The sequence below is a fragment of the Caretta caretta genome, chromosome 2 (assembly GCF_965140235.1).
Source record: "Caretta caretta isolate rCarCar2 chromosome 2, rCarCar1.hap1, whole genome shotgun sequence".
NCBI classification, from domain to species: Eukaryota; Metazoa; Chordata; order Testudines; family Cheloniidae; genus Caretta; species Caretta caretta.
Genome location: NC_134207.1, coordinates 270,079,756 through 270,150,824, shown reverse-complemented (window position 1 = coordinate 270,150,824; position 71,069 = coordinate 270,079,756). Strand labels below are relative to the sequence as shown.

General features: G+C 48.3%; 3 protein-coding genes across 3 annotated transcripts in view; all 3 read left to right on the top strand.

Moving 5' to 3' along the window:
• Positions 1 to 34,115: 34,115 nt before the first annotated feature.
• Positions 34,116 to 46,813, top strand: LOC142070709 (stonustoxin subunit alpha-like). Its single transcript, XM_075124660.1, has 3 exons — positions 34,116 to 34,235; positions 41,671 to 43,725; positions 45,715 to 46,813. The coding sequence occupies exons 1-3, from the start codon at positions 34,139 to 34,141 to the stop codon at positions 46,242 to 46,244; spliced, it is 2,682 nt and encodes an 893-aa protein (XP_074980761.1). The 5' UTR covers positions 34,116 to 34,138; the 3' UTR covers positions 46,245 to 46,813.
• A 3,054-nt stretch (positions 46,814 to 49,867) lies between these two features.
• LOC142070714 (uncharacterized) lies at positions 49,868 to 52,002 on the top strand. The gene is made up of 2 exons (XM_075124703.1): positions 49,868 to 50,804; positions 51,393 to 52,002. The coding sequence occupies exons 1-2, from the start codon at positions 50,222 to 50,224 to the stop codon at positions 51,911 to 51,913; spliced, it is 1,104 nt and encodes a 367-aa protein (XP_074980804.1). The 5' UTR covers positions 49,868 to 50,221; the 3' UTR covers positions 51,914 to 52,002.
• Positions 52,003 to 65,872: 13,870 nt separating this feature from the next.
• Positions 65,873 to 71,069, top strand: part of LOC142070708 (stonustoxin subunit alpha-like) — an 18,922-nt gene continuing 13,725 nt past the window's right edge. Inside the window, exon 1 of the mRNA XM_075124659.1 lies at positions 65,873 to 65,971. The gene's annotated coding sequence lies outside the window, so the exon portion shown is untranslated. The remainder of the gene's footprint in view (positions 65,972 to 71,069) is intronic.

The following is a 71,069-nucleotide window of genomic DNA, read 5'->3' as shown; positions in this document are numbered from 1 at the left end:
TGAGGTGTCTCAGACAAGGTGATGGTTGGCTGGTTCTGATTATGTGATCTGTTTGCATGTATCATTTTTGTAGTTGAAGTTATGAATATTGGCTCTGTACTGTCTGTAGTTCAAACATGTGCTGTGCTTCTGGGTGCCACCCCAGACAGGTTGGTGTCAGCTCTGCCCAGCCTGCTGGGTGGCCCATTAAGGACCATCAGCGACACAAGTGACCCACTGAGAGAAGGCAGACACGCCTGGGGACTCAGCCAGGCAGGCAGGGACCTGCCTAGGAATGGAACTCTGAGGTGTTTCCAGGCCATGGGATGGACAGCTTGTCTTTGGGACAAAGAAAGCAGAGACCACATGGCAAGAGACTATAAACAGCTGCTGGAGCTCCTCCATCTGGTCTTCAATCCTGCTTCTTACCTCTGGAGGGACTTTGCTACAAACGGAAGCTCTACACAAAGGACTGAATGACCCATCCCAGCTGGGGATGTTCTCCAGAGACTTGATTTAAACCTGCAGTTTATTCTATCTCTGCTACAAGCCTGAACCAAGAACTTTGCCATCACTGTATGTCATTGATTCCATTTCACCACTGCTAGCTCTCATCTCTATCTTTTTCCTTTTAAGAATAAACCTTTAGATTTTAGATTCTAAAGGATTGGCAACAGCGTGATTTGTGGGTAAGATCTGATTTGTATATTGACCTGGGTCTGGGGCTTGGTCCTTTGGGATTGAGAAACCCCAGTAAAAGAAAAAAGGTTATTGGTTTTCATAACCATTTGTCCCCATAACGAGGGGCACTGGTGGAGATACTGGGCAACTGGGGTGTCTAAGGGACTTGCCTGTGTGACTTGTGGTTAGCCAGGGGGGTAAAACCAAAGTCCTCTCTGTCTGGCTGGTTTGGTTTGCCTTAGAGGTGGAAAACCCCCAGCCTTGGGCCGTAACTGCCCTGCTTTAAGCAATTTGTCCTGAATTGGCACTCTCCGTTGGGTCCCACCAGAACCAGCATTGTTACATGGATTACCTAGGGAGGTGGTGGAATCTCCATCCTTAGAGGTTTTTAAAGCCCAGCTTGACAAAGCCCTGGCTGGGATGATTTAGTTGGGGATTGGTCCTGCTTTGAACAGGGGATTGTAGTAGATGACCTCCTGAGGTCTCTTCCAACCCTAATATGCTATGATTCTATGATTCATTGGTTGAGGGTCTCTCTCCAAGAGGTGTGGATGTTACCCTTGGAACAAGAGAGTTGGAAGATCCTGGCAAGGAAAGGAAAGACCATACTGGTTTTTGGCCATGGAAAAATATTAAGAATCCCCCATTGTATATTTGTGACAAAGCCAGAGGCTGTTGCTTTTATTAAGTTATTATTACATAATTCTCATGCCAGTGCTGCTGCTCAGGGCTGAAACTAGTCTCTTCCCGTCCTTTCTGTCATTGCCTGCTGCTTCCATCAGTTCTAGGGATTTGAAATCAACTGTTCTGCCCTCCCTGCTAAGGGTTCTTCTTTTCTTGGCGGCCTTGTTTTCTCACACCAGTTGGTTTCCACTTGACAGCTTCATGTGGGAGTTTGTGGTTTGGCATCTGGAGTATATGCACCAGATATATCCAGTGCTTCTTTCTAATTCTTGCGGAAACCAGCTGCTGGTTGGTGATTTCTCAGATCTCTTCATTAGTAATGGCCTCTTTCCAGCCAATGCCCAGAATCTTTTGTAGGTGCTTATTTTAGAAGGCATCTAGTTTTCTTCTGACATATTAGTAGATCTCCTGCTCTCACAGCCATATATTAGCAGTTTGATTACGTTTGTACTAAATATTCTCAGTTTGCTCTGATGTTGTATGTCTTTGATTTCCATACATTGTTGAGTTTGGTAAATACTGAGTATGCCTTTCCTACCCTTGATATCACTTCCTTGGTTTCATCTCGCTAACCAGTTGGCCTCAATAATATTTTGGGATAGTGAGATCCATAGATTAATTGTGTGTTTTATAAAGCATTTGAATGTATTATTTTGTATTTCATTGTTCTACCATATGACAAATGTAAACTGAAGAGTCTAATTTACCTTTTCTAAACTGTTGATTTTTTTATACAGATCTAATATGTCATCTATTATTCATCTGCTTTTTAAACTATGCAATCTTAATCTTTTTATTATCTCCTCATAGGAAGTAATCTCCATGACCTTAAACTTTTTTGTTGCCTTTTTAGGCTCCTTTCCTATCTCTACTATATCCTTTGTGAGATAAAGTCACCATAACTAACTCCAAATTTCAAGAGACAAGGTATCTCTCATATCCTGGGAGTGACTTGGGCCACAACTACACTGCATACAACAATCTAGATTTCAATGGCAGAGTGTACCATTCATTTGTATAACAGTATTACTACAATTTCCTTTACTACAACAATACTAACGGGATTCAATAGGTGTCTCTTGTGATCACTGGGCCTACAAATTTACCCTTATTGTGAGCTCAACTGTAAGAAGTGAGTGTAAATTCACAAATGTTGATGGGAAAAAGAAGGAAAGAGAGACAAACTGAAGTAGTCCAAACAAAAGATTGTGCTAAGATCATGCCAGGTAAACAAGAAGAGTGTGGGGCCAGAAATCAATGAACCAAAACTGGAGTGTTGGAAACTAGGCCTACTAGTTAAAAAAATTAGTAATGAGGGGATGGACTAGTCCACACACCACTCCCTTTGTGGGTCCTTAACTAACGAAACTTTGGGGAGAAAGATTGGCTACTGGAGTGAACTTCGCCATCATGGCTGCCATGCCCATTGTCCTTTGGAACCCTGGAACTTCTTTATCCTAAGCCTGAGAGATGTCCTAACCAGATTGGGCCAGAGGTAGGGGCTCAGATGACATCACCACCCCTCCCAGGATGAAACCACATTGGACTTAACGCCAGCAACAATAACAATGGCTCCAGCACATCTCCAAATTCTTCTCTGTTCCCCCAAAGAACAATTACCATCTTTGATACCATCTAAAAGACTTCCAAATTGGAGCAGAGGCGGTGTTCATTCTAAAACTCTCTGCAAAGGGAAAGAGAAGAAGGGATTTTGTTAAGATGACAGCCTTATTTAGTACTTTACATGTCAAATTCTTTGACTGTTTTTCCTTCTCTTTCAAGTACTATATATTTCATCAAGTCAATTCAAACAGATTTTTTTTTCTGAACCTTTCTCCTGGCCATAATTGCAACCTCAATTATGCGCATGTACCATGTGCCTAAGGGTGGGGAATCTCTTATCCAGCATTTATATTTGGAGAAAGGCAAACATTCAATAAGCACAAGGTTACTGATCAAATCTAAAGAAGCTAAACTAGCAGTAAGTTTGAATGATAACTGAGGGAGTTTTTAGAGGGTGTTGGAGAGATTGTCTCTGCTAAGGGCACATAGCAGATTATAAGAAGGTTTGTTATCTTGAGATGACTCATTTATTTTGTTATGTTTAGTTTTACTTTCGTGTTAACCTTTCTAATGTACTTTTCAGAGTAGCAGCCGTGTTAGTCTGTATCCACAAAAAGAACAGGAGTACTTGTGGCACCTTAGAGACTAACAAATTTATGTGAGCATGAGCTTTTGTGAGCTAAAACCCACTTCATCGGATGCATGCAGTGGAAAGTACAGTAGGAAGATATATATATATACACACAGAGAACATGAAACAATGGGTTTCATGGGAAATGGCCCATCTTGATTATCACTACAAAAGGTTTTTTTTTTCTCTCCTGCTGGTAATAGCTCACCTTCGTTACAGTCTGTATGGTAACACCCATTGTTTCATGTTCTCTGTGTATATCTATATCTTCCTACTATATTTTCCACTGCATGCATCTGATGAAGTGGGTTTTAGCCCATGAAAGCTTATGCTCCAATAAATTGGTTAGTCTCTAAGGTGCCACAAGTACTCCTGCTCTTTTTTCTAATGTAGGAATCTTATATGCTTTAGCTACTGCCTTCTTCTTGAGAAAACTTGGTAAATGATTCATTTGTCTTATATTGTACAGGTGCTCTTCCCAGGAGAGGTTTCTTGATTTACAAGAAACTTCCTCAATAAAACAGGTTGACTGTGAGATGGTCCTGAACCTGATGTCTAATTAAATCAAACAACTTCTATTAAGGCTGCACTGAAAGAAGAGAATTATTTTTATCATATGCAATGAAGTGCTGTCCTGACACACACTGTCTTGCTCAGAAGTAATTAAATTGGGTTTAATTAAAATCTTTTCTTATTTCAATCCAACGCTGTGTGGACTCTGCTATTTCAGAATAAAAGTGCCTATTTAAATACTGTCAAACTAAATGGAAATAAGTGTCCACATAGACTTGCTCTGAAATAACAAAAGGGGTACATGAAAACAGATTTAGTTATTTCAGTGCAAGTTAGTGTGTAGACAAGCCCTCTGGTAACGTTTCTCCCTCTCTAGATACTGCTAAAATTCTCTACCTGTAATGACATATCCTTGCGTCATACATAATAATACTAATAAAAATAAACCCATCTTTTTTTCTCCTTTACCTAATGGACTTGACTGCACCCAATGTCAAATATTTAGTTCTAAAAACAAAACAAACTCCCACACAAGAACCTGTGGGGAAGTACATGTACACTTTTCTAGTATCTCAAATCTCCTCTCTGTGGCACACTCACCTCTGATACATGGATCTTTACACGTGCTAACAGAAAAACATTTCCTTGGGAAACATTTACTTCATTTTAACACAATGTTGCACATACGAACCCTAACCCACCCCACTTTCTCACACATTCCAACCATCAGCTTGGGCTGAGGTACATGGCAGAGAGGGATGATGGGTGTTGAGCAGTGGAACATTCACATCAGAGATTACTCCGAGAAGCCTACTTCCAGGGATGCCAATTTGGGAAGGTACGGGGGGGCTCTCCCACCCTGAGTTTCCTACTGAAGGTATGCTCACAGCCCATGACCTAGCCACAGATGGAGCTCCTAACTGCAACACAGCTTGAGTGTGATGTGTGATGAGTTCTGTGCTCCTCCCAGCTTCAGCTCCTGGGGCAGGGAGTTTATTTATAAACTGTGGCAGGGTGATTAAGATAACAAAAGTTTGTCATTGAATTAATAAAGGATCATTAGATGATCCTGAAGGTATTGCCAAGCATTCCTCCAGTTAAAAGATAGGAAACAAAGGGAGGAATAAATGGTCAATTTTCAGAATGGAGAGAGGTAAATAGTGGTGTCCCCAAGAGGTCTGTACTGGGCCCAGTCATATTCAACATATTTATAAATGATCTGGAAAATGGAGTAAATAGTGAGGTGGCAAAATTTGCAGATGATACAGAATTACTCAAGATAGTTAAGTCCAAATCTGACTGCAAAGAGCTACAAAGGGATCTCACAAAATTGGGTGAGTGGGCAACAAAATGGGCAACAAGATGAAATTCAATATTGATAAATGCAAAGTAATGCACACAGCAAAATATAATCCCAACTCTACATACAAAATAATGGGGTCTAAATTAGCTGTTACCTGTCAAGAAAGAGACCTTGCAGTCATTGTGGGTAGTTCTCTGAAAACATCTGCTCAATTACCAGTAGCAGTAAAAAAAAACTGTCGGAGTTTTGGGAATCATTAGGAAAAAGACAGATAATAAGACAGAAAATATCATAGTGCCTCTATATAAACCCTGGGACACCCACATTCTGAATACTGCATGCAGACGTGGTCGTCCCATCAAATATATGTATATATATTGGATTTCAAAAAGAGATGGGCAACAGAAATGATTATGGTTATGGAACAACTGCCATTTGAGGAGAGATTAAAAAAACTAGGACTTTTCTGCTTCAAAAAGAGATGACTAAATGGGATATGATGGAGGTCTATACAATCATGGATGGTGTGGAAAAAACTGAATAAGGAAGTGTTATTTACTCCTTTACAGAACACAAGAACTAGGGGTCACCCAATGAAATTAATAGGCAGCTGATTTAAAACAAACTAAAGAAAGTATTTCTTCACATGCAGCCTGTGGTCCTCTTTGCCAGGGGATGTTGTGAAGGCCAAAACTATAACAGGGTTAAAAAAAGAACTAGATAAGTTCATGGAGGGTAGGTCCATCAATGGCTATTAGCCAGGATGGGCAGGAATGCAACCCCATGCTCTGGGTATCCCTAACCTCTGTTTGTCAGAAGCTGGGAGTGGGTGCCAGGGGATGAATCACTTGAAGATTGCCTATTTTGTCCATTCCCTCTGAAGTACCTGATATTGGCTACTGTTGGAGACAGGGTACTTGGCTAGATTGACCATTGGTCTGACCCCATATGGCCAGTCAGATATTCTTATACAAAACCCAGATGTGTCTGTCCCCCACTGTAACCCACTAGACCCCCATGATAAATGAAGTGTGTGTGTGTGGGGGGGGGAGCTCCCTTTGATGGACATACAGACAGCCAGTTAGCTGTAAAATCCCTCTTGGTAGCTGTTCTCTGGTTGCTTTACCTGTAGCTGGCTGGGTGTCCATCAAAGGTAGCTACCCCCCCCACACACACACACTTCATTTATCACAACCCCATTCCCCACTACGAGCTGAGATAGAACCCAGGAGTCCTCACGTGGTCTGTCTCTCATAGATCATAGAATCATAGAATATCAGGGTTGGAAGGGACCTCAGGAGGTCATCTAGTCCAACCCCCTGCTCAAAGCAGGACTGATCCCCAATTAAATCATCCCAGCCAGGGCTTTGTCAAGCCTGACCTTAAAAACTTCTAAGGAAGGAGATTCCACCACTTCCCTAGGTAACGCATTCCAGTGTTTCACCACCCTTCTAGTGAAAAAGTTTTTCCTAATATCCAACCTAACCCTCCCCCACTGCAACTTGAGACCATTACTCCATGTCCTGTCATCTGCTACCACTGAGAAGAGTCTAGATCCATCCTCTTTGGAACCCCCTTTCAGGTAGTTGAAAGCAGCTATCAAATCCCCCTCACTCTTCTCTTCTGCAGACTAAACAATCCCAGTTCCCTCAGCCTCTCCTCATAAGCCATGTGCCCCAGCCCCCTAATCATTTTTGTTGCCCTTCACGGGACTCTCTCCAATTTTTCCACATCCTTCTTGTAGTGTGGGGCCCAAAACTGGACACAGTACTCCAGATGAGGCCTCACCTCCACAGAGTTAGTAACAAAGTAAGAATATGCATTACAATTTTAAACCTAACCAGTGTCCCTTAAGTGACTGGCCACAAGATGTCAGAACATGTTAGAATATATTAGTAGTAGAGCTGAGTGGGTTTAATATTTTTGTAATGTTCTTTATTCTATATAGGAATTAGATAGTGCTCCTTTCAGCTAATTGCAACACTATCTGCCAAAAATCTAGTTTTCAGGTGCCTAAATAGCCCCTGGAATTATGCTTAAAGTTGCCCCTCACCACCAAAATCTGAAATGGTGCCCCTGTCCACTTCTGCAGCAGGGAATATGGATGTTTCCCCGGCTGGGTGCTGCTCTGGGGTGGAGGAAGAAGAAGCAGATGCAACGTCCTGTGCTGATGCTCACCAGAGGGGAAAAGCAGGAGCCTCCCTGAACTGCTAGGGTCTCTGCTTCCCCAGCCCCTACAGTGAGAACGGCTTTGGGTTTCTAAGGGAAGGGAAATGGGAGTGAGCTCTGCCTGTTGCAGCTCTGATTGGTTACTGTATACCAGGAGGTGGACAAGTGGAGGGTGAAGCCAATCAGAGGGCCCAAATTCACATGAGGGCAGGAGCTTCTCCCGTTAAGTGTCACACCAGTTCCAGCCCTTGCCAACAGCATTTCAAAATACAGATGTGGCCTTAGCAAAGGGAATAAAGTCTTATGATGAGGCGGGGTCACCACACCACACAACCAACCCTGAGGAGGGGAGATGAACCCATAACTGACCAGAGCTAAGGGGATACCTGAGGCCACAGCGAAAATACAGAGCTCCCTGCTGGCCCCAAAACTTCCATATGAACTAGCGCTGGAAGCGAGGACACATGCTTTTTTGGAGAGGAAGGAAGTGTGATGGTGGGCCTGAAAACAGGGGATTAAATTCCCCATCAGCCTCATCCACATTGCACTTGACTTTCCCCTGGCAACCAAAGTCCTACCCAGCTTCTGGCATGCCAAGTGAGTCCAGTGGTCAACTTCTCAAAGCTTCCATCCATGGCGGTTTGGCCTATTATAGAGCCTTGCGACTGCCATGAGTATTCATATACATGTGCAGCCTCCTTTGTCCATAACTGACTTCCTCACACTCATGATGTTGGGATGTCCTTATCCTACAGGACAGTATATTAATGGTCTCAACTTATGATCATCTATGTCAATTTGTGTCCAATGGAAGATTGTGATTATGCATCTCTGGATGTTCCTATCCTAAACTATCCAAAAGCTGGTATAAGTACATATTCCTGGAGTTGCCTATGACAATTTTATACAAAACTCCCCTAAACATATTACCAGTTCCCCGGTAACTCAGGGTCACTGTTGGGTAGCTCACTTCAGCTACCCAAAGCCTTATATATCTGCTCAAGCTAAATATCTTACATGATGTAGGTCTGTAGGTTACTTGTGTTGCTGCTACATAAAATACCTGAAAGCTAGGTCTATGGGCTACAGCCTGTAAAAAGAAAGAACGAAAGAAAGAAAGAAAGAAAGAAAGAAAGAAAGAAAGAAAGAAAGAAAGAACGAAAGAAAGAAAGAAAGAAAGAAAGAAAGAAAGAAAGAAAGAAAGAAAGAAAGAAAAGGACTTGATAAAGGAACCCTTTGGCTCACCACTCTCTGAAGTAAGAGCCATGACTTGGGACAGATTTTCAGGACTCTGAGGTTTTACTTCTGAGTTATTGTCTGAAAAAGTCAGCCCCTATAAGGAGGACGATTGGATAAACAAGTGTACAGAGTCTCTGCAACAGGGCCTGGAAGAGAAACAAGAAAGGGCAGACCAGGGCAGATCACCACAGACACAAGAGGGTGGACAGGGCCAGACAACCACCTACAAGGGGGGGTTCACTAGACACAGTGTCAGTTCCATCACCAACACTCACAATCTCACCGACAATGTTACTGGTAAATCATAGAATCATAGAATATCAGAGTTCGAAGGGACCTCAGGAGGTCATCTAGTCCAACCCCCTGCCGAAAGTAGGACCAATCGCCAACTAAATCATCCCAGCCAGGGCTTTGTCAAGCCTGACCTTAAAAATATCTAAGGAAGGAGATTCCACCACCTCCCTAGGTAACGCATTCCAGTGTTTCACTACCCTCCTAGTGAAAAAGTTTTTCCTAATATCCAACCTAACCCTCCCCCACTGCAACTTGAGACCATTACTCCTTGTTCTGTCATCAGCTACCACTGAGAAGAGTCTAGATCCATCCTCTTTGGAACCCCCTTTCAGGTAGTTGAAAGCAGCTATCAAATCCCCCCTCATTCTTCTCTTCCGCAGACTAAACAATCCCAGTTCCCTCAGCCTCTCCTCATAACTCATGTGTTCCAGTCCCCTAATCATTTTTGTTGCCCTCCGCTGGACTCTTTCCAATTTTTCCACATCCTTCTTGTAGTGTGGGGCCCAAATCTGGACACCGTACTCCAGATGAGGCCTCACCAATGTCGAATAGAGGGGGACGATCACGTCCCTCGATCTGCTCGCTATGCCCCTACTTATACATCCCAAAATGCCATTGGCCTTTTTGGCAACAAGGGCACACTGTTGACTCATATCCAGCTTCTCGTCCACTGTCACCCCTAGGTCCTTTTCTGCAGAACTGCAGATAAATCAATAAACTCTTCTGGGAATATGGCTGTGAAATAGAAATCAAGTCAATCATTAAGCACCTTTTCTGCAGCTTATGTAAAAGAGAAGGATGTGAGCAACACCTGTGAGACTCCTAGTGAGGAAGTGTACAGAGGTAAACCTGAAAATAAAACTAAAGATAAAAGACACAATAATGTCTTTCAAAGCCAGTAATTCTGTACATTGCCTGCTGTTTGCAGCTGCCAGCAGGGCAATGTCTCTCCACTCCCTTCCAGGAACTCTGTGATTTGGAGTTCAAACTCCTGATTTATTGAGATACAATTATTTAGATACGCTCATGAAATTATTTACTATTCATCTAGTCCAAAGGTAAGAAATCTGCTGTGGAATGGGTCCTGTCCTTGGGCCAGTGCTCCAGCTCAGTATGAGACCAAAGGTTACCTGTTCCCTAACAACTCCTCAGCTGCCCTATATCTCTGGCTTTGGTGGAGAGAGACATGGCTGGAGGATACAGAGGGGTCCTGCTATAGGTGGGATGACGTGTGGTGTGGGGGAGACAGAGAGACCCTGGTAAGCGCGTAGGATATTGGGAGGGATATAGATCACCCAGGCATGGAGGTGGACATGGGCGGGATTCAGACAGTCCTTGGCTTGTGAGGGGATGTGGACACAGAGTCATGTTCTCCACACACAGAACTCACCTGACAGAAAACACAAAAATCAAGGAAATTAAAATTCACGACACCAAAATGGACATACCCTCGACTCTTCCACCAAAGGCGCAGACTTTACTGCTCCACCAACCACTGTGGATCCCTGAGCACACACCATAGCCGTAACTCTGTTCTCCTCGCCCCTTTCATCTGCACAAACCTTTGCCAAACTGCGCCCGGCCAACACTCTGAGTCAGGGATGTTTGCTGTAGTTGTCTGCAGTGGGTAGTTTTTTAAAGGAGATGGAAGGCTGGGATTTCTAGGGAGTCAGAACTAAGGTTATGGTTTGTAATCTGTGACATATGGTAAAGTGGAGGGAGATGTTTCTCCAGGACCTGCCAACAGCAACTCCGGGCCCTGCAGCAGAACAGTCTATGGGCTGCCATATACTCACAAGAGGCGCCCGCATGGATGCAGTCCTCCTGACATTTGGGCAGTGCCGCACCTGTGCTAGCCAGTGCCCAGCGAGCTGCCGGCTGCCGTTCCGCTCTCTTCTGATACGGCCGGGGCTTCCACATGCCCACCTGGTAGGGTTGCCAACTGTCTAATCGCACAAACTCAAAGACCCTTTCCCCGCCCCTTCCCTGAGGCTAGGCCCCTTTCTTGCCCCTTTTCCAAGCCCCCCACACACACTCACTCAATTCTCCCTCCCTCCATTGCTCACCCCCCCACACTCACTTTCATGAGGCTGGGGCAGGGGCTTGGGGTGCAGGAGAGGGGGCAAGGTGCAGGCTCTGGGAGGCAGGTTTGGTGCTGGCTCTGGGCTGTGGCAGGGGGTAGGTGTGCCGGAGGGGGTCAGGGGCTCAGTTCTTAACTCAGGTGGCTCCTGAAAGCGACTGGCACACCCCTCTCACAGCAGTTCCTAGGCAGCGGGGACAGGGGGTCTCCACGCACACTGCCTATAGGCACCGGCCAATGGGAGCTGCAGAGTCAGTACTCAGGGTGTGGGCAGCGCACAGAGCCCCCCCCCCCCCCCCCCCCCCCCGGGCTGCAGGGACATGTCCTGCCACCGGCTGCTTCCGGGAGTGGAGTACAGCAAGGGCGGGCAGGAAGCCTGCTTTAGCCTGGCTGCACTGCCGGCGGCAACAGTGATGGCCAGGAGCCCGCAGGCCTTTTATACCACCCAGGCCCCTGGGCAATTGCCCCTGTTGCCTGCCCCATCAGCAGGCCTAGTGTTTCTCTGTGGGTGTGGGAGCAGCGGTTATCAAGGAAAATGGCTTAACTTTTCATTTCTTTGCTTTTACATATTTGAGTCAGGTATGTTAAGCAGCGGCCACCTTAATTGTTTCCTGAGAATGTTGTTTGTGTATTAATTTGCTAGGTTTTAGTCAGTGGTTAATCTGGGTGGTTTGGGTTGGAGCTGTATCACAGAGCTGCACTTGCTGACAGAAGATATTTTCCGTTCGCAGCTGTACATAAAATCTTCTCTGTCGAAAGATCAAATTTAACAGAAAACCAGTGATGCTGTGTGACGTTATCTGATTAAAATATCACCATATAGATCATTGCAGCCACCACTATTGTACAGTTGCAAGATTGTCAAGTAAGGTGTCTATAAAAAGGTTGTAATTTGCTCGTTATGATTGTGCTATTTTTATGCATGTTTCATTTTTGTATTTGAAGTTGTGAGTATTGGCTATGTACTTGTATTTCAATGCGTTCGATTCTGAGTAGTACCAGTGAAGCATTTGGCCAGCTTATTGAGAAGGGGCTATTCAAATTAAGTGGCTCATCAAGAAACATTTAACTGACAGTGAACCTTGGGACATGCCAAACCACATCCGATGAGCCTTCCTGGGAATGTTCAAAGTAGCAAGTGAATAATGGTGTCTGCCTGTAAAGAACTGAGTCAGGCAAGGACATGTGTCTTGCCCATGTGACTCCAGGCTCCATCTTGCTGCTGTAGTTTTCCACAGAACAAAGGGGTGTCCTTCCACAGGGCAGAGGATATAAAAGGCCCTGGAAATCCCTCCGTTATGTCTTCAATCCTGCTTCTGACCTCTGGAGGAACTTTGCTATAAACTGAAGCTCTGAACAAAGGACTGAATGACCCAGCCAAGCTGGCATGTAATCCAGAGTACAGATTTGAGTGAGCAGTTTATTCCACCACTGCTACAAGCCTGAACCAAGAACTTTGCAGTTGTTGTATATGTTTGATTTCTCTAACCAATTTTAACTCTCATCTATGTTTCTTTCTTTTTATGAATAAACCTTTAGATTTTAGATACTAAAGGATATTGGCAACAGCGTGATTTCTGGTAAGATCTAGTTTGTATATTGAGCTGTGTTGTGTGGCAGGTCCTTTGGGATCAGGAAGTCCGGCCGACATATGAGCAGCGCTGCACCTGCGCTGGTTGGTGCCCGGCGAGCTGCCGGCTGCACTGCTGGGTGTGCTCTTCTGGCACAGACATGACTTTGACATTCCCGCCCGGTAGGGTTGCCAACTTTCTAATCATGCAAACCCAAAGACCTTGCCCTGCCCCTTCCCTGAGGCCATGCCCCTGTCCCTCCTCTTCTCCGAGGCCCCACCCCCTGCTCACTCTATCCCCTCTCTATCACTCACTCTCCCCCACCCTCACTCACTTTCACTAGGCTGGGGCAGGGGGTTGGGGTGCAGGAAGTGGGTGCGGGTGCAGGATCTGGGTGGGAGTTTGGGTGCAAGGTGCTGGTTCCTGGCTGGGGCAGGGGGTTGGGTTGAAGGAGGGGATGAGGTGGGTGGCACTTACCTCGGGCGGCTCCTGAAAGTGACTGGCACACCCCACAGGCAGCGCCTCCTAGGCGGGGGAGCCAGAGGGTCTCTGCACGCCACTGCCCACAGGCACCACCCCCTGCAGTTCGCATTGGCTGCAGTTCCTGGCCAATGGGAGCTGTGGAGTCAGTGCTGGGGGTGGGGGAAGCATGTGGAGACCTCTTCCCCCCTCCCCCGGGGCCGCAGGGACAGGGTCTGCCGCTTCTGGGAGCAGTGCAGAGCGAGGGAGGGCAGGAAGCCTGCCTAAGCCTGCTGTGCTGCCAGCGGCGGTGGCTGGGGGACCCCGGGCCCTTTTAAATCACGTGGGCCCCTGGGCAATTGGCCCCTTTGACCCTCCGCCCCCCGTCAGCGTGCCTGAACTTGGGACAGTGAGATCCACAGATTAATTATGAGTAGTATGCAGAAAGTACTTTTTATCATTTTAATCTGTAGCTTTGTATTACATTGAGAGTTCCTTTGTTCTACCGTAATGACTATCGGGACATTTATCTGTTAGACTGTCACACTGCAAGGTGGGAATCTGAGTCAACGGATACTGCCTGACGCACTCTCAGGCGGTCTTTAATTATGTTTTCATGCTCTTGAATTCATATTAATGCTGGTTCCCCCTCCCTTGTAATAAAATTTTTCTTTTGTTATACACAGGCGCAGGGGCTGCGAGTGGGGAAGTATTCTCTCCTAAAGGCATCCAGAGTTTTCCCAAATTAGTGGGTTAGGGGGTCGAGCAGGTTCTGTTCTGCAATGTTAAGAGTGACTCCTAAATATTGTGCGTGGCCTTGTTGCTGCTGACACCACACAGCAGAAGGTGTCAGCAGTTACATACCTGCTATCCGTATAAGCGACTGACGGGAAACGAAAAACTCTGATAAGAGAATAGTTTGGTTTAAGGACTGGGTGAGTTGGAGCTGAGGTATGCGCCGATGATTCCTAATTGTTGAGTCAGTTCTATTGTTGATTTCTTTGTGTTTATTTGTAGGCCGAGGTTTTGGAAACTGTGTTTCGCCATTTGCACGGAGCGCACAGCTTCAGACTGGGTGTGCGCCTTTAGGAGACAGGTGTCCAGGTAAGGAAAAATTATGATGCCTTGCTTTCTCAGGTGTGCCATTGACCGGTGAGGATCCTGGAGAGAACATGGGGTGCTGCTGACAGGCCAAAAGGTGGTACCTTGTACTGATAGTGATCTGTGACCAAAGGAAATTTCAGAAACCACCTGTGGGCAGGATGTATCATAAAGTGAAAATAAACATCTTGCGGGTTGAGGGCTGAAACCAGTCTTCCTCCTCCAGCACCGCTATTATTGTTAAAGTGACCATCCTGAATCTTTGCTTCCTCGCGAACTTGTTTAGTTGTTGGTTGACACCCCCTGCTTTTCTTTTGTGTTAAAAAATAGTGGGAGTAAAAACCCTTCCCCCATGTTGTACAGAGACAGATTCCACTGCCCCCAATTGGAGGAGATGAACTACCTCTTGGCATAACAAGTGTTTGTGAGGGGGTCCCTGAAGAGGGATGGGGACGTGGAGTGGATAGAGGGTATAGACAGGAAAGCGAAGGTGTAGCTCAATTGAATTACTTCTAGGGCCCATTTATCTGTGGTAATAGCTGCCCGGTTGATGTAGAAAGGGAGCAAATGGTCTCCACAGAGCTGGATGATTAGCATATGCACTGGAATGGATGAGAGATCATCTAGACCCTCGACCAAGACTTCTGTCAAGGTTCCTTCCCCACTCTGAACTCTAGGGTACAGATGTGGGGACCTGCATGAAAGACCCCCTAAGCTTATTCTTACCAGCTTAGGTTAAAAACTTCCCCAAGGTACAAACTTTGCCTTGTCCTTGAACCGTATGCTGCCACCACCAAGCGTCTTAAACAAAGACCAGGGAAATAGCCCACTTGGAGATGTCTTTGCCCCAAAATATCCCCCCAAGCCCTACACCCCCTTTCCTGGGGAAGGCTTGATAAGAATCCTCACCAATTGGTACAGGTGAACACAGACCCAAAGCCTTGGATCTTAAGAACAATGAAAAAGCAAGCAGGTTCTTAAAAGAAGAATTTTAATTAAAGAAAAGGTAAAAGAATCACTTCTGTAAAATCAGGATGGTAAATACCTTACAGGGTAATCCGATTCAAAACATAGAGAATCCCTCAGGCAAAACCTTAAGTTACAAAAAGACACAAAAACAGGACTATACATTCCCTCCAGCACAGCTTATTTTACCAGCCATTAAACAAAAGGAAATCTAATGCATTTCTAGCTAGATTACTTACTAACTCTCAGTTGTAAGGCTGCATTCCTGATCTGTTCCCAGCAAAAGCATCACACAGACAGACAGACCCTTTGTTTCCCCCCCCCCTCCAGATTTGAAAGTATCTTGTCTCCTCATTGGTCATTTTGGACAGGTGCTAGCGAGGTTATCTTAGCTTCTTAACCCTTTCCAGGTGAAAGGGTTTTGCCTCTGGCCAGGAGGGATTTTATAGCACTGTATACAGAAAAGTGGTTACCCTTCCCTTTATTTTTATGTTTCAGAGTAGCAGCCGTGTTAGTCTGTATTTGCAAAAAGAAAAGGAGTACTTGTGGCACCTTAGAGACTAACAAATTTATTTGAGCTTAAGCTTTCATGAGCTACAGCTCACTTCATTGGATGCATTCAGTGGAAAACACAGTGGGGAGATTTATATACACAGAGAACATGAAACAATGGGTGTTATCATACACACTGTAAGGAGAGTGATCACTTAAGATGAGCTAATACCAGCAGGAGAGCCGGGGCGGGGGGGGGGGGGGAGAAGAAAACCTTTTGTAGTGATAATCAAGGTGAGCCATTTCCAGCAGTTGACAAGAACGTCCGAGGAACAGTGGGGGGGGGAGGGGGGAATAAACATGGGAAAATAGTTTTACTTTGTGTAATGACCCATCCACTCCCAGTCTCTATTCAAGCCTAAGTTAATTGTATCCAGTTTGCAAATTAATTCCAATTCAGCAGTCTCTCGTTGGAGTCTGTTTTTGAAGTCTTTTTATTGTAATATTGCGACTTTTAGGTCTGTAATCGAGTGACCAGAGAGATTGAAGTGTTCTCCGACTGGTTTATGAATGTTATAATGTTATTTTTATGACAACTTCAAATTTGCTTATTGGAGGAAGGAGGTTGAGATGCCACTGGTGGTGGAGGGCGTCATCATTATGGTCTTTGTCTCTGTTGTTGCTGCTCATATGGTCTGTTGTGTTGCTGTGTATATGTGGGATATCTAGGATGTTGATACCTGTACTTTCTCCTTCTTGTGGCAGGTGTATGGATGCCAAGGGACCAGAGCGTGGCTCGCGAATCCTTCATCGTGTGCAGCAACTAGTTGGTTTTGGCTGCAAACAATTTCTCTCCATCGAAAGGGAGGTCCTCAACTGTATTTTGGATCTCACATGGAAATGTTGAGGAGTTGAATCACGAGGCCCGTCTCATGACCACAGCCATGGCAGTCGATCTAGCAGTAGTGTCAGCCACGTCCAATGAGGCCTGTAGAGCCGTACGTGCAATAGTTTGTCCTTCAGAGACCAAGGTTTTAAATTGTTGTCTCTTATCCTCAGGAATGTCATTAATAATGTCCATAAATTTTCTATAGTTCTTATGCTCATATTTGGCCAGTAATGCTGCATAGTTTGACACTCTGAATTGAAGTGTGGAAGATGTGTATACTTTGCGGCCAAAGTGGTCTAGCCTCTTACTTTCTTTATCAGAGCGGGTAGAGCGAAAATGCTATTGTTTGCCCCTTTGGTTGGCCACCTTCACTACCAGCGAGTTGGGAGCTGGGTGTGTGAATAGAAATTCGGATCCCTTGGAGGGAATGTAGTATTTGCTGTCTGCCCTTTTGCAAGTTGGCAGAATTGTGGCTGGAGTTTGCCACACTGTTTTCATGGGTTCCATGAGAGCCACATTGATTGGTAATGCTATCTTGGAGGAGGAAGAAGGTTGTAGAATGTCTGTCAACTCATACTGAGTTTCTGACACTTCCTCGAGGGCAATCTTTAGTTCATTAGCCACTCTTTTGAACAGATCTTGGAATTGAGAAAAGTCCACCATGGTTGGTGGTGAAAGCATGATGGTCTTGTCTGGTGAAGAGGAAGAATTATTGTTGGGTGGTGAGGTGTCAACAGCAGTGTCCTCTTCCTGCTCTGCCATGGGGTCCTCATGTGTGTCGCCCGCTGCTGTCTGTGAGGGTGGAGGTGGAGATCTGGCTATGTCCCTGTGTGGGCTAGGATGCCTACTATGGTGTTGTCTGTATGACCCCCAAGGACTCCACTGTGGCCAGTGACCCAGGTAGGGCAGGGGCAGTCCCATCCATGGGTGACCATACCAAGGAGGCATGTCATGCCCATATGGGGACCATGATCTCAATGGTCCAGTAGCGACTAGTGTTCTGACCAGGGAAGAACAGTGAGGGGAGAATACCCCTTCTACCTCGTCATCTTCCTCACTGGAGAACTGTGATGGAATCGGAGATAGATATTGGTGCGTTACCATTGGCCTCGGTGAGACATCGGTGCCGAATAAAGGGGGCTGCTGAGCTGAAAAGTCCCCGTGGTGCCGGAAGTGACACGGCCCCGATTGCGTCAGTGCCACGGGCGGGGTGGTGATTGCACCGGCCGTGTGGTGTGCTGGATAGGTGCCGGTGTAGCTAGCGGCAGCGCCATGGTGCTGGAGGCCTTAGTCTGCAGCACCGAAGAGAAGCAGCTGTCGGTGCTGACTCCTCAGCAGCAGTGACGTGGTGGAGGCCGGCAACCGAGACCCGTTAGCCTTGGCACCGGAGTCTGGCAGTGGCCATCTTGCGGGTGGTGCCGGAGGTGCCTGGGGCATCATAGGTGCTCAGCGGCACTGCCATTGGCACTGATGAGAGCGATCTCACTGGCGACTGGTTTTCACGGGCCGGCTCTCTGCGGGATGAAGAAGACGGCCGTTTTTTTTGTTGGTCTTTTAGATTTTGGAGACCTTGGCAGGGAGGGAACCGGTGGCCCGTGCTGAGAAGGGGGGTGTTGTCCTGGGTCAGAAGTTGGTCTCAAGGCCTTCTCCATTAATATGAGTTTAAGCCTGAGGTCCCTGTCCCTTCGTGCCCTAGCCTTCAGTTTGCTACTATGGGCATGTTTCTGGGGAACATGAGATTCACCCAGACAGCGAACACATTGAGGGTGTCTATCTGACATCGGTATCACCTCTCTGCATGTAGTGCATTGCTTAAAACCCGGTGAACCCGGCATTACCACAGACTGTAAGTAACTATACCTCAGGGTAAAACAGAAAAAAAAATTAAATGGGGAAGTAAGCTAATAAATGAAACCTAACCACAGGAAAAGACTACTAAACCCACTAACTAATCTGAATTAAACGACAGGTTTTTAACGGGACTGTGGAGCTCCGTCTCAGGCTGAGGACGGTTGAGAAGGAACTGAGAAGTCCTGGCCACATGGGATACTTCAACCGCCAACAGCAAGGCAGGCCCAGCACGTGCGTGACATGCACGGGCACTGCTGTAAAATTCTCCAAGTGAAGGCGCAGGGATACCCCAACACCTGGAGTGGATATTCCTGTCCGTGTGTCTTTTGGTAACTTAAGGTGTTGCCAAGAGGGATTCTCTATGTTTGGAATCGGATTACCCTGTTAGGTATTTACCATCCTGATTTACCATCCTGATTTTACAGAGGTGATTCTTTTACCTTTTCTTTAATTAACATTCTTCTTTTAAGAATCTGATTGCTTTTTCATTGTTTTTAAGATCCAAGGGTTTGGGTCTGTGTTCACCTGTACAAATTGGTGAGGATTCTTATCAAGCCTTCCCCAGGAAAGGGGGTGTAGGGCTTGGGGGGATATTTTGGGGGAAGACGTCTCCAAGTGGGCTCTTTCCCTGGTCTTTGTTTAAGACGCTTGGTGGTGGCAGCATACGGTTCAAGGACAAGGCAAAGTTTGTACCTTGGGGAAGTTTTTAACCAAACTGGTAAGAATAAGCTTAGGGGGTTTTTCATGCAGGTCCCCACATCTGTACCCTAGAGTTCAGAGTGGGGAAGGAACCTTGACATTCTAAATATTCTTTTATCTTTGAATGCAGTTTTTTTTTACATAATTCTACAGCTGTAAATTCAACTTTCGTGATAAAGAGATTCCATGACAGTACTTGTATTAGGTGAATTAAAATATACTATTTCTTTTGTTTTTTTCAGTGCAAATACTTGTACTAAAAATAAATATAAAGTGAGCACTATACACTTTGCATTCTGTGCTGCAATTGAAATCAATATATTTGAAAATGTAGAAAACATCAAAAATATTTAAATAAATGGTATTCTATTATTAACAGTGCGATTAACCGTGGTTAATTTTTTAAATCGCTTGACAGCCCTAGGTGGAATATAAAGAGGAGGCAGGAGATCCAAGTCATGAAAGGAAAGACAAATGGCTGGAACGAAGGGCAGGAAAGAAAACAGAGGCCTGTAGAGACTTTGTTGGCCTTCTCCTTAACACACAACTAACGTGTCTTCTAAGTTTTTCAACATCCACCCGATTCCACATTGGCGTTCCAGTTCCAAATAATCCCGTCACAGTTCCTATGGTCCTCAAAGGGGATCCAGTGAAGACATGCAAGCAACAGAACAATATAAATGTATAATACTTTAAGTTTACCTTAAGGTTTTATCTTTTCTCCTTTCTCTACTCCTTCCCCCTACCATATATTACAGGTTAGAGGGGCAGGTTTGCTTTACCTTTTACATTTATATCAGACATGCCTCGTCAAAAAAATTCTCAACCTTATCACTTTAACGTGGGTTTATGGGACCTCAGTTTTAATTTCATTTAAGCCAAATTTAAATTTAAAGTTATGTGCTTGGTCTGTTCCCTTCTTTCACAGACACAGGCCAGAGAAGAACATAAGAAAATAAGAACGGCCATACTAGATCAGACCAAAGGTCCATCTTGCCCAATATCCTGTCTTCTGACAATGGCCAATGCCAGGGAATGAGGGAGTGAACAGAACAGGGAATCACCATGTGATCCATCCCTGGCACCCATTCCCAGCTTCTGGCAAACAGAGGCTAGGGACAGCATCCCTGCCCATCCTGGCTAATAGCCATTGATGGACCTATCCTCCATGAACTTATCTAGTTCTTTTTTGAACCCTGTTATAGTCTTGGCCCTCACAACATCCTCTAGCAAGGAGTTCCACAGGTTGACTGTGTGTTGTGTGAAGAAATACTTCCTTTTCTTTGTTTTAAATCTGCTACCTATTAATTTCATTTGGTCACCCCTAGTTCTTGTGTTATGAGATGGAGTAAATAACACTTCCTTATTTATTATTATTATTATTATTATTATTGATGATGATTTAACTGGGAATTGGTCCTGCTTCGAGCAGGGGGGTTGGACTAGATGACCTTCTGGGGTCCCTTCCAACCCTTATATTCTATGATTCTATGATTTACTTTCTCCACACCAGTCATGATTTTATGGACCTGTCATAAATATAAAGGGAAGGGTAAACCCCTTTAAAATCCCTCCTGGCCAGAGGAAATATCCTCTCACATGTAAAGAGTTAAGAAGCTAAAGGTAACCTCGCTGGCACCTGACCAAAATGACCAATGAGGAGACAAGATACTTTCAAAAGCTGGGAGGAGGGAGAGAAACAAAGGGTCTGTGTCTGTCTTTATACTGCTTTAGCCGGAGATAGAACAGGAATGGAGTCTTAGAACTTTAGTAAGTAATCTAGCTAGGTATGTGTTAGATTATGATTTCTTTAAATGGCTGAGAAAAGAACTGTGCTGAATAGAATGACTATTCCTGTCTGTGTGTCTTTTTTGTAACTTAAGGTTTTGCCTAGAGGGATTCTCTATGTTTTGAATCTAATTACCCTGTAAGGTATCTACCATCCTGATTTTACAGAGGTGATTCTTTTACTTCTATTAAAAGTCTTCTTGTAAGAAAACTGAATGTTTTTTCATTGTTCTAAGATCCAAGGGTTTGGGTCTGTGGTCACCTATGCAAATTGGCGAGGAGTTTTACCAAACCTTCCCCAGGAAGTGGGGTGCAAGGGTTGGGAGGATTTGGGGGGGAAAGTCATGTCCAAACTACGTTTCCCAGTAAATCCAGTTAAAGTTTGGTGGTGGCAGTGGATCCAGGGGTAAAGGATAAAATTAATTTGTACCTTGGGGAAGTTTTAACCTAAGCTGGTGAAAGTAAGCTTAGGAGGTTTTCATGCAGGTCCCCACATCTGTACCCTAGAGTTCAGAGTGGGGAAGGAACCTTGACAGGACCTCTGTCATATCCCCCCTCAGTCATCTCTTCTCCACACTGAAAAGTCCCAGTCTTATTAACCTCTCCTCATACGGAAGCTGTTCCATACCCCTAATAATTTTTGTTGCCCTTTTCTGAACCTTTTCCAATTCCAATATATCTTTTTTGACATACGGTGACCTCATCTGCATGCAGTATTCAAGATGTGGGCGTACCATGGATTTATATAGAGGCAAGATGATATTTTCTGTCTCATTATCTGTCCCTTTCTTAATGATTCCCAACGTTGTGTTCACTTGTTTGGCTGCCGCTGCGCATTGAGTGGATGATTTCAGGGAACTATCCACAATGACTCCAAGGTCTCTTTCTTGAGTGGTAACAGCTAATTTAGACCCCATCATTTTACATGTAGAGTTGGGATTATGTTTTCCAAAGTGCATTACTTTGCATTTATCAACATTGAATTTCATCTGCCATTTTGTTGCCCAGTCACCCAGTTTTGAGAGATCCTTTTGTAGTTCTTGATGAGGCATGATTTCCCTTTACAAAACACTTCCATTTTTGTGCACAGTAACATGTTGGCTCTTGGCCAAAAAGCTTTAACTGTTGACTGGTTTCTGCCATCTTTTTGTTGCTGAAGATTATCCAGGAATTACAAATTAAAGGTAGAGATTTTTAGTGGAATCCTTTCAAAAGGTAGCTTATCTCATACATGTATTTTACATAAATCCTTCTGCCTCCATGACAGGTAGGTAAGATAGAATCATAGAATATCAGGGTTGGGAGGGACCTCAGGAGGTCATCTAGTCCATCCCCCTGCTCAAAGCAGGACCAAGCCCCAACTAAATCATCCCAGCCAGGGCTTTGTCAAGCCTGACAAAAACTTCTAAGGAAGGAGATTCCACCACCTCCCTAGGTAATGCATTCCAGTGTTTCACCACCCTCCTAGTGAAAAAGTTTTTCCTAATATCCAATCTAAACCTCACACACTGCAACTTGAGACCATTACTCCTCGTTCTGTCATCCGCTACCACTGAGAAGAGTCTAGATTCATCCTCTTTGGAACCTCCTTTCAGGTAGTTGAAAGCAGCTATCAAATCCCCCCTCATTCTTCTCTTCCGCAAACTAAACAATCCCAGTTCCCTCAGCCTCTCCTCATAACTCATGTGTTCCAGTCCCCTAATAATTTTTGTTGTCCTCCGCTGGACGTTTTCCAATTTTTCCACATCCTTCTTGTAGTGTGGGGGTCCAAAACTGGACACAGTACTTCAGATGAGGCCTCACCAAAGATGACCCAGGAGTGATCACTGGCCTAGTAGGTTCCAGGATATCTCCTATTATGGGTTATAAACTACATAGTTACAAGGCCTCTAGGACCAATGGGTAACTAAACTCCCATTATCTTCTGATAAACTGAGGTTCCTTCTTTTGGACCTTTGATAATTACTCATTTGACCATTACTTTGTGTTACCATGGACTTGAGCCCCATGGACGCAGAACACACTGCTTCAGCTGAACTTGGACTTGTCCTTAGAGCTAGGTGAGTTGGGGTGTAGCTTTGGCTGCTCCATACCAGAAGCCTCATCTCCAGCTTACTTTTTTCCAATTTTCTCTCCAAGTCCCATCTTTCATGAGTGAGGGCCAGATGTGTCTCAGTTAAGGAATGCATCTGGTCTCTCCGTTCCTGGGTGGCCTTTTTCTTTACCACTTTTACATTTAACATCAAGGCCCATGGGTTAGGATGATCAAAAATAGCTCAGCTTTGTTCTATTTGTATGAAACCTGCTTCATGCCCCTTAATATACTTGAACACAAAAAACGCTAGAGCCATATTCAAACTAACCCTGGCATGGTCTGCTGGGAACTTGGCCAGATCCATTTCTCTTCCAGGTTTTCTTCTGGGGCATTAATAAAGAAGTTAAATAATGTAGGGCCAAGAACGACCTGTGCGGGATCCCACTGTAAGAGGCCTGCTTGATGACAATTCCCCACTTACACTTTCATTGTGAAATTTATCAATTAGCCATTTTTTAATCTATTTAGTGTGTCATGTTCATTTTATATCAGTCTAGTTTTTTAATCAAGCTGGTGTACGGTACCAAGTAAAACACTTCACAGAAGTCTAAGTATATTGCATCAGTGCTATTACCTTTATCAACCAAACTTGTAATCTCAAAAAAAAAGATATCAAATTAGTTTGACAGGATCTGTTTCCCATGAACCCAGGTTGATTTGCATGAATTACATCACCCGTCTCTAGTTCTTTATTTATTGAATCTTTATGATCTTTCCTAGGAAAGACGTCTGTTCCTTGTCTTGACAGCTAGCAACTCATTGCCTTTTAGACTTTGGCACACTATGTGATGGATTAGAGAAGGGTGATGTAATTCATGCAAATCAACCAGGGTTCCTGTGAAATAGATCCTGTCAAACTACCTGCCGGGCTGGTAACCCCTTACCTATTACCTGGTTTTATGTGCTTCATACAATTCCTTATAGTCTTATAGAATTGACTTTTGGTCCCCCCTGCAGAGGAGGGGAATGGCACTCTTTCCCTCTCCAAACTGGACCTAAAGAGGGTACCGTTACTACATTTAATACCTATAAGTCATAATTCAAATCACAAATCTCCCTTTAATGCGTGTATATCTTAACCAAGGCTAATTTCCTTCTTGTGGAATTACAAATAGCAAAACAACCCGTCAATAATAGATTACTATTGCCCCACAAGAATTAATCACAGAGTTGGTCCAGCAAGATCAAATCAGAAGGAATATAGTAAACAGGCGAGAAACAAAAAAGAGGAACAAAAGCAAAGCAAAAGAGGAATTCTCATATTCCAAAAAGCTGCAGGGTTATCACTGTACCTGGTCTCCAACTGAGAAGTCCAAATTGTTTTTATCTCCGATTTTTCTAAGGGGAGCTGAATCCATCCTGGGCTTTTGGCCACAGGAAGGGGATCTCCCCTTGCATGCCTTGGGGTCCCCGTTTGGGTGCCTGATCTACTGATTGTGTTTTAATTATATTAATTACTAAAGAATTCTCATTTAACACTCTGTGCTTTGACTGGGTCTAGTCCCACAACCAGGTCCAGAGCTGTTGGCATTACTATTGATTTCGGAACCCCGATGTGCACACTTCAGAAAAACCTTTGTACTCTGCAATAGTTTTACTGGAACAATCAATAAAAATTCAAACCCTCCCGCCCAGCAAAGGAGGGAGAGAGAGTGTTAGTCAGTATCCTCGCCATCGTCATCACCACCAGTGGTTGGCACCTCCCGAGGCATGCAGGCCAGGAGACAACTTTTGTAAAGGGTTACGCTGATGCTCGCTATGCCTAGTGCATAGTCTGTAGGGGTTGCAGCCCCTTTTCCTTAGCTGTATTTCCGCACCCTACTGATGTCGGGATGCCCTTCTCCCATAGCTTATTAGGCCTTTTACCTCAAGCTTATTTATGTCAATTAGTTACTGTGACATTCTTGTGGTTGGACATCTGCTGGTGTTCCTAACCTAAAATATATAACGCTGATTTCAGCTGGCATCTTGTGGTAACCTGGCAGCAGTTTAGTCAGACTTGGCGATTACAGCGTTCTGTCTTGGGCTATCTTGGGCCATTGCTACCTTATGATAACTTATGATATAGGGTCACTTACTGGTTAGTTGCTTATGCTAAGGCTTTTGGGGCCCTATGCCTTGATTAGCTTAGCTAAACTTTTGTCTTCCAGCCCTTGAGGCTGATAGGCTCATTGCATTAGTGCCTTAACTTATCCCTAGACCTTACCTAGCAAATACCTACACCTATAGGCTACAAGTCCCCCTCCCCCTCCCACCACCACCTTGATAGGATAATGATTAAAGAGCCCATCACATAAACTCAGATCAGTGATTGACTGTCTGGGACAAATAGTTGCGTGGGAGTATTCTAGTACCTGATACAACTTTGTTGTAACTGCAGGCCACATAATTATTCGGTTCTTTGTATTGTGTTACTGCATCTTGAGGGATTATCTGGAATTGAGTGGTGCTTTGTGTTGATTGGTTACCACCTGAGCTGCAATGGGATTGGGAGCACATATAATTTGGGAAAAAGAAATGGAGGACTTGTGGCACCTTAGAGACTAAGCAATTTATTTGAGCATAAGCTTTTGTGAGCTACAGCTCACTTCATCGGATGCATTCAGTGGAAAATACAGCATCCGATGAAGTGAGCTGTAGCTCACGAAAGCTTATGCTCAAATCAATTGGTTAGTCTCTAAGGTGCCACTAGTCCTCCTTTTCTTTTTGCATACACACTGTAACAAGAGTGATCACTTAAGATGAGCTATTACCAGCAGGAGAGTGGGGAGGAAGGAAACCTTTTGTAGTGATAATCAAGGTGGGCCATTTCCAACAGTTGACAAGAATGTGTGAGGAATAGTGTGGGGGGAGGGGGGAATAGTTTTACTTTGTGTAATGACCCATCCACTTCCAGTCTTTATTCAAGCCTAAGTTAATTGTATCCAGTTTGCAAATTAATTCCAATTCAGCAGTCTCTCACTGGAGTCCGTTTTTGAAGTTTTTTTATTGAAGAATTGTCACTTTTAGGTCTGTAATCGAGTGACCAAAGAGATGGAAGTGTTCTCCCACTGGTTTTTGAATGTTATGATTCCTGATGTCAGATTTGTGTCCATTTAGTCTTTTGCGTAGAGACTGTCCGGTGTGACCACTGTACATGGCGGAGGGGCATTGCCGGCACACGATGCCCAGCCCAGTGCAAGGGCAGCGTTTACAGACTGGCAGCCGCCAGGTGCATACTGGCACGTCCGGCCTGCACTGACAGCGCACTCTTTCCCCCCGGGGGTGGGCCTGTGCCACCTTCCCCACACCCCCATCCAGCACCCCTGCTCCCATGCCCAGCAGCCCTCCACCCAGAGACCCCCACAGATCCCCCCACCACAACTGCACAGGGCTCCGCACAGCACCCCCCCTGCCCAGCACCCCCCGCCCACAGGCCGCTGGGCACGGCGCCACCCCCACTGAGAACCCTGCCCAGCACCCCTCCACCCAGAGACTGTGGCAGTCCCTGCCTGAAAGCAGCACCGTGGAACCCCCATATTCCCCACTGTCATCTACTTAGGATCTGTTTTGTGCAAAGCATGCCTTGTGAGGTATCATGCTAAACGTCTTGATATGTTGAACATTAGTATCCCGTTGGACGGTATGTGCTATCATTGTACGGGAAGTTATGAAGTTTCGCTGTGTGTGTATGTTACTGAAATGTGTTGTGCAGTTAGACACACCTACAACCAGCCTTTCAGGTGCAACAAGAAGGAAGTCAGACACGCTCATGGCTCATTTAAGGGAATCCACACCCACAAGGACTGGCACAGAATTGGTGTACAGTGAAGACTTCTCAGAGGGAGCATGTAGCCAATGGCGACTGCTTGAGCCACGTCACCAGCATAGACATATCCAGCAAGCTGGAAGAAGCTATAAAAGAGGAGAAGTGACATTGTGACTTAGCCTCACTCCCCCACAGCTCAACACCTGGAAGGACGTCTGGTGGATAAAGGCTTTGGACGGGGAACCCAGGCTAGAAAGGAGGATTCCAACCTGTGTACTGAAGATCTGTAACCTGTTTGTTCCATTTATCAAGGTGAGAAACTGCTCGATTCAAATCCTGTCTTGTTTATAGAACTCAGATTGCAAATTTGAAGGAAATCCCTAACCCTAACCCTAACCCTGATTGAAGGAAATAGATTTTAAGAGCCCTTTATGTCAAAAAAAAGGGCTTCATCATGTGGACGGGTGCGGGTTTACATCAATTTAATGCTGCTAAATTCGACCTAAATTCCTAGTGTAGACCAGGACTTAGGTAACCAATGATCTGGATGCTTATTACTTATAATCACTTAAAATCTTTCTGTAGGTAATAAATCTGGTTTATACTTTACCTAAACCAGTGTGTTTTGGTTGAGTGCTTGGGAAATCTGCTCAGAGTGGCAGATTGGGTAATAAACTTACACTGCTCAGGCTTCTGCCCAGGGCAAGATGGTACAGCTCTGGGATGCAAGGCTGGGGACCTGGGGGGAATTGGCTGGAGTCTCTCTATTGTTGGTTCATGAGTGGCTGGCCAAAGCATTCATGTAACTCAGTGGGGTGTGTCCCTGCCTGTGAATGTCCTATAAGTGCAGGACCTGCCAGAGGGTTGTAGCTTGTCACAGCATCACACAGTGCGAGGGAGCCCAGACTGGTGGGACAGAGGGCTTAGCGACACCCCAGTTCCAGATTGCACCCCGGGGAACCCATCACAGAGACCCCTCACAGATTCCCCACCACAACTGCCCAGCGCCCCCCTGCCCAGCACCTTTCACCCACAGACCCCTGTGCCCAGTGCCCCCCACAGCTCCCCCACTGCCCAGCTCCCCTGCAGAGCCCCACTACCACAATTGCACAGCGCCCCACACAGAGCCCCCCGCCCAGTGACCTGACACACATAGACCTCCCCCACTACCAGCACCCCCCACCACACCCCCTATACCCAGCACCCCAAAACACACAAAGCAGGGACGTAGCCACGGGTGGGCCGCAGCCCACCCGCTTAGCATCCAGCCCCATCCCCAGCTCTGCTCCGGCCCCAGCTTGCCCCACTCTGCCTGCCCACCTGGCGCTCCAGCTGCACAGCGTGGTCGGGGGCTTTCCCAGCTCTGTCCGCCTGCCTGGCCCTCCAGCCAGGGAATGGGGTCAGGGCATGGGGGCTTGTCCCGTTCTGCCTGCCCGCTGCTTCTGTTAGGGAGCTGGGTGAGGGCGTGGGAGCTTACCCTGCTCTGCCTGCCCGGCACTCCCAACAGGGACCTCGGTCAGGGTGCAGGGGCTTGCAATTCCCCCCATCCTGACCCTGCTCCCTGGCTGCAGCAATGGGCGGTGATGGAGGGGGTAGGGCAGAGCAGGTAGGGACACCCATTTTTCTGGGGCACCCCAATTGGGGGCGCCTGTTAGGAGGCTTATTCCTTCACCCACTCACTTCCCTGGTCCTTCTCGTATGAACAGAGAGCAGCAATACCCGAAGTCTAAAGGTGCAAACAATTTTATGTTTATTAGGGTGAACTTCCAGCAAGCATGATTCCAGTTTCCTCCTCAGTGTCCCCCTTCCCAGCTCTGACACCACAGAGCCTTACACCTGTGTCCCTGTTCCCATTCCTGCCCTTAGCCAAACATGATTCCAACTTCCTTACTCCCATTCCCTGTTCCCATTTCCGCCCCCTCACTTCCTGATTGACTGCAGACTATATAGTAAAACTTGAGTTCTGCTTAGCTATACCTTAACCAATCATTTCCCTGAAATTTAACTAACCAATCCTAACATATTGTAACATGATTATGTAACCAATTAGATCCCACCACCTCAATTAGTTTACACCCAGCAAAATTAATTATACAGCAGACAGGAACAGTCACAGAACCAGACAGAGATTATACGGACAAACAATAGGGAAATGGGGACTACACTGACAGAACAACACAGAAATGCATCCGATGAAGTGAGCTGTAGCTCACGAAAGCTCATGCTCAAATAAATTGGTTAGTCTCTAAGGTGCCACAAGTCCTCCTTTTCTTTTTGCGAATACAGTTATATATATAGTTGAGTTATACTAAAATCTTTAAACTGAGCAGAGGAAGTCCATAAAACAGGAAGGCAAACCAATCTTGGCTCCATTAAACCAACCAAGCTTTAAGGCCAAGTGGTAACTCATTTGGAATGCTTTCAAAACTGATTGCGAGACTCAAGATAACACATTTTCAAATTGTGACCACCATAAACTCAATGCTAATGTTTAATACACATTAGAGATGCAACTCGCTCTCAGAGCTTGGGTTAGACAAATAAATTTCAGTCAGAGCCTGAGGTTCCTCTTGAAATAGAAGGCAAACAGCATTTGATTGGTAAAATTTCACTCTGTCTCTTTGGAGTTAGTTCTGCTAGTGTGGAACAGGGGTAATCAGGATAAATCTAGAAAGAGGTGTTTCAAGACTGGAACACATACACAGGTAATCTAATGTTGAAGTGATGTGAAAATTATGAGAGGTTATTCTTGTCTCTCTCGTCACTCACAGCATGAGCAGCAGGTTGTGAACAGGAAGGTGAAATGGAGATTACCTGGCACTCACACACACACACAGGCAAGAGCAGTGGCAAAGAAGGTGTGAGGGGGAAATGGAGGTACAGAAAGTAGGCCTTTAATGCAGTTTAAACCTGAGTTCATTTGAAAGGCAGAATGAAAGGCAGAAGTCTAGTAATGCTCTAACACCCTTCTGTCCCCTGCAGGTAAAATAACACAAGGCGCAGTTTAAAGCAGATAGCACATAAAAAGGTGAAATTATAAGCATTTGGATAACAACTAACTTTAACTAGTAGGCTTGAGGAATGGTTAAATCAGCCTTAAAGCATAAGCATACAACAGTATTGGTGCAGAAATACAGTGCTAGTTACAGAAGTGACGCACTGGAATGGGTTCCCTAGGGAGGGGGTGGAATCTCCTTCCTTAGAGGTTTGTAAGGTCAGGCTTGACAAAGCCCTGCCTGGGATGATTTAGTTGGGGACTGGTCCTGCTTTGAGCAGGGGTTGGACTAGATGACCTCCTGAGGGCCCTTCCAACCCGGATATTCTAGGATTCTAACAGCATTTTAGGTGCTACTGCAAAACCGATATCTCGCAGTTCTAAGAACCTGTTCTTGTTTGCTAGCATGGAAAGGATTTTAGATTTCTAAGATACTTACAGCAGTAAGTTTTCTGGTTCCTTGGTCTTATTCACAGTTTGTCTTTCAGTTATTTGGAACAGAATATTTGGCAATATTCCCATGGAAGTTAAGTTAGACTTCTGTTTGCCTCGAAAGGATTCCACCAGTACTAGAGCCTGGCATTACAGAACTCAGGAATTTGGTCCAAGTGGTTAATTACATAGGAAATCATTATAGTTCTCTCCCCATGGAACTTCTGGTCTCCCTTCAAAGCCCAGAGCTTGCCTATGGGTTTGTTGAGGGGAAAAATATCATCTGGCTAAAGTGGAGACAACAGCAGGTTGTGCTGAAAGGGGAACTGTTGGGCTGGAGGCAGGTTACTAGCGGAGTTCCTCAAGGATCAGTACTGGGAATAAGCTATTACCAGCAGGACAGTGGGGTGGGAGGACGTATTGTTTCATATTCTCTGTGTGTATATAAAGTCTGCTGCAGTTTCCACGGTATGCATCCGATGAAGTGAGCTGTAGCTCACGAAAGCTCATGCTCAAATAAATTGGTTAGTCTCTAAGGTGCCACAAGTACTCCTTTTCTTTTTGCGAATACAGACTAACACGGCTGTTACTCTGAATACTGGGAAAATGTTTATTTAGAACTCTCATTAATGACCCTGGCCCAAAAAGAAGGAGTTTGCTAATGAAATGTGTGGATGATACAATTTGGAATGCCTCATTGCTACAGAGGAAGATAAAAATATCATACAGGAAAAATCAGATAACCTGGAGGACTGCAGTAATAGAAATGGGATGAAATTCAATAGTACAAAGTGCAAGGCTGTGCATTTAGGGGTTACTAATAAGAATTTCTGCTATAAGCTGGGGGCCCACCAGCTGGAAATGATGAAGGTAAAGTCCCGTCTGCATTCGTAAATCCCAGGATGACCAGGAGTCACCAATATGATGTGGCCGTGAAAGAGGCAAATGTGATCCTAGGATGTATCAGGCAAGGTATTTCCTGCAGAGAAAGAAGTATTAATGCCATTGTACAAGGCTCAGGTGAGACCTCATCTGGAATCCTGTGTGCAAGTCTGGACACCCATGCTTAAGAAATATGAATTCAAACTGGGACAGGTGCAAAGAAGGGCTGCTAGGATCATCACAGGAAAGGAGGGCCTATCTTACTAGAGAAGACTAAAAGCACTTTGCTTGTTTCGCCTCGGGTAATGAAGGCTGAGTGGGGTTAGGATTGCTCTCTAGAAATACATCAGCAGGGTAAGCACCAGGGAGGGAGCAGAACTATTTAAACGAAATGACAATGTTGGTACAAGAACAAATGGCCATGAGTATATTCATGCTGGAAATTAGAAGGAGGTTGCTAACCACCAGAGGAGTGAGGTTGTAGAACAGCCTCCCATTAGGAGTAATGAGCTAGTTTTAAGAAGGAGCTTGGTAAATTTATGAACAGGACAATATGACAGGCTGCCTACTGTATCAGAGGACTGGACTCAACCCGGGAGGTCCCTTCCAGTCCTATGTTAGCTTATATACGAGTATTAAGAAGTACAATTAGTTGATACTATTAAGCTATGGTTTGTTCGAGGAACAATAGGACAATTATATTTCCATCCTGCTAAATATAAATCAGTGACAATTCCTAATACTAGACAAATAATTTCCTAAATCGTTTGAAATCTCTCAGCTACAATTGTGGGGTACGGCATTTTGGAAAGAGGGCACAGCTGTCCCGTGCGCATGCTAGGAGTATGGCTTACGTAGTGCGCAGCTACTAGTGTGCGTCAACTCAGTGCCAACGTACCCCCATGTGGACAAGGCCTGAGTTCATACATTCGCTGAGTTTAAACTTTAAAACAACCCTCTGTAGGGCACATATCAAGAGGAGGCTGGTGTGATGGATTCTGGGGTAAACGTGTAACAGGAAGACAGTTGGTGGGTGGCTTGCGGTTCTGTAAGTGTAGGTAAGAGACATGAAATGGAGCCGTTCCCTTTAACGCTCCTCTGGGAATGGTCTCGGAGAGGGAGATTTCCTTATGCTATATCTATTGGCAGATGTTCCTGCTCTATTCCAAGGTGCAAGGCCTGCAAGCAGTGGTGAGTTGGAGCCAGTTCACACCGGTTCGCTAGAACTGTTAAATTTAGAAGCCCTTTTAGAACCGGTTGTTCCGCGGGGGAGAACCGGTTCTAACAGGGCTTCTAAATTTAACCGGCCAAGAGTGGCACCTTAGGCGCCGACTCCATGGGTGCTCCAGCTCTGGAGCATCCACAGGGAAAATTTGGTGGGTGCAGAGCACCCACCGGCAGCTCCCCGCCCCCCCCCAACCCCAGCTCACCTCCGCTCTGCCTCCGCCCCTGAACGCGCCGCCCTGCTCTGCTTCTCCGCGCCCCCTCCCCCAGGCTACCCGGGAATCAGCCGTTCGCGCGGGAAGCCGGGGGGGTGCGAGGAGGGCCACCCACACCGCAGCAGGTAACCCGGGGTGGGGGGGGTGCAGGGGAACCGCTCCCCGCCCCAGCTCACCTCCGCCACCCTCGGCCTGAGCGGGAAGCCACCGCCTGCTTCTCAGCCCTCCCCAGCTTCCTGCCGAAGAGCTGATTCACGGGAAGCCGGGGCTGGGGTGCGAAGAAGCAGAGAGGGGCGGTGGGTTCGGGGGAGGAGGCGGAACGGAGGTGAGCTGGGGCCGGGCGTGGGGTGGGGAGCTCCTGGTGGGTGCTCTGCACCCACCAAATTCTCCCCGTGGGTGCTCCAGCCCCGGAGCACCCAGGGAGTCGGTGCCTAAGGCACCACTTTTGATGTGATCAGTGGGGGGAGCGGCCGCTCCCCCTGCTCCCCCCCAGCTATGCTCCCCCACCCCTAGGAGCCAGAGGGACCTGCTGGATGCTTCCTGGGAGCTGCCCCAGGTAAGCACCGCCGGGACTCCCCACCTTGCCCCCCGGCAGGTGCCTCTGGCTCTTAGGGGCGGGGTGGGCACCCACTACGGTGGCCCACAAGACCCTCCTGCCCGGTTCTAGGGGCAGTCAGGGAACGGGGGAGGGGGATGGATGGGGCAGGGGTCCTGGGGGGGCGGGGCATCAAGGAACGTGGGGGGGTTTGGATGGGGCAGGAGTCCCGGGAGGCGGGGGTGGGCAACGACCCCCTTGTGGGGTGAGGAGGGAACCCATTGTTAAGATTTTGGCAGCTCATCACTGCCTGCAAGGTGTATGGTTTTATTTAGAGGGAAGCTCTGGCTTGTGTTCAGTAAGAGCTGTTGCCAGTGTTGTCTTAGCCATTGGGCAGCAGGAATTTATGGCTTCCTGGGCTGCAGCTTAGCCCCCTATCAGGACATAAATTGCATCAAATTATAATTATTTCCCATTCTTGCTAAAAGGAACAATTCATTTGAAATGTAAAACTGAGAATTCATAATCTGAGGCGAGAAAAGGGAGAGGTAAATCTGTGAGTGACTTTCTTCCTCTCCTGTCCCCTGTGGAGACTAGAAGATCCGTCTTTCTTTCACAGCTCTGTCTTTTCCAAAGGACCGAATAACAGACAGACACAAGGCACGGTTTTGTAGGCACAGGACTCGGTTTTCTTGCTAGGAGAAAGTTCAGAGAGAGGTTACTTCGGCCAGGTTGAAAACTCAAGGCCTTTGGTTCAGTTTTACTATTCAATTTCTAACCCAACATTTCATGTTAACGTCTTATTACAAATTGCATATTCATGAGTTGACCCCAACATCCAGAAGCAGGTGCTGAGCCCCAAATATGTTGCACCTGTGCAAGTGTTACTGAGATGATACCGGCTCACGCTCAGAAATTTCCTTTCCAGGGCAATGTTCAGAAAAAGCTCTGAAGACTGAAGCCAGTGACTCGATTCTAAATCTGCTCCCCAGAAACTTAAGTGTAACCCCAGTTCTTTCTTGCAGGTCAGACAGAGGAGAGAGCGTCTGGGTGTGGAACAATGGCCGGATCAGATGACACCATTGCGATGCCGGCTCTGGGCCGCCCTTTCCAGCTGGGGATGCTGTACGACTGCCGCAGTGATGCCCTCATCCCAGGTAATTGTCACCCGGGGAGAGCACGGGGCCCAACTTAGTGTTTCAGAAAAAAGAAGCATTTGGCACCTGTTTCTTTTAGGAACATTTGGGTTTGGGATTTGAGTTGGGGAAAAAACAAAGGGCATCCAAACCTGCCCGGGTGCTGTCCTGCTGACCCTCCTTACAGCACTGGCTGCACTAGGAGAAACTTCCCATCCGCTCCCCTGCCACTGCGATATCTCTGCAGTCCCACCCGCATGGCAGTCGGCCTAGGAAAGGGGGACAGTGCCCCCAAGCTGGCTCATCCCCCCATTTCCACATGGGAGGGGTGAGGTCCTGGTGAGAAGGGTCCTCTCTACACACAGATCTTCAGGGCATGAGGGGACCCATTAGAAGGAAACACTTCAGCTATTCACACGCATCACTGTGACCCATATTAACTGTCCCCCGCTCCCGGAAAAGGCCTGGCATCGCTGTGGACAGCTCAGTGAAAACACCCACTCTGTGTCCAGTGGCAGGCCAAGCCGTGAACAGGGTGCTCGGGTGCCCGAGGAACGGCATGGAAAATGCCACCAGACCTATTCCAATGGCATTATATAAATCAACGGGCCACGCTCCCCTGGAATGTGTGCTCCGTGCTGGCCGTCCCATCACAAAGAGGGTATCACAGAAATCGAGGCAGTTCGGACAGTGATGATAAAAATGACTAGAAACCTGGGGAGAATTTCACAGGAAAAGACAAAACAAAATATTTCATACAGAGACAAGAATAAGCTGGAGGTGAAACAGGGATACAGAAGAATGAATGGGCTAGAGAAGGTAAATAGGAAAGGGCTAGAGAAGGTAAATAGGAAAGGGCTAGAGAAGGTAAATAGGAATGGGCTAGAGAAGGTAAATAGGAAAGGGCTAGAGAAGGTAAATAGGAAAGGGCTAGAGAAGGTAAATAGGAAAGGGCTAGAGAAGGTAAATAGGAATGGGCTAGAGAAGGTAAATAGGAAAGGGCTAGAGAAGGTAAATAGGAAAGGGCTAGAGAAGGTAAATAGGAAAGGGCTAGAGAAGGTAAATAGGAATGGGCTAGAGAAGGTAAATAGGAATGGGCTAGAGAAGGTAAATAGGAATGGGCTAGAGAAGGTAAATAGGAAAGGGCTAGAGAAGGTAAATAGGAAAGGGCTAGAGAAGGTAAATAGGAAAGGGCTAGAGAAGGTAAATAGGAAAGGGCTAGAGAAGGTAAATAGGAAAGGGCTAGAGAAGGTAAATAGGAAAGGGCTAGAGAAGGTAAATAGGAAAGGGCTAGAGAAGGTAAATAGGAAAGGGCTAGAGAAGGTAAATAGGAATGGGCTAGAGAAGGTAAATAGGAATGGGCTAGAGAAGGTAAATAGGAAAGGGCTAGAGAAGGTAAATAGGAATGGGCTAGAGAAGGTAAATAGGAATGGGCTAGAGAAGGTAAATAGGAAAGGGCTAGAGAAGGTAAATAGGAATGGGCTAGAGAAGGTAAATAGGAAAGGGCTAGAGAAGGTAAATAGGAAAGGGCTAGAGAAGGTAAATAGGAATGGGCTAGAGAAGGTAAAGAAGAAGTACCTATTTACTCTCTCATAGAAAAATAACAAGGGGATACTCAATAAAATTAAAATACAACTCGTTTAAACTCGATAAAGGAAATACATTTTAAAGCAACATAATTAGCATGAGGAACTCACGCCACCAGACATCACTGAATCATAGAAATTTAGGGCTGGAAGGGTCCTTAAGGGGACACCTAGTCCAGCTACCTGCATTGAGGCAGGAATAAGTGCACCAAGGCCATCTCTGAGACGTATTTGTCTAACCTGTTCTTAAAAACCTACAATGATGGTATCAAGAACATAAGAACGGCCATACTGGGTCAGACCAAAGGTCCATCAAGCCCAGTATCCTGTCCTCTGACAGTGGCCAAGGGCAGGTCCCCCAAAGGGAATGAACAGACAGGTTATCATCAAGTGATCCATCCTCTTTCACCCAATCCCAACTTCTGGCAAACAGAGGCTAGGGACACCATTTTCTGCACATCCTGGCTAATAGTCACTGATGGACCTATCTTCCATGAATCTATCTAGCTCCCTTTTGAACCCCATCATAGGATTGGCCTTCACAACACCCTCTGGCAAGGAGTTCCAGAGGTTGACAATGCGCTGCGTGAAAAAATACTTTCTTGTGTTTGTTTTAAACCTGCTACCTATTAATTTCATTTGATGACCCCTTGTTCTTGTATTATGAGAAGGAGTAAATAACACTTCTTTATTTACTTTCTCTATACCACTCATGATTTTTTAGACCTCTGTCATATTCCCCCTTAGTTGCCTCTTTTCCAAGCTGAAAAGTCCCAGTCTTATTAATCTCTCTCATACGGAAGCCATTCTATACCCCTAATCATTTTTGTTGCCCTTTTCTGAACCTTTTCCAATTCCAATATATCTTTTTGAGATAGGGTGACCGCATCTGCACGCAGTATTCAAGGTGTGGGTGAACCATAGATTTATATAGAGGCAATAGGATATTTTCTGTCTTATTATCTATCCCTTTCTTAATTCTTCCCAGCATTCTGTTAGCTTTTTTGACTGCCGCTGCACATTAAGTGGATGTTTTCAGAGAACTATCCACACTGACTCCAAGATCTCTTTCTTGAGTGGTAACAGCTAATTTAGACCCCTTCATTTCATACGTAGAGTTGGGATTATGTTTTCCAATGTGCATTATTTTGCATTTATCAACATGAAATTTCATCTGCCATTTTGTTGCCCAGTCACCCAGTTTTGAGAGATCCTTTTGTAGCTCTTCGCAGTCTGCCTGGGACTTAACTATCTTGAGTAGTTTTGTATCATCTGCAGATTTTGCCACCACACTGTTTACCCCTTTTTTCAGATTATTTATGAATATGTTAAATAGGACTGGGCCCAGTACAGATCCCTGCGGGACACCACTATTTACCTCTCTCCATTCGGAAAACTGACCATTTATTCCTACCCTTTGTTTCCTATCTTTTAACCAGTTACCAATCCATGAGAGAACCTTCCCTCTTATCCCATAACTGCTTATTTTGCTTAAGAGCCTTTGGTGAGGGACCTTGTCAAAGGCTTTCTGAAAATCTAAGTACACTATATCCACTGGATCCCCCTGTCCACATGCTTGTTGACCCCCTCAGAGAATTCTAGTAGATTGGTGAGGCATGATTTCTCTTTACAAAAACCATGTTAACTATTTCCCAACAAATTATGTTCATCTATGCGTCTGACAATTTTGTTCTTTACGATAGTTCCAACCAATTTGCCCAGTACTGAAGTGACATTTATTGGCCTGTAGTTACCAGGGTCACCTCTGGAGCCCTTTTTAAAAACTGGCATCACATTAGCTCTCCTCCAGTCATTTGGTACAGAAGCTGATTTAAATGATAGGTTACAGACTACAGTTAGTAGTCCTGCAATTTCACATTTGAGTTCCTTCAGAACTCTTGGGTGAATACCATCAGGTCCTGGAGATTTATTACTGTTTAGTTTATCAATTTGTTCCAAAACCTCCTCTAATGACACCTCAATTTGGGACAGTTCTTCAGATCTGTCACCTAAAAAGAATGGCTGAGGTTTGGGAATCTCCCTCACATCCTCAACAGGGCAGACCGATGCAAAGAATTCATTTAGTTTCTCAAGGCTGAATCCCAACTCTGTCACTCCGAGTGCAGAGTGGGGCACGCAAGGATTTTAAAAATTAATACTGGCCACTCCAGGCTTGTTTTAAACTCCCAAGGTTACAGCTTCTCTCTGACCTTGGCTTGGTAAATGCTGCCACCAACCAAATGCAAGAAACACCCAACCCCTTTCAACCTAGGAAGGAACACTTGGGAATTCCTCCCTATGGGGTGCCCTCAAGCCCTTTCACCCCAGCTGAGAAACAGTCTGGGAACAGCTGAGAAAGAAAACAAAGGAAATTAGCTGTGGCTACCAGCTAATCAAACAACATGCATAACCCTCTTAGCACACCAAAACTCCAATTCTGTTCTTAAAAAAGGAAATTTTATTAAAAATAAAAAGAAAGAAAATGCATCTGGAATTTAGGCTTCTGCTAGATTTTAAAAGAGCAATTCCAAAAATCAAGCACCCAAAATAGCTTTCTTGTGGGTTTAGCTTAAAGGTTACAAGCAAACAAAAGCATCTGGGGTTCTGACAGAGGAGTCCACAAGCCAATAAGAAATAAAATAAATAACCCTAATCGCATCTGGCTAAACACGCTGATCTGTTTACACATTGGAGTTCAGATGAGTCATTCTAGGCATGATCCGATGACTTATAATCTGGGGTGAGCTGAATTCGCGCCGGTTCGCGCGAACCGGGTGTTAAATTCTGAACCAGTTTTAGAACCGGCTGTTAACCCGCTTCCCTGCAGGGGGCTTTGCTGGGCTCCGGCCGGGAAGTGATGTGATTCCTCCTCCGGCCACCGGGGGCGCTGCGCTGCGGGAGCCACGTGGGCTGCTCCCCCGGCCCTGGGGCTCCCGCTGCTGCCTGGGGGGTCCCCGGCTGCTCTGCTGGGCCGGGGCTGCGTCCTGCTGCTCGGGCTGCTCCCCGCGAGCCCCCACCCCCCTGCCCGCAGCCACCCCTGCACCCCCTGCCCTGCCCGCAGCCAGCCCCTGTCCCCAGCCAGTCCCTGCCGTACCCCCTGCCCACAGCCAGCCCGTCTCCAGCCACCCCCACATCCCCTGCCCTGCCTGCAGCCAGCCCCTGCCGCACCCTCTGCCCTGTATCCAGCCAACCTCTGCCGCACGCACCCCCTCCCCTGCCTGCAGCCAGCCCCGCCGTACCCCCTGCCTGCAGCCAGCCCCTGTCTCCAGCCACCCTCACACCCCCTGCCCTGCCCGCAGCCAGCCCCTGCCGCACCCCCTGCCCACAGCCAGCCCGTCTCCAGCCACCCCCACACCCCCTGCCCTGCCTGCAGCCAGCCCCTGCCGCACCCTCTGCCCTGTATCCAGCCAACCTCTGCCGCACGCACCCCGTGCCCTGCCTGCAGCCAGCCCGTCTCCAGCCAGTCCCTGCCGTACCCCCTGCCTGCAGCCAGCCCCTGTCTCCAGCCACCCCCACACCCCCTGCCCTGCCCGCAGCCAGGCCCTGCCACCTGCACCCCCTGTCCTGCCCGCAGCCTGTCCCTGTCTCCAGCCAGCCCCACACCCCCTTGCCTCCAGCCAACCCTGCACCCTCCTGTCTCCAGCCAGTTCCGCACCGCCTGCCCTGCCCACAGCCAGCCCCGCACCCCCTTGCCTCCAGACAACCCTGCACCCTCCTGTCTCCAGCCAGCTCCGCACCGCCTGCCCTGCCCACAGCCAGCCCCGCACCCTCCTGTCTCCAGCCAGCTCTGCTGCCCCCTGCCCCTGCCCTGCCCGCAGCCAGCCTGGCCCCCCTGCCTCCAGCTAGCCCTGCCCCATGCCCCTGTCTGCAGCTGTCCCCATGTCCACTGGTGCCCTGCAGTTCCCAGGGCAGTAACCCTGCACACCTGCTTCAATGAGTGGGGAAGGGAGCAGCTGGGACCCACACTTGTGCACACCCTAGGGTGACCAGACAGCAAGTGTGAAAAATCAGGACAGGGGTTGGGGGGTAATAGGAGCCTATATAAAAAAAAGACCCCAAAACCAGGACTGTCCCTATAAAATTGGGACATCTGGTCACCCTAGCACATGCCCAGGGCATGGCGGGGACCCACACCTGTGAAACGGAGGTAATTTCTAGGTCAGGCCCATCTTTTTAAAAAAGAACTTTCGGCAGGGTTAACATACATCCCTATTTTCCCAGACAGGTCAGGCCTTTTTGTTCTTAAATCGCCATCCGGGAGGAATTTTTAAATTTTAAAAATTCCTCCCAGGAAAATACAGACCTATGGTAACCCTGTTGGTACAAAAAATACATACTGAGGCACATCCCTCAGGGAACAGGTTGTTAAGATTTTGGCAGCTCATCACTGCTTATAATCATACCTGGCTTAGCTGCTTACAACATGGCTGCTCTGTCCCTCCAGAGAACAACAGACAAAGGCAAACTTTCTTTCCCAATTTTAAAAAGTTCTAGCCTTCCCATTGGCTCTTTTGGTCAGGTGCCCACTTTTTTTTCTTTACCTGGGGGACTTTTAACCCTTTACAGGTAAAGCAAGTAAAGAACAGCTATCAAGAGGGATTTTACAGCTAACTGATTGGCTGGGTGTCCATCAAAGGGAGCTACCCCCACTTTATTTATCACAGATGGGGATTCCACAACCTCCCTTGGAAGTCTATTCCAGTGCTTAATTATCCTTACAATTAGAAAGTTTTCCTAATATCTAACTTAAACCTCCCTTGCTACAGATAAAGCCAATTACTTTTTGGCCTCCCTTCAGCGGACATGGAGAACAACTGATCACTGTCCTCACTGTCAACAGCCCTTAACAGATTTGAAAACCGTTATCAGCTCTGCTCTCAGTCTTCTTCTCTTAAGACTAAACATACCCACTGTTTCTAATCTATCTTCTATAGGGCAGGTTTTCTAAACCCTTTATCAGTTTTGTTGCTCTTCCCTCACCCTTCTAGTTTGTCCAGATTTTTCTTGCAGTGTGGCGCCCCAAACTGGACACAATACTCCAGCTCAGGCCTTTCCAGTGCTGAGAAGAGCAGGACAACTACCTCCCACCCCACAATTATATTAGCCTTTTGCACAACTGCATCCCATGGTTGTCTCATATTCAATTTGTGATCCGCTATAATCCCCAGGTCCTTTTCCGCAGTACTACTGCCTAGCCAGTTATTCCCCATTTTGTAACGGTGCATTTGATTTTTCCTTCCTAAGTGTAGTACTTTGCACTTGTCTTTATTGAATTTCATCTTGTTGATTTCAGACCAATTATCCAATTGATCAGATCATTTCTAATAGAAGTCAGAGTAGCAGCCGTGTTAGTCTGTATCCGCAAAAAGAAAAGGAGGACTTGTGGCACCTTAGAGACTAACCAATTTATTTGAGCATGAGCTTTCGTGAGCTACAGCTCACTTCATCAGATGCATCCCTGTAGCTCATGAAAGCTTATGCTCAAATAAATTGGTTAGTCTCTAAGGTGCCACAAGTCCTCCTTTCCTAATGGAAGTGATATTTCAATCATAAATATAGCACTTGCTTCCTGGGACAGTGTACTCCTGAGGGGGGAGTGAACTCAGTCATTCTGGAGAGGGATATATGAAAAAAAACAGAAAAGATCACATCTTCCAAAGTCCTGTAAGAAGCCGGGGGCAAGGGAAGTTTGTTAGCGGTGTAGTTCAGCCTTGACTTGGCACATTTGTATGTTACCAGGTCAGTTTACTTGATGTCCTTCACTCGTTATTTTTCAATCTCAGAAATGAGACACAATTAAAGGATGGATAGATTCTGTGTCCTGTGCATCTATCAGTTACGTTACCATGTGTCTGTCTCTACTATTCCAGGGATCACGCTGTGGGGCCTGGAACAGCTTCGCAAGGATGTAAACACAAAACCACAACCCAAGACTGAATTTGAGATCATCGCATCCGACACCATTGAAGAGAAGGCCAATGCCCTCAATGTCACAGCCTCGCTGAAGGCCAGTTTCCTGGGGGGGCTGGTTGAAGTAAGTGGATCTGCCAAATACTTAAATGACACCAAAAAATCCAAACAACAGGCCCGAATTACTCTCCAGTACTCTGCCACAACAAACTTTGAACAACTAACTATGAACCATTTAGGACCAGAGAATGTTTCTTATCCTGCTGTATTTGACCAAGGCACCGCCACCCATGTGGTCACGGCTGTGCTGTACGGGGCTCAGGCTTTCTTCGTGTTTGATCGGGAAGTTTCTTCTTCTGAGAATGTACGTGAGATAGAGGGAAAGCTCCAGATTGCAATTAAAAAGATACCCATGTTTTCCATAGAAGGGGAAGGAGCTGTCAAAATGGATGAAAGTGAAAAATTAAATGCTGCAAAATTTAACTGCAGGTTCCATGGTGATTTTGCTCTTGAGAGAAATCCAACTAATTTCCAAGATGCCATGCAAATATACTCCACCCTCCCCAAGCTGCTGGGTGCCCAGGGGGAGAAGGCCGTACCAGTGAGAGTCTGGCTGTACCCGCTGACCAAGCTGGATTCCAGAGCTGCTCGGCTGGTGCGTGAGATCAGCTTTTCACTGATTTCTGATGCTCAGACTGCTCTGGAGGAACTGGCAGAAGTAAACATGCGATGCAATGACATGGTGAAGAGTCCGATTGCCACAAGCTTCCCCGAAATCAAGCTGAAAATCCAGCAGTTCAGAGATCTGTGTAAGCAACACAGACAGACTTTCCAGAAACAGCTAGCAGGACTCTTACCGTTAATCCGTGGAGGTGGAAAAGAGGAAGGGGCTCTGGTGGATATTTTATCATGTAAAAACCAGTCACCGTTCAATACTCAGAGACTCAGTGAATTTCTGGATACAAAGGAAAAAGAGATGAATTATGTGAATTCCTACCTTAGGATCCTAAGCAATGTAAAAGTGGTGTCCTCTCAGAGTGAACTAGATGAAATAGTACTCAACCCTGAGCTTGACTTCATTGTCTCTTTTACATTCACTTCACTGCATGAAGAGGAGCCATATTTATCAGATTTAAAACAGTGGCTTCAGACCCAGTATATAAAGGAAACTTATGATTCTGCAGCAGCCAGTTCTGTTGCTGAGAAACCAAAATCCAAAATGTGGTTTGAGGACCAAGAAATTAATAGAAAAGCTCGAAAATCTGCAAAGTCCCTTTCACGTTTTGTCAGTGTCAACAAATCTAACGGGAAGATTCGGTTCATTGTGTCCTCTGTTCCAGACAAGGACAATCCAGGCACTTCCATTTACCTGTATGAGGAGGGAGAGCTGATCAGCACCAACTTTGAGGCTCCATCAAAGCCTCTTCCTCCCCTGATTGATGGAATCAAACATGACCGTGTGCAGCTCAAGTTTAACCCAGCAGCCTATGGAAGGGCTGAGATATCCGGCTATCGGGCAGAGTACAGAATTGTAGGACAGGAGAACTGGACGACTGTGAATGTAAATAACACGCAAGAGACATTCACAGTAACAGGGCTACGTGCAAACACCGAGTACCAGTTCCGATACGCTGCAGTGAGCAAACCAGGGCTCAGCGAGAGCAGCGATGTGAGTAATCCTGTGAAGACTCTCCCTCCTACCAGCCCGCCTGGGAAGTCTGTAACAGTTATTGTAGATTCATCTGCCATCGCCCTCACCTGGGAGAGTCCAAGTGTCATTGGAGATGGAGTCAGAATAAGGGAGTATAAGGTGGAATATAAAGAGGAGGCAGGAGATACAATTCAGGAGGGGAAAGACAAATGGCTGGAACGAAGGACAGAAAAGAGAACCGAGTTCTATAGCATTGATGGACTGAGTCCTGAGACACCCTACAGAGTCCGGGTTTCGGCTGTGTGTGCGGATGGGGCTGTGAGTGACCCAAGCGAAGAGACTTGCATCTCAACCCTAAAGAAAGGTAACATTTAAATATATTTGCATATTTCTTCCCACCCGAAACACAGGACTCTGGAGTAGTTCATTCAGGTAAAACTATATTTATCTTTGGAAGAAAAATTGAGATGTCCCAAGTGTATAATGTAGGCGTGACTTCAGAATCAAACTATTTCTTGCAATTTAATATCTGAACTGGAGTAATGCATACAGGGCCCAACCCAACCACCGGGATCTGCTGGGGACTGTACAAATGATACTGAGCTGTCAGGTCTGGTCAAGTTAAGGTACCAACTAGCTTTCTGTGAAAATCTTCATTCTTCTAAGTGCTCTAAAATTGTCATGGTTACATGGATTGCCTTGAAATTTGATGTGCCTCGGGGGGCACTGGCTAGGGTCAGTGATCCAAATCTGAGATCATTTGACCAAGGGGTTCCTGGGATACAATCTCCTCTCCCTCCCGCCCCCCCAACTCCCTAAAAAAACCATAGTTTTTAAAGGTTGACATATTCTACCACCGTGGTTTTGCCCAGACCTGGGGATCAAGCCCTGGCTCTGATCCTGCCACAAGGGTCTCACTGACTGGAGGATAACACGCAGAGAGTGAACGGCACCCACTAGGCCTCTGGGGGGAGCAACATTCAGAACATTATTGGACAGATAGTACTGCTCATGAACTAAGGGGATCATACTGAGCACAGAGGAGCCAAGAGACTCTGGAGGTGGAGAGTTTCCACTGTAGCTGGATAGGGCTCTGTAGATAGGGCAATTTCCTGCAATATCACTGAAAGATCTTATTGTACTAACTGTATGTACTGCTGTGGGCCAGGATTGTGTATAACCTCTCTAGTGAGGAGATGTGATGGATGTAAGACGTGGCGGTTCAAAAGGCTGTATTGAAAATGTGCCAGACAAGTATGGACTTTTGGGACAATAAATATTAAGTGGATTTCCTGGGGAGTCCCTAGGGCGAGGTTAATGCAAATTACTTACCTCTGGTCAATGCAAAAACCCAGCTTTTTGAAGTTAAGCTCTGAGGGGAGGGTTTTTTCTGTTGATTACCTGTTACAGAAGGCAAAGATCAAAGGCCAGAGTTGGATAAAGATATGGCTGATCTGCCCAGCCATTGCTCTGGTTCTGGATCTAAACTTCTAACCCCGGAGAATACCCAGATGTGGGGTTTGAAGGACTAAAACCTTCTAGAGCTGTAGATTGGATTTGGGGGGACGGGGAAATCTCAGGTCAGCTTTCGAGCTTTATTGTTTTAATATTTATTCTCTGTCATGCTTTTACCTAAAAGAAGAAACGTGGTTGCTTAGAAGGAGCTGTGTGGAAACATATAGCTGTGGGCAATGCACTGCTCGTTGTCTTCAGAGAGAAAGCAAAGCGCAGGCCCTGGCCTGTTTAGACAGTCTGGCTTGCTGGGGATATCCTGGGGTGAGGCAGGGAGCTGTGCAGCCTTAAAAGCCCACACAGGGGCCGGGGAGAGAGGGGGACACACACACACACACGCAGAGGGCCACAGCCGCCCAGATCTCCTCCTATCCCAATCACAGATCTTCCAAGATGGTTCAATTTATTCCTCCACCCTTCAGTACAGCAACACCTACCACAGGGATTACAGCTGCAGTGCATGCAGATAATTCCCAGAGGCCATTGCCAGCTCCAGAGGGCAGAGTTAAGGTTGCGAAGGTGTTTACCTGAACTCGCTATCTCCCAGCATTCACAAGATTCAGTTTTGCTGAACTGACTTTCTTGAGGGGTGCAAGGTCTCACCAGGCATCTTAACGCTGCGTTAGTGAAGTATTTTTGCCATGTTATCTCTCTCTCTGTGTCGATAGTTAGCTGTATAAAGAGCAGCACCGACTGGCATACATATATGTTACACAGTATTGTTCCGAAGTGGGTGAGTGCAGGGGGGAAGATTCTGAGGCTCAGGTCTGGCTCAGCCGATCCTTTCGCTCTGTCATTGACCCATGTGTGCCGATAACGCTCTGATTCTGTCTCTCCCCAGCGAATGTGACTCTGGATCCAGACACGGCACATCCTGAGCTCGTCCTGTCTGATGATCAAAGAACCATGAGCCGGGGCCCCGAGAGCCAGATGTTGCCTTACAAACCGGAGAGATTTGATTATTTGCTGAGTGTGCTGGGCTCTGAGGGCTTCACCTCGGGGAAACATTCCTGGCAGGTGAAGGTGAAGGGAGGAGTAGCCGGAGACTGGGCTGTGGGGGTAGCTAGACAGTCTGTGCTGAGGAAGGAAGAGGTTGGCTTTACCCCCGAGAATGGGGTCTGGGTGGTGCAGAAATGGGGCAATGCCAGAGACTATCGGGCTCAAACCTCCCCTGTCACCCGCCTGTCCTTGAGTAGAGAACCCAGCAGGATCCGGGTCTCTCTGGACTATGAAGGGGGGTTGGTGGCATTTAATTATGCTGATGATCTGGCCCCGATCTTCACTTTCCCACAGGCTTCTTTCAATGGGGAGAAAATCTTCCCTTTCTTCTGGGTCTGGGGTGGAGGATTCCAGCTGAGCATCCATCCCTGAGACTCAGGGTAGCCCGGGGCCCTGTCAGTACCATACAGAGCAGGCTAGACCCATCTCACGGTCCTGCAGTGACTGCCCAGTCTGCTTGTTCTCATGCTGTATGGTTCTGTAGGATTATATCCGTGAACAGGGTCAGAATGGGCACCAGGAGCTCCTCCCTTTGAGCCCTGTGCCGGTCTTGGCCAGAATCCCCCGTGGTGCTCACTGTTTGAAAGGGGCAAAGTAAAACCAGGGCTCTCGCCCGGCATCTCCACCCCCTCTTCCTGTCAGGGCACAAGGCTGGCAGCTCACTGCACTGTCTCCAGGTCCTCATCAGGGGGCTTCCAGCTGAGCCACGGACAATTGCTCCACTCGCAGCATGGGCCCTTTGCACAGTCTGAGGGGGCAAAGGCAGAACCCTGCCCCAGGATCAGCCCCTACCATTGTGCTAAAATGATTACTCACATCTTCTCTCTGAGTTGCTCAGAGGTGTTTCTATCCTACTGTAAACATGTCATTCTCTTGCAGTAAGGAATGCAAAGTCTTTTAGCAGCAGAAATTATGAAATAAAATCCTACTTTATGCTTTCAGACCATTGTCAGATTGTGTGTTAGGTATATCTTACAATGAAATGTGTTGCTTTATGCCAGAGCTAATCAAAATTTGACATTTCAGAAAACAAACAAATTCCTTCACCAGGAGTAGCAGGCAGATCGTTCCCATGGCTATTGCCAGCACCAAGGGGCAGAGTTATGGTTGCATGGGATTTATCTGTATTTCCTGGTTTTCAGAGGTCTGAGGTTTGCTGAACCTGATGTCCTGGAAGGACACGAGAGACCACCGCATATGTTGTATTTTGTACTACATTGAATATTCGTTAAACGATAAGTGTTTTCTTTTTTCGTTGACTCCATCACGATAGTTTTCAGGGTGCCCACCCAGGTAACTGATAGAAGTTCTGATTATTGCAGATTCAATATGGATCTCATAGTTTTGGGGTTCAGAGTGTGAATCCTTGTGGGATTTATTGTAGCACTGTTCAAACTACAATGACGTTACATCTCTCTCTCCTGCTGATCCCACATCGTTGTGGAGGATCTTCAGCGGCTAGCGTTAGAAGAGCTATCGGAATAATCCACTCAGTCCATTATTCCTATAGTAGGCACCCTTTACTAGACGGGCCTCTGAACTGTCTCTCTGTAGTGTCCAGTCCTCTCCCGGAACACACACAAGTTATTAAGTTCATTGCTCTTTTAAAGAGTCAATACACGCAGCTCATTAATTTCACTGGGGTTTGACAAACACTCACTTTAATCACAGCACTGACCTGGTTTATAATAAAGGTAAAACAAGTTTCGTAAACAAAAGTCATAGATTTAAGTGATATCAAGTGTAAGGTGTAAAGATAGGAAGGGTGATGAACAAACAGAAGTAATAATACGCTTTCTAATAGCTAAGACCTAACTTAACAAGCTACAGACATTGTTCGAGGCACTTTCCTCTCCAGTATTCCTTTCCCAGCAACGGCTGACTAGCTTTTTGTCAGGATGCTCACAGAATCCAAGGTGCTGGTTTTCCTTGTCTCTGGTGAAGGACCACTTAGGGGTTTGCTCCACTTCTCTTTATAGTCCACTCTACCTTGGCAATATATTGTTCTGAAACGTAGCTCCAGATACAGGTCCTTCTCCCTGCTGGGTGTGGATGCTGTGCTGCCAGGAGTGGATTCCATGCTGTCTTCTCCCGCACTGGAGATTTTTCCAGTGCAAAGGATCTTGTCATGCAACCTCTGATACAACTGAATAGCCCATTGAATTTGCCTACATCTGGGAATTTTTAGGCCTAACACATTTTCCAAGCTAAAGCTGGTTGCAACATTACTGTATCATCTTGGATGGCGCATGGCTTCTGCTGCTGCAGGCAGCCACAATCTGCCCGCTGCTCAAGAGATACCACTCCTGAACCCAGCATTCCCATAGGCTGGGGAAACCCCATTATCTGGCCCACTCCCCGTGCCCATTTTCTTCATCTGTTGCTGGGGCCAGAAACCATTCTTGGTCCTCACAGCTCCCCACTCCGGATCTGAACGGGCTCCCAGCTCCTTCTCCCCTCAGCACCTCAGCTCAGCTCAGTGATATAAAAGAGAGGTGAACCCACAGTGCAGGACTCCTCTGTCTATTACCTCTCTGGTGCTTTGACACAAGGAGCTTCGGGACGCCTCCTCTGCCAGCCCCGTGGCAAGGGGACAGCAGCTACCTCTGCGGGGGGCAATCTGCTCTATGGAGGGACACCGCCAAATAAAAATTGCATCTGCTCACTCCAGCTCTGCTGACTATACGACACGTTCTGTGGTGTGAACAGGGGAACAGCATCACCCAGGCAGAGCTTCTGCCAGACACTCGTACAGCATCGCCCTCTGCAGAAAGGAGCAAAGATCGTTTTCCCTGACCCCTGATCAAGAAACCAAAAGGCCTGGCTCCAGACCTGAGCCAGAAACCCACCCCAAACAAAGCACACGTTTTCTCCGCTCTTTCCACATCAGAGACCTGCAAACAGCTTGCCTTTCGCAGGACATAGAGTCCTGGGACTGCGGCCAGGAGTTTTCGAGCAAGTAAGATGGATAGATGAGATGAGGCCAGGCTGTTGTCCATAAGCAGCACCCCATCTCCTCCTTTGCACATACAATGCTCAGTGCAGAGACATGCCCCTGGGGTTTCAGGTTTGTGACGTATCCCACAGCATGGCAGCAAGTTTGTCTGACACCTCACAAAGCTAGAGAGATAGAAACCAAAAGGGTCTCAACTAATCGTGCCGGAACCTGGGGGGCCATGTTGCCCCCCAAACTGCAAGCCTTGGGCAGGTGTGAAGTGGCACCGGTAGGGCCTACACTCCACAGCGGAGGTGCTGCTCTGCTCCTGCCCAAGGCTTGCAGTTTGGGCGGGGGGGCAACATTCTCCCCTACCCCCCAAATTACACCCTTTCTAAAAAGTGGGGGGCATGACCCCCAGCCTCCCCGGTTGGCACTGGTGGGCCCCCCACCCCCACCACTTCTACAAAGGTTCCAGAATCCTTGGTTTTAGGAGGCTTATTCCTTCACCCTCTCACTTCCCTGGTCCTTCTCACATGAATGGAGAGCAGCAACCCCTGAAGTCCAAAGGTGCAAACAATCCAATGTTTATTGGGGTGAATTTCCAGCAAGCATGAGTCCAGTTTCCTTCCTTAGTGTCCCCGTTCCCAGCTCTGACCTCACAGAGCCTTACACCTGTGTCCCTGTTCCCATTTCCCCCTTTAGCCAAACATGATTCCCATTCCCCCCCGCCCCACACACACACTTCCTGATTGACTGTGGACTATATAGTAAAACTTGAGTTCTGCTTTGCTATACCTTAACCAATCATTTCCCTGAAATTTAACTAACCAATTGTAACATGATTATTTAACCAATTAGATCCCACACCTTAATTAGTTTACACCCAGCAAAATTAATTACACAGCAGACAGAAACAATCCCAGAAATAGACAGAGATTATACAGACAAACAATAGCAAAGTGGGAACTATAATGACAAAACAATACAGAAGTGAGGATTTCCCATCCCAGCTATTGATAAGTGAGTTCTTGCCAGACAGGAGGCTACCAAACTAAGCCCTGGTCTACACTAGGACGTTAGGTCGAATTTAGCAGCGTTAAATCGATGTAAACCTGCACCCGTCCACACAATGAAGCCCTTTATTTCGACTTAAAGGGCTCTTAAAATCGATTTCCTTACTCCACCCCTGACAAGTGGATTAGCGCTTAAATCGACGTTGCTGGCTCGAATTTGGGGTACTGTGGACACAATTCGATGGTATTGGCCTCCGGGAGCTATCCCAGAGTGCTCCATTATGACCGCTCTGGACAGCACTCTCAACTCAGATGCACTGGCCAGGTAGACAGGAAAAGAACCGCGAACTTTTGAATCTCATTTCCTGTTTGGCCAGCGTGGCAAGCTGCAGGTGACCATGCAGAGCTCATCAGCACAGGTGACCATGATGGAGTCCCAGAATCACAAAAGAGCTCCAGCATGGACCGAACGGGAGGTACGGGATCTGATCGCTGTTTGGGGAGAGGAATCCGTGCTATCAGAACTCCGTTCCAGTTTTCGAAATGCCAAAACCTTTGTCAAAATCTCCCAGGGCATGAAGGACAGAGGCCATAACAGGGACCCGAAGCAGTGCCACGTGAAACTGAAGGAGCTGAGGCAAGCCTACCAGAAAACCAGAGAGGCGAACAGCCGCTCTGGGTCAGAGCCCCAAACATGCCGCTTCTATGATGAGCTGCATGCCATTTTAGGGGGTTCAGCCACCACTACCCCAGCCGTGTTGTTTGACTCCTTCAATGGAGATGGAGGCAATACGGAAGCAGGTTTTGGGGATGAAGAAGATGATGATGAGGAGGAGGTTGTAGATAGCTCACAGCAAGCAAGCGGAGAAACCGGTTTTCCCGACAGCCAGGAACTGTTTCTCACCCTAGACCTGGAGCTAGTACCCCCCGAACCCACCCAAGGCTGCCTCCTGGACCCAGCAGGCGGAGAAGGGACCTCTGGTGAGTGTACCTTTTAAAATACTATACATGGTTTAAAAGCAAGCATGTGAAAGGATTACTTTGCCCTGGCATTTGCGGTTCTCCTAGATGTAGTCCTAAAGCCTTTGCAAAAGGTTTCTGGGGAGGGCAGCCTTATTGCGTCCTTCATGGTAGGACACTTTACCACTCCAGGCCAGTAACACGTACTCGGGAATCATTGTAGAACAAAGCATTGCAGTGTATGTTTGCTGGCATTCAAACAACATCCGTTCTTTATCTCTCTGTGTTATCCTCAGGAGAGTGAGATATAATTCATGGTCACCTAGTTGAAATAGAGTGCTTTTCTTCAGGGGACACTCAGAGGAGCCCATTCCTGCTGGGCTGTTTGCCTGTGGCTAAACAGAAATGTTCCCCGCTGTTAGCCACAGGGAGGGGGGAAGGTTGAGGGGGTAGTCACGCGGTGGGAGGAGGCAAAATGCGACCTTGTAACGAAAGCACATGTGCTATGTATGTAATGTTAACAGCAAGGTTTACCCTGAAAGAGTGTAGCCACTATTTTATAAAATGTGTCTTTTTAAATACCGCTGTCCCTTTTTTTTTCTCCACCAGCTGCATGTGTTTCAATGATCACAGGATCTTCTCCTTCCCAGAGGCTAGTGAAGCTTAGAAAGAAAAAAAAACGCACTCGCGATGAAATGTTCTCCGAGCTCATGCTGTCCTCCCACACTGACAGAGCACAGACGAATGCGTGGAGGCAAATAATGTCAGAGTGCAGAAAAGCACAAAATGACCGGGAGGAGAGGTGGCGGGCTGAAGAGAGTAAGTGGCGGGCTGAAGACAGGGCTGAAGCTCAAATGTGGCGGCAGCGTGATGAGAGGAGGCAGGATTCAATGCTGAGGCTGCTGCAGGACCAAACCAGTATGCTCCAGTGTATGGTTGAGCTGCAGCAAAGGCAGCTGGAGCACAGACTGCCACTGCTGCCCCTCTGTAACCAACCGCCCTCCTCTCCAAGTTCCATAGCCTCCACACCCAGACGCCCAAGAACGCAGTGGGGGGGCCTCCGGCCATCCAGCCACTCCACCACAGAGGATTGCCCAAAAAAAAGAAGGCTGTCATTCAATAAATTTTAAAGTTGTAAACTTTTAAAGTGCTGTGCTTAAAGTGCTGTGTGGCATTTTCCTTCCCTCCTCCACCACCCCTCCTGGGCTACCTTGGTAGTCATCCCCCTATTTGTGTGATGAATGAATAAAGAATGCATGAATGTGAAGCAACAATGACTTTATTGCCTCTGCAAGCGGTGATTGAAGGGAGGAGGGGCGGGTGGTTAGCTTACAGGGAAGTAGAGTGAACCAAGGGGCGGGGGGTTTCATCAAGGAGAAACAAACAGAACTTTCACACCGTAGCCTGGCCAGTCATGAAACTGGTTTTCAAAGCTTCTCTGATGCGTACCGCGCTCTCCTGTGCTCTTCTAACCGCCCTGGTGTCTGGCTGCGCGTAACCAGCAGCCAGGCGATTTGCCTCAGCCTCCCACCCCGCCATAAACGTCTCCCCCTTACTCTCACAGATATTGTGGAGCACACAGCAAGCAGTAATAACAGTGGGAATATTGGTTTCGCTGAGGTCTAAGCGAGTCAGTAAACTGCGCCAGCGCGCCTTTAAACGTCCAAATGCACATTCTACCACCATTCTGCACTTGCTCAGCCTGTAGTTGAGCAGCTCCTGACTACTGTCCAGGCTGCCTGTGTACGGCTTCATGAGCCATGGCATTAAGGGGTAGGCTGGGTCCCCAAGGATACATATAGGCATTTCAACATCCCCAACAGTTATTTTCTGGTCTGGGAATAAAGTCCCTTCCTGCAGCTTTTGAAACAGACCAGAGTTCCTGAAGATGCGAGCATCATGCACCTTTCCCGGCCATCCCACGTTGATGTTGGTGAAACGTCCCTTGTGATCCACCAGAGCTTGCAGCACTATCGAAAAGTACCCCTTGCGGTTTATGTACTCGGCGGCTTGGTGCTCTGGTGCCAAGATAGGGATATGGGTTCCGTCTATGGCCCCACCACAGTTAGGGAATCCCATTGCAGCAAAGCCATCCACTATGACCTGCACATTTCCCAGGGTCACTACCCTTGATATCAGCAGATCTTTGATTGCGTGGGCTACTTGCATCGCAGCAGCCCCCACTGTAGATTTGCCCACTCCAAATTGATTCCCAACTGACCGGTAGCTGTCTGGCGCTGCAAGCTTCCACAGGGCTATCGCCACTCGCTTCTCAACTGTGAGGGCTGCTCTCATCTTGGTATTCATGCGCTTCAGGGCAGGGGAAAGCAAGTCACAAAGTTCCATGAAAGTGCCCCTATGCATGCAAAAGTGTCGCAGCCACTGGGAATCGTCCCAGACCTGCAACACTATGCGGTCCCACCAGTCTGTGCTTGTTTCCCGAGCCCAGAATCGGCGTTCCACAGCATGAACCTGCCCCATTAGCACCATGATGCATGCATTGGCAGGGCCCATGCTTTCAGAGAAATCTATGTCCATGTCCTGATCACTCACGGGACTGCGCTGACGTCGCCTCCTCGCCCAGTATCGCTTTGCCAGGTTCTGGTGCTGCATATACTGCTGGATAATGCGTGTGGTGTTTAATGTGCTCCTAATTGCCAAAGTGAGCTGAGCGGCCTCCATGCTTGCCTTGGTATGGCGTCCGCACAGAAAAAAGGCGCGGAACGATTGTCTGCCGTTGCTCTGACGGAGGGAGGGGCGACTGACGACACGGCTTACAGGGTTGGCTTCAGGGAGCTAAAATCAACAAAGGGGGTGCCTGTACATCAAGGAGTATTTCAGGCAGGACTGCACGGAGGGTTCCAATAAGAAATGGTGCACCTAAGTTATCGTTGTTATTGGAACAAGGAGGTTAGCCTGGCCTCTGATTGATACATGGCTAGATTTACCTCGCTGCACCTTCTCTGTGAGTGACTGCAGTGTGATCTAGAGGAATGAGTCCCCTAGACAGGGGAGGAGGCAAATGAGTACAAAACAAATCTGGTCTATTTCTTGTTCTGACCCACTCCATCTATCTTTTACATCTTTGGCTGGCAGCAGACGGTGCAGAAGGACTGCATGCCATCCACATCTCATGGCTGCTCGGCAGAAGATGATACAGTACGACTGCTAGCCATCTTCATCTCTTGCCTGCCTGGCAGAAGATGGTACAATACGACAGCTAGCAATCCTCATCTCTTGCCTGCCTGGCAGAAGATGGTACAGTACGACTGCTAGCAGTCCGTATCGCCTGCCCGCTCACCATAAGACGGTTCAATAGGACTGACTGCAGGACTAAAGAGAATGACCTGGTCAGGTAACTCCAAATTTAGTCCCTGCGCCCATGTCTGCCCAGGCGCTCCCAGCCGACGTGGCCAGGAGCACCTCGGACATGACGATGACGGCTACCAGTCGTACTGTACCATCTGCTGCCACAAGGCAAGGGGTTGCTGCTACTGTGTAGCAATGCCGTACCGCGTCTGCCAGCACCCAGGAGACATAGGGTGACGGTTACCTGAGCGGGCTCCATGCTTGCCGTGGTATGGCGTCTGCACAGGTAACTCAGGAAAAAAGGCGCGAAACGATTGTCTGCCCTTGCTTTCACGGAGGGAGGGAGGGAACGGGGGCCTGACGATATGTACCCAGAACCACCCGCGACAATGTTTTAGCCCCATCAGGCATTGGGATCTCAACCCAGAATTCCAATGGGCAGCGGAGACTGCGGGAACTGTGGGATAGCTACCCACAGTGCAACGCTCCGGAAGTCAACTCTAGCCTCCGTACTGTGGAAGCGCTCCGCCGAGTTACTGCACTTAATGCGCTTAGAGCATTTTCTGTGGGGACACACACATTCGAATATATAAAACCGATTTCTAAAAAACCGACTTCTATAAATTCAACCTTATTCCGTAGTGTAGACATACCCTAAGTTTCCTTTTACATCTTCTAGGCACTTCCCTTTCTCTGGAGGCGATAGGCACTATCAGGACAGGATTGTATCCTAACAGCCCAATAGCACCTGATTTCAATGGGACTAGTTTGGGATGTGAGGATGTGACCGGTCGCGTCCCAGCTTATGGCTGCCTCCGTTGCTTAGCCAGAGGCCTTAGCCTAAGCACAGGGCCTCCGACTGTCACAGTGAGAGAAGGCCCTTTCACCGGCCGACAGTGATTTTGATTCTTTCTTTTATACCTCTAAAACTAGCCAAGTGATAAGAAGACACCTAAATGCTTACAGTACAGGCCTTTACAGACAGGCCTGAATATCTAGATCCTAATACTTGGTCTCAACTCAAGCCTTTGCTCGGCATCGGTTATTAGCGGCTGTCAAACAGTCCGTAGCTAATAGTGGGGGGTGGGGTTACTAGAGGTATGTTCAGATTTTGACAAACAGCCAATATTGAGGACGCTGAAGCCAGAGAAGGGAATTTGCACTGACCACTGGATCAGCTTTCTCCTGCCCCACAAAGACTCTCCAGCAATGCAGCCTGTAATGGGGGTCTGGCCCTTTAAGGCTAGAGGACGGAGTTACTCATTCCATGTGTCCAGGGAAAAGCAGAAGGAGGCCTGGAAGCAGCCACTGGGAGAGAGGCCGCTGGTCCTGGGGAAAAGTCTGTGTCTGGGAGATCAAGGTACAGAAAAACCCAGAGCACAGTTCCTGCAAAGGCCTGGGACCACGAACCCTGTAGAGTGGGTGGGGCAAAGCTCCCCCTCTCCCAGCTGCCCCAGGCAGGTGTTTGGGGTAATTGGACACAACTGGGAAGGGTCAAGGAGTGGTCAGGTGATTGGGGCGGGTGACTCAAAAGGAAGCTCCAAGTGGGGGGGCCTCTCACATTCTGGGAATACCCGACATTCCAGTAGTTCTGGGAACGGTGTGTGCCCACCCCCGCCTGGGTGACCCCGCCCCCGCTGGCATGACCTCGCACTCACCATCACACCGCATGGGGGCACCATTTTGAAGAGCTCGCTGCCCCACCCCAGCCGGTGTGACCTCGCCCGCACTGTGCAGGTAAGGTCATGGCAGCAGGGGTGGGGCGGTGTGATCTTCACAATGGCATCCCCTGTCTGGTCCCAGACAAAACCACCTCTGGCTTTGTCTCTGTACCGCACGGGGGACAAACCTCAGAAAAGCAGAACTGACCAGTTTATAACCGGAGCAATGGCCTGCTTAGCTCCAAGCGCAGTCAGAGAGAGCTGCCGAGCCAGCTGCTGGGGGAGAGAAGTCACCCAGCACAGAGCCTCGGCAAGGAGGACTGGGCAACCCCTATACTTGAGGAGCGAGTTATGGGCCGGGGAGGCAAGAACTTAAAGCCACAGTCCCAGGGAGGGCTGAGATCCTCGACGTGAGGGGTGAGCAAAGGCTGGGGAGGCCAGGACTGAATGCAGAACACACAGCCCCAGCAAGGAGAGCTGTGAAACACCTGAGCCGGAGGGGAGAGTCTAGAAGCTGGGGGGGCCTGGACTGGGAACACACGTGCCCCACGTTGGGGTGGGAACAGGGGCTGTGCAATCTCTGAAATGAAAAGGGGAGCTCAGTGGTATTGTTTTAAAGACTCTGGGTGTACGTGAATTATTTTGGGACACAGAGGGAAATTGAGGCAGGGTGCCTGGGGGGCCACCCCTGGCCATGTGGGGAGCACCCTGGGATTGCACTTGGCTACACACCCCTTAGTGGAGAAATACAAAGTCAGCAGCTCTCCACCCACAGGACAAAGAGTCAAGGATCTGTTGTATCATTAACAGTGTATGTTAGGCTCTGCAGTTGAGACACTGGCCCTCTGCAACAAGCACCCTGTCACTCTCCGGTTATTGTCCGAGAATCTCTTATTCTTTCATAGTTTCATACGTGGTTGTTTGTACACAGTCTGGCCCAGTGTTAGCAGTGTGCTCTGGCTGCTCTGCACCCTTCTAATGATCCCACAAACAGCCAAAACATGAGCTCAACCTGCCCGGTAACCTAGGTTCACAGCTGCTGGGCATTGGCAGAACCGTGCCGGGAACATACTGGTGAATATGACCCAATATAGATATCTACTCTTTCCTGTGTGGATGGCAGAGGGGTGGGGGGGCATGGATGCAGGATGTTTGGATACCAGGTTATAGAATCATAGAATCATAGAATATCAGGGTTGGAAGGGACCTCAGGAGGTCATCTAGTCCAACCCTCTGCTCAAAGCAGGACCATTCCCAATTAAATCATCCCAGCCAGGGCTTTGTCAAGCCTGACCTTAAACACCTCTAAGGAAGGAGATTCCACCGCCTCCCTAGGTAACGCATTCCAGTGTTTCACCACCCTCCTAGTGAAAAAGTTTTTCCTAATATCCAACCTAAACCTCCCCCACTGCAACTTGAGACCATTACTCCTCGTTCTGTCATCAGCTGCCACTGAGAACAGTCTAGATCCATCCTCTCTGGAACCCCCTTTCAGGTAGTTGAAAGCAGCTATCAAATCCCCCCTCATTCTTCTCTTCTGCAGACTAAACAATCCCAGTTCCCTCAGCCTCTCCTCATAAGTCATGTGTTCCAGACCCCTAATAATTTTTGTTGCCCTCCGCTGGACTCTCTCCAATTTATCCACATCCTTCTTGTAGTGTGGGGCCCAAAACTGGACACAGTACTCCAGATGAGGCCTCACCAATGTCGAATAGAGGGGGATGATCACATCCCTCGATCTGCTGGCTATGCCCCTACTTATACATCCCAAAATGCCATTGGCCTTCTTGGCAAGAAGGGCACACTGCTGACTCATATCCAGCTTCTCGTCCACTGTAACCCCTAGGTCCTTTTCTGCAGAACTGCTGCCGAGCCATTCGGTCCCTAGTCTGTAGCCGGGCATGGGATTCTTCCGTCCTAAGTGTAGGACCCTGCACTTATCCTTGTTGAACCTCATCAGATTTCTTTTGGCCCAATCCTCCAATTTGTCTAGGTCCCTCTGTATCCTATCCCTGCCCTCCAGCGTATCTACCACTCCTCCCAGTTTAGTATCATCTGCAAACTTGCTGAGAGTTTTAGAGGAACAGCCGTGTTAGTCTGTATTCGCAAAAAGAAAAGGAGTACTTGTGGCACCTTAGAGACTAACCAATTGGTTAGTCTCTAAGGTGCCACAAGTACTCCTTTTCTTTTTGCTGAGAGTGCAATCCACACCATCCTCCAGATCATTTATGAAGATATTGAACAAAACCGGCCCCAGGACCGACCCCTGGGGCACTCCACTTGACACCGGCTGCCAACTAGACATGGAGCCATTGATCACTACCCGTTGAGCCCGACAATCTAGCCAACTTTCTACCCACCTTATAGTGCATTCATCCAGCCCATACTTCCTTAACTTGCTGACAAGAATACTGTTGGAGACCGTATCAAAAGCTTTGCTCAAGTCAAGAAACAATACATCCACTGCTTTCCCTTCATCCACAGAACCAGTAATCTCATCATAGAAGGCGATTAGATTAGTCAGGCATGACCTTCCCTTGGTGAATCCATGCTGACTGTTCCTGATCACTTTCCTCTCATGTAAGTGCTTCAGGATTGATTCTTTGAGGACCTGCTCCATGATTTTTCCAGGGACTGAGGTGAGGCTGACTGGCCTGTAGTTCCCAGGATCCTCCTTCTTCCCTTTTTTAAAGATTGGCACTACATTAGCCTTTTTCCAGTCATCCGGGACTTCCCCCGTTCGCCACGAGTTTTCAAAGATAATGGCCAATGGCTCTGCAATCACAGCCGCCAATTCCTTTAGCACTCTCGGATGCAACTCGTCCGGCCCCATGGACTTGTGCACGTCCAGCTTTTCTAAATAGTCCCGAACCACCTCTTTCTCCACAGAGGGCTGGCCACCTCCTCCCCATGCTGTGATGTCCAGCGCAGCAGACTGGGAGCTGACCTTGTTCGTGAAGACAGAGGTTATCGTCAGTCTCTCACAATGCCGTCTTTCCTCTCTAGCTCACTAGGAAACTTTTTTCCCTCCCTTCCTCTCCGGTGTGGGGCGGCTACAGTGACCCTGCTGCCGCGCCCTGCAGGCTGGCTTGCTGGGCTCCTGCTCCAGCTGGGCAGAATGTGGTGCCCACCAGCTCTGCTCTCGGCCCCCAGGAGCGTAGAAGGCTCACGCTCAAGTCCCTCCACCTACGCCCGGTGAGCTCCCAAGAGCAGTCTAAGGTTTTGAGCCGAATCAAGGCTCCCCCATGAGAGCTGCGCTCCCCGGGGACAAGGCAGATGGCAAGGCCTGTGAGCGCTGGGGATAAAGCGTCTCAGCGGCGGGGACCCGGCTGTGGCACACGCTCGGAGAGGAGCCCCGGAGAATCCTGAGTCTGACCAGCTTCAGCTAACGCTGTAAAATCTTCTCCTTCAGAAAGCCCCTTGCACCGTAAGACCAGCACTCACAGCACTGGCCCCGCATGCTGCCCCCAGCCCCCAGCCAGAAAAGGAAATTAATAAAATCTAACACCCCCGCCCAGAGGTTTTACCCCAAAAAGGGAGAAATGTCGGAGACGCCATGAAACCCACCAGGGACTTTGCTATTGATCGTGTGTGGAAGGTGCTCAGATACAGTGGGGACGGGCAGCAGCATAGAACCATGACATCAATACACAGAGTAATGCTCGCAACCTCCGGCCCTGTTTTATGCTCCTGTGGCTTTAAAAATTAAAAATATTTTAAAAGGCGGCTTGTGAATGTTCCAATTTCAGCCACATGATGGCGCTGCCCCTCCCAGCTGCCTTCTCGCAGCACAGCACTCATAAGGGAGGGGACTACAGAGGTCCTGGTTTGGGCCCCACTCAGACAGGAGGTCTGTGAGCGTCAGTCCCTGTAAAGACAGCATGTGACGGAGCAGGAGACAGCATCAGCCCAGAAGCAAGACCGGTGGAGGGAGAAGGAAAAGAAGGGAAGAGGGAGATCTCTCTCTAAGATACACGCCGAATCCACTGGAGTTGCACTGACAAGGCGTCCCCTGGCTGGCAACGCCCCTTGCAAGGGGTGTTTCTCACTGCAGAGGGGTCCCCAGGCGAAACCTAGTGCAGGCTCAACCTGCGTTAATTTGGGGTGGATTTCCCACGGTGAGCCCAGTGGCCAATGTGGATCCTGAAGGCTCTGCACATGCGCTAGGCCAGCCTCTTGCCTCGGTAAGAGCATTAGATCATCTAGTCTGACCTTCTGCATGGCACAGGCCAGTTACCCCTGTGCTGAGCCCAATAACTTGCTTTGGCTGAAGCGTTTTCCAGAAAGGCTCCAGTCTGGATGTGAAGACATCAGGAGATGGAGAATTCACTCCCTAGGAGTTTGTTCCAATGGCTAATCACCCTCACTGTTAAATTTCTCATTTGAATTTGTCTGACTTCAGCTTCCAGCCATTGGTTCTTGCTGGGACTTTCTCCATTAGATTAAAGAGCTCTTTACTACCGGTATTTGCTCTCTAGGAAGGAATTTACACACTATAATCAAGTCACTTCTGAATCTCCTTTCTGATAAACTAAACAGATCGCATTCTTTACATCTCTCCCTGAAAGCCATTTTCTCCAGCCCTCGGGTCCTTTTGGTGGCTTTTTGCTGCACCCTCTCCAACGAATGTCAGTGTTAAATATCAATCAATTAATCAATATCAGGATTGAAAACATGAACCTGTCCTACGACAGCTCATGGACTAGCTCCTCGAGCACAGAGGCTGCTGCAGACTCATTAACCGCCACTGGCCTGTGGACTGCGCGCTGACCATCGGGGGAGAAGGGGGAAGAGACTTCTCTTTCGGTTGACAGACTCTGTGGAAGGCAGAAAGTAGGGGAGACATTTCAGGGATGCGGGGCCTGTGCAGTGACTGGGAATGCACTGAACAGTGGCTGCTGAGCAGCCTTCGAGCAGGCTAGGGACGGGCCAAGAACATCTTGTTCATAAATCTGCAGCCTGTCATCCCAGTCAAAGGGAGGTGGAAACAGTGTCAGAGGCTCCATGCAGACCTCCCTGGGGCTCCAGGGGAACTGGTGCTGTGTTGGGGATGGGTTTCCTCCCCTCTTCCCCCATCCCTAGAATTCACCCTGGTAGGACACCTCACAGAAAGGGGTTTCCAGGCTGGTCCCATGCTGGTTTGTTGGCAGTGTCTGTACTGGTCAGCAGATCTCTGGGTGGTGCTGCAGCACTGTTGTGTCTGGGGCTGCCCTCCAGTGGTTCCAGTCACACCGAGAGGCTAGGAGTCCCCTGGGGGTGATGGGTCATCGTGTGCCATCACCAAGGATTGCCAGCGTCCTACGAGGTTCTGTCCCATCCCCCCTGCTGCTCCGTGTGCAGGCGAGACCTCCTGGCAAGATCATTTCCAAGCATGGGGCAGAGCATCACTCCGCTGCTGATCCATAATTGTCTCTTTCTTGTCCCGTGGACCCTGCGTGTTTGGTCTGTTTGTTGGAAGAGGCTGGATGCTGCTGCTGGAGCCACCTCTTGCTCAGCCCTAGGAGGTCAGAAGTCTCACTCCGCGGCTGGGTAGAGTCCATTGCTGGAAGGCTGCTCACTTCCCTCCTGTCCCTGGTTATTAAGGGGATTCACCGGGGGCAGCAAGCCTGGTGACGAACAGCGATGTCTCTTCCAGCCTTGCCCACACAAAACAGGAGGTGGAGGTGGTGCCGTGCCTTTTTTTGCCTTTGAGCCCAGTGGTTCGAGCACTCCCTGGGATGTGGGAGATGCGTGTTTAATTCCCCACTCTGACTGAGAGGGAGAAGTCCTACAGAGCCCCCCGGTGAGAGACCGTGCACACACTGACCAGCCAAGAGTTGTGGGTAGACTGTGGGCGGGCACCTGTTCGATTCTGTCATCTGTCTGTGGGATTCCAATTATACTTCAATAGACGGGATAGGATTATGCGTGGAAGGGAGTGTTCAATTACTGTGGCGAGGTTAATGACCTACATGACTATTTCCTTGACTTTACGTCTTCATTCCAGTCTTTTGCTGAAAAACTGTGTTAATTTCTTTTTGCAACAAATTGGTCTTTGACTCCTTTAAAGCATAAGAATTTGTAATGCCCTAAAGGTCATATTCGTTCAGGGCCTGATTCAAAGCCCAGCTGAGTCCACTGAAATCTTCTCGCTGACTTCAACAGGCTTTGCCTCCGGCTCCTATTCACCTGACCACTCAGTGGAGAAATAGCACCTGGAGTATCCAGTGCAGTTCTGTAGGCCAACGTCTTTCTGCAGGAAGAAGCAGCAGCCGTGAGCTAAGAAGCAGGGAGTCACGTCCCATCTAAACTGCACCAAAACAATATGATATCGGGTTGTTAAGACACATTTCTGCCCTAATCGCACCAACAGCGACCACACAGACAAATCTTAAGATGTGCAAAGAGAACTTCGCAAGGTAACCCTCTGTCTGGCAACACCGCTTACCAGCACTTTCGGTTGAAAAGATACCATCGATTACTTTTGTCTGTGCTTCCGTTTGCTTCCCTATCGTTATCACTGTCTGGTCTTTCATTTGTTTGTGTCAAAATTTAAATCAACTCAGGTGGTGGGGTCTGATTGGCTAAAAAATTGTTTCATAGTGGGCTAGGTTGGGTGAAAAATACAGTTTTGTAATGCATTAGTTTAAAATGACTGGTTACTGTAGAGCTAAGTTTTAACTATATAAACTGGGGTCCAAAAGGAAGTTCTTTGGGAACCAACTCCAGGACCCAGCCCCGAGATCAGAGCTGCGGAAGCTGGAGTCCCCCAGATGACCTGATCCCGACTGGCCAGCAGGAAGATTCTGTCTTCTTGGGAGTGGGGAGCACTGTAGGCTTAGCGTGTGCTCTCTGGTTTTGGTGATTGTTAATAGAGGCTCAGGATATTACTGTATAAGGCTCTTTCACTGGGGAAAGGCCCTGCAGATCGTCAAAAGATGATGCCCTGAGCCCTAGGAAAATTAAATTATGTAAATTAACCAGGTGACATCCTGAGCCCAGGGCTGGCCTTAGGGAAAATGGCACCCTGGGAGAACTTGTATTTTGGCACCCCCCACAACAGCCCTGGCCCCCCAGGCTTCTCACCCCCATCACCTCCGGGCCCCACTGCCTCCTCCCATTGCTAAATTTGTATTGAAAGATGCGCCAGAGCTCAGCCCTGGCACAAATGAAGCACTGGCTGGGCGGCCGGATCCCGGAGGGTGCTGGCCGGGTGCCCCGCTCCGAGGGCAATGTCACCGCCCGCGGCAGCGCAGAAGTCAGGGTGGCCTGGTGTCTGGTGTGTTGCCTTCCTTACTGCTGCGACTGTGGCTTGTGTAAGGTGACCAGATAGCAAATATGAAAAATCGGGACAGGGGTGGGGGGTAATAGGAGCCTATATGAGAAAAAGCCCTGAATATTGGGACTGTCCCTATGAAATCGGTCACCCTGGGCTTGTGGTGCCTGGCACTAGGCCTGCAGTTCAAGGCAGACTTGGTGTTGTCATACGGGGGCTGCATGTTGCCACAGGAGTGAGTGTGTGTGTGTGTGTGTGTGTTGGGGGGAGTGTGCATTAGAGGCCGTGCACTGTCTCTTTAAGCAGAGCACTCATTAGTCTCACTAGCCGCCAGCAGCTCCCACTCCTGCCCCAGAGGCAGCCGCACAAACCCTTCAGCAGAGGCAGGGAACCCGGGCAGGGGGATGGGGCACCCTGACATCAGGAGGCTCCCGGGAGCAGCTTGGCCGGGGGGGCTCCAGGGGGAGAGGGGGCAAGGAAAGGGCAGGGGCAGCGGGTTGCAGACGGCTGCCAAGTGGGTGGAGGGAGGGACAGGACACCCCTGCTCCGGAAACCCCCCCTCAGCAAGGTGCGCCCTGGGTGGTCGCCCAGCCCGCCGACCCCTAGGGCCAACCCTGCCTCAGCCTGAGGAGCTGGGTGAGGGCAGGTGCCTTTGGCCCCGAGCCCGAGCAATCGGGTCAGGACGTGGGGTTAAGTGAAGCGGGTGAGGCCCGGAGGCCAGGGAAGGGGAAAGGCGGGTGCCTGGGGTGTGCGGGGAACAGTCCCAGGAGACCCGCACGCTAAGGCTGGAGATTTACCATCCGCCCAAGGGGCAGGAAGGATCCAGGGACCTATGGTGGGTCCCACTCGGGCAGGGGGAAGAATCCGGCTTCGCACCCTTGGGGTTGGAGGCTCCTGGAGAGGCCTGAAGTACTGAGGCGTCACACAGCGCCGCTGCGGGGAGTCTAAGGGTTTTAATTTCCCTGCTGTTTGATATCGACGTTCAAATCCTCAGGCTCAGCATAAAGGCCGTTTATTAAGCAATGAAGCTTTTTTAACCAACTTCCTCACTTCTCCTCACCCCCCACCCCCAATTCCCCTTTCTAATGTTTAGTTACAGGGTTTGGTAGGATTCTTTCAGTGAGGAGGTTGAAGTTAATTATATAGGGATAAGTTTCATTACAACTCATTGACAGTGGCACCCATTGCGGGGCTGGGTGCCTCCAATCACTCAAGAATTCGTGGGAGGCAACATGGCCTAGTGGGTAAAGCACTAGACTGGGACTCAGGAGGCCTGGATTCCATTCCCCGGTTTGCTGGTGGATGACCCTGGGCAAGCCACCTCACCCCTCCAGGCCTCAGGGATACTCCTCTCCTTGGTAGGGCGCTTCGAGATCTCCTGATAGAAGCACTGGATCAGAGGTAGGATGTGCTGTGACGCGGATGGTCCTTGTTCCAAGGTGCTCCCAGTCTAAGGACAGACAAGCAGAGTGAGGCCGGGAGAAGAGGAATAGCAGTGGGCGACTTACATGCAATCCCCTCAATTCACTGTAAGTAGCACAGCAGGAATGGAGTTTTTAAAAGTCCTTAAATGTTGACAAGCTCGGGTCTTTGCAGATGAGCTCCGGGAGGTTGTATCATGCATTCGGTAGCTGACTTGGAGGTGACTGCGAGAAGCTGACAGATGGGTGTCCATTCAACAGGCCCAGCCCCTGTACTTGTCTCATACACCCAAAAAGAGAACAAAGGAGGCAATGTGGCCCATGAAGAAGAGAATAAGCTTCAAATGCAACATCGCTGTGGGTCTCCATAGCCTCAGACACTCTCACGTCACTGTGTACCGAGCACACCTCTCCACCATGTACAGTAGACATAAGAGTCAGGCTCTGACAAGGCAATGCCCGGAGGGTCACCTTGAGGGATAGGTGAAGCTGGGTACTCAGAGGGCCCATAGGAGCGGCCGGTTTGTATAATTTTTGGTGGTGCCCAGAATGGATCCAAGTCCCGCCCCCCAAACCAGCTTAAAGCTCTGGGAGGGAGTTTGGGTGCTGGTTGCAGGCTCTGGGCTGGGGCAGGGGGTTGGGGTGCAGGAGCGGGTGTGGGGTGCAGGCTCTGGGAGGGAGTTTGGGTGCAGGAGGGGGTTTGGGGTGCAGACTCTGGGAGGGAGTTTGGGTGCTGGGTGCTGGCTCTGGGCTGGGACAGGGGGTTGGGGTGCAGATGGGGCACAGGGGTGCATAGGGATGGCAGGTGGGGGTGGGGGAGGCACTGGGGCAGTAGACAGGGCTGGGGGATGCTCTGGGGAGGGGGTGCAGGGGCTGCAGGCCGAGCCAGGGAAGAGGCGTGGTCCCAAACATTGGTGGAGCCGGACTCCCGGGCCCTGAATTTGCTGGAGCTCAGGCACCAGGGGCCCCTACAACTCGCCACCCTGAGTAACCATGAACAGAGCTGCGCTTGCCAGGTTGTCTCCTGGGTTCTTGTTTTCTGAGAACTGATCTGAGAAGACAACCCTGGTAAACCAGCTCCAAGCTAAAACAACGAGGAGTCCTTGTGGCACCTTAGAGACTAACCAATTTATTTGGGCATGAGCTTTTGTGAGCTAAAAAGCTTATGCCTAAATAAATTTGTTAGTCTCGAAGGTGCCACAAGGACTCCTCGTTGTTTTTGCTGATAGAGACTAACACGGCTGCCACTCTGAAACCTGTCACCATGCAAAGCTCCAAGCTGTTTTCCTGTAAATGGAGTTCACTGACCAAGCAATTCCTAAAGGCCCTGGGCTTGACCCCATATAGAAAGTGCAATGGAAAACAGTTTAATTGTGTAAGATAGAATCCGAAACTGGATTATAAATAGAGGAAACCATGTAAAAGTTCCACTTTTCTGTGAAAGCCCCACAGCTCCGGTGGACGGCGTGCAGGCCGCAGGGACCAGCAGCCCGTGAAGGAAGAATACACGTTGGGTCTCCGAGCTGAATTAACAGCACCAAGGTACCGTGTTGTGTGTGAGTTTGAAAGAGGGGCTTGTAACAGTTGTGAAAGCATTGAAAATTCTCATCCGTGGTTTGTTAAGAGCAGTGGGCGTTTTTACAGCCCCAGTGTTCTGGGCACTTCACACTATGGCCAAGGTTGTCAAAAGTGACTCGTGGAGTCGGGGGCCCGGCTTGACACAGCTCAGAGGCGCCTGACTCTCAGAATGTGCTGAGCACCCCCCCCTGGAAATCAGGCCCCTTGAAGGGTCTCCAGTTGGGCACCTGAAAACTGAGGCACCCACAGTCACTAGCCACTTTTGAAAATCTTGGGCTAGAAATAGAACAACATGGTCCCACCTCAGATAGATCCAGGCTGAGCTGAGAATGACGTGAGGAATACGGGTACCCAACTGTGGGGAGGGAGGGGGAAGGTTACAGCCACACAGACACCTGCACATCCTGGGGACTTACTCTGAACTTTATATTATTTATCTTTTATCAGAATCGAGGCCTCACTGTTTTAGGTGCTGCACAAACACATAAGACATCTGTGTATGTACGCACACACACAGAGTCCCTGCCACAAGCAGCTTAGTTTTATTTTTTTTTTAATTAAATAATAATAATCAATGTTGTTCACTGGCTCCTGGTGGGAATCCTGGAGGCAAACGTGGGGACTGGGTGAGGACTCGGTGAGCTCGCTGGACAGGGCATTCCCAGAGTGGAGGGTATCACCAGGCACAAAGCTGGTTTGGCAGAAGCAGATGAATGGGCACTGAGCATGGCATTCCTGGTGCTGCAGAGGGGATGGCAGGTGACGTGATGAGGGACGAAGTCAGGGGTGCAGAGAGGGCTGGCATTATGCAGGGCTGTGGAGGTGAGGACAAGAAGTTTGAACCACGTGCAGTGAAGTAGGCAAGAGCCAGTGGGGAGATCGAAAGAGGGAGTCGTCTGGTCAGAATGACAGGCTGGGAAGATTATTTTCGCAGCAGCATCTTGCACTGGGGAGCTGTGATGTGGGTATCCGGGAGGCCAGAGAGGGGGAGGTTGCAGTAATTCACGTGGGAGATGATCCAGGAGGACAAGAGGTTTAGCGGTCAGGCTGGAGAGGAAAGGTTGGCTCTTACAGACATTGTGGAGGCAGGAGCAGCAGGATTTGTCCATGGTCTGGGGATGAGATCCAGAGGAGCTGTCTGGGGAGAAGCTGAAATGTAGGACTGGGCAGTGAGAGGTCCCAAAGAGCCAGAGCCACAGAGAGCGAGCGAGAGATGAAACCAAGGAAGCAGGATACAGGGAGATGACGCATGTAACAGGCTGGACTCTGCTCAGTGACTCTGATTTCCTGTCACCCGGCCCCTTGTGAAGTGAATTACACCAGTGTACTTTGGGGTGTGAAGCACTTTCGTTCCTGCTGGGCAATGCTTTACATCCGTTTTGCGCTGGCGTAGGTGACAAGGTGCAGGGCAATGGGGCTCAGGCCCACAGAAGTTGGATTGAACGTGGTAACAGGCCAGAAGTCAGTGAGGGGAAGTGAGGAGGACAGAATGCGCTTGGAGAGGGAGTGACTTTAGCAGCAGCATTTGTGATAGACAGGAGGGGAATGAGGTGAAAGCAGGGAAGCTGGAGATTTTGATACAGTAGAAGATATTGATACAGCCCCTTGGATAATACCCCTGTCAAGCTTCCTCCCCCACTCTGAACTCTAGGGTACAGATGTGGGGACCTGCATGAAAACCTCCTAAGCTTACTTTTACCAGCTTAGGTTAAAACTTCCCCAAGGTACAAATTAATTTTATCCTTTGTCCTTGGAATATCCACTGCCAGCACCAAACTCTAACTGGGTTTACTGGGAAACGTAGTTTGGACACGTCTTTCCCCCCAAAATCCTCCCAACCCTTGCACCCCACTTCCTGGGAAAGGTTTGGTAAAAATCCTCACCAATTTGCTTAGGTGACCACAGACCCAAACCCTTGGATCTGAGAACAATGAAAAAGCATTCAGTTTTCTTACAAGACTTTTAATAGAAATAGAAGGAAATAGAAGTAAAGGAATCACCTCTGTAAAATCAGGATGATAGATACCTTACAGGGTAATTAGATTCAAAACATAGAGAATCCCTCTAGGCAAAACCTTAAGTTACAAAAAAGATACACAGACAGGAATAGTCATTCTATTCAGCACAATTCTTTTCTCAGCCCTTTAAAGAAATCATAATCTAACACGTACCTAGCTAGATTACTTACTAAACGTTCTAAGACTCCATTCCTGGTCTATCCCCGGCCAAAGCAGCCTACCCACAGACACAGACCCTTTGTTTCTCTCCCTCCTCCCAGCTTTTGAAAGTATCTTGTCTCCTCATTGGTCATTTTGGTCAGGTGCCAGCGAGGTTACCTTTACCTTCTTAACCCTTTACAGGTGAGAGGATTTTTCCTCTGGCCAGGAGGGATTTTAAAGGGGTTTACCCTTCCCTTTATATTTATGACAACCCCCACCTCAGAGAGCCCCTAGGCCCCCTCTCCAAGACCCCAGCACAGAGGAGTAACGGGGTGTTCTGGGGTGCGCCAGGGGCTGGAGGAGACATGGCAGGGGCATTCTTACATCTCTGCAATGGCCCAGAGGAATCACTGAGGCAGGGCACAAGTTAAGGCACCCCTGAGCGTACGAGCCACCCCCCTGCACCAGCCGCCGTGCCAGTGTGGGGATGAGTCTGGCCACGGGCTGCAGCTGAGAGGGTGGCAAAGAGAGGGTTAATCTGTATTGATGTTATACAGGGAATAGTGACAAGACACAGCACGAGCCTGGATGTGAAGCATTCTGATATCGCGGTGTGACATTCTGGGGATCCCCCAGAGCAGTCAGGCGGTCTGTCACCATCTGCCTGTGACCGTGGGTCCCTTAATCCTGTGTGGCTCTGGCTCGGAGCCCTGGCACCAGCATCCAGCCCACAGGCAGAAAGGTCTCACCCTGGCTTCCAGCAGCCTCGTTATCCCTGCAGGGTGACCCCACCAGCCCTTCCAGTCCCAAGCATCCCCAAATCCACCTACCCCGAGTTCTTCACTGCCAGACCTTTTCCCCTCTAGTTCCTCACCCCAAAGTCTTGAAACCAGCCCCCCAGTTCTCAGTTCACTTTGGGACACACTCCACACCGTTTGCACACTAGAGACCCATCATTTGTCTCTCCTGGGTTGTACAATGCGAGGTGCTGGGGGTTAGTCTTGTCTGGCTGGGGAGGCAGGTCCTCCCTGCCTGGCTGGCCACCACCCTGCTGGGAGCGGGAGGTGAAGCTTTAGGAACCAGCTCCAGACTCTACATACACGATACATAAATCCCTAAGCACAGCCTGGATCCATCTCGCACAGTGATCAGTAAGTTGAGAACATCACAGGCTTTCAGAAAAGAGCTCACTCAACATGATTATACACAATAGCATTGTACACAATCCTTTGAGTCCATTGCTTGTTCTTAGGGGTTCGGACCCCCTGTTCTGCCCTTGGGGTGTCTGGACCCCATGACACATGGCAAAGGGGGCAGCATTTGAACCTAGATTTTAGTGGGGCAGTAGCTCCACGACAGTTAAGGTTGAAACTCTCCTCCTGTGTAGCAGTCTAAAATCCACCTGCACACTCAACTGCCTTGAAAATTGCTGTGATACCAACAATTTTTTGCACATAGGTGGGGAGGGGGGGTGCTTAACTTCATCAGTCTCAGCTGATGACACCTGTCAGGATAGACCTCAACCAGAGGAGCATCCCTGAGGGAACCAGGACGCAAACTAAAACAGAGATTTATTTGTCAAAATCAGCGCTATGAACGGCCCCCGAAACGAAGTGGAAGTGAGGTTGAGGCTGTGGAACAGACGTCCAATAGGAATAGTGGGGGCAGACGGACTAGTTTTAAGAAGGAGCTTGGTAAGTTTAGGAACGGGACGATATGACGGGGCTGCCTACGGTATCAGAGGACTGGACTCAACCCAGGAGGTTCCTTCCAGCCCTATGTCTTATTGTTCCCGAATCAAACCACAGCTTAATAATACCAACTAATTATACTTCCCTGAATGCTCATATATAAGGCTATGATTTCGTCATGGTAAAGGCCACGGACCAGTCAAGGCCAATAAAAAAAAGTCACAGCCTGTGATCTGTCCGTGACTTTACTAAAAATGCCCCTCACTAAATCTTAGGTGCTGGGGGAGGAGGGGTGCTCCAGGGGAGGCTGCTGCTGGGGGGGGTGCTCCGACAGTCACTGCTGCTCCTGGGGGGCTGGCGGCCAGTAGCCCCACCGCCGCTGCTGCTCCTCCAGGCGGGGGGGGAACCCGGGGCCCCACCGCTGCTGCTCCTGGACTGCTGCTCCGTGGCAGGGCCCGGGATCAGTTGTCTGGGGCCGCCGAAGCAGTGGCCAGAGTGGCTGGCCCCGGGGTCACCCAGGTGCTGGGGCAGCCCCAGGGTCAGCTACACCAGCCGCTGCAGCTGCAGAAGTCATGGAGGTCCTGGAAAGTCATGGACTCTGTGACTTCCAGGACCTCCATGAAAGACTCACAGACTTACTCATATATAAGCTAACAATCACATTTTCATCCTGCTCAATAAATATCAGTTGACAATTCCTAATACTAGACAAATAATTTTCTAAATCATTTGAAATCTCTCAGCTACAATTGTGGGGTACGGCATTTTGGAAAGAGGGCACAGCTGTCCCGTGCGCATGCTAGGAGTATTGCTTACGTAGTGCGCAGCTACTAGTGTGCGTCAACTCAGTGCCAACGTACCCCCATGTGGACAAGGCCCGAGTTTCATACATTCGCTGAGATTAAACTTTAAAACAACCCTCTGTAGGGCACATATCAAGAGGAGGCTGGTGTGATGGATTCTGGGGTAAACGTGTAACAGGAAGACAGTTGGTGGGTGGCTTGCGGTTCTGTAAGTGTAGGTAAGAGACATGAAATGGAGCCGTTCCCTTTAATTCTCCTCTGGGAATGGTCTCGGAGAGGGAGATTTCCTTATGCTATATCTATTGGCAGATGTTCCTGCTCTATTCCAAGGTGCAAGGCCTGAAAGGTGTACGATTTTATTTAGACTTTAAAGTAGGGGTGGGCAAACTTTTTGGCCTGAGGGCCACAT

Bases quoted from the DNA above. Each gene is read 5' to 3' on its own strand.
- LOC142070709 (XM_075124660.1), top strand. From the start codon at position 34,139: ATGGCCGGATCAGATGACACCATTGCGATGCCGGCTCTGGGCCGCCCT. The intron at 34,236-41,670 runs GTAATTGTCACC...CTACTATTCCAG, and splicing joins CAGTGATGCCCTCATCCCAG to GGATCACGCTGTGGGGCCTG. The intron at 43,726-45,714 runs GTAACATTTAAA...GTCTCTCCCCAG, and splicing joins CATCTCAACCCTAAAGAAAG to CGAATGTGACTCTGGATCCA.
- LOC142070714 (XM_075124703.1), top strand. From the start codon at position 50,222: ATGCAGAGCTCATCAGCACAGGTGACCATGATGGAGTCCCAGAATCAC. The intron at 50,805-51,392 runs GTGAGTGTACCT...TTTCTCCACCAG, and splicing joins AGGCGGAGAAGGGACCTCTG to CTGCATGTGTTTCAATGATC.